Source organism: Nuphar pumila, chromosome 10, assembly GCF_984573655.1.
Source record: "Nuphar pumila chromosome 10, dmNupPumi1.hap1.1, whole genome shotgun sequence".
NCBI lineage: Eukaryota > Viridiplantae > Streptophyta > Magnoliopsida > Nymphaeales > Nymphaeaceae > Nuphar > Nuphar pumila.
This window is the reverse complement of record NC_143258.1, coordinates 101,619,965-101,692,053: the sequence shown is the minus strand read 5'-3', so window position 1 is coordinate 101,692,053 and position 72,089 is coordinate 101,619,965. Positions and strand designations below refer to the sequence as shown.

Sequence of the window (72,089 nt, the reverse complement as noted above, 5' to 3'; positions counted from 1 at the left end):
GAAAAGCATCACCTACTACCGAATGGCAGAGAAAACCTTGCAGGAAAGAAAGCGGGTTTCTCCCATTCGCACATGATAAAAAAAATAAAATAAAGGCGAAAAGGATTATTTGGACAAAACAAAATCAATTTATCGATCGATTAAGAGGGTTTCAAGGAATCCTGCTTCAAGATTAAAGTTAACCCACGATGTTGCAAAAGGGATAGAACCATCATCAGGTGTTTCTCCCTTTTTACATCTGATTGAAACAAAAGGAGAAAGCATTAAGAACTAAAAAGTGAGAAGAAAATCCCCGGCAAATTCAGATCTCGATCAAAAATTATGGAGTTCTTTTCTTTTCCTTTCCTTTGGGTTATTGATCATACTGGGGCTCTCGAGCAAAATAGGGGTACAGAAAGAAACCCCACTAGAGTCAGAGTTAGTTTTCCGCCTTTCGAGTGACGGATTAGGTATTGCATAAAAGATGGAATAAGTTTTATGGTTTTCGCTAGAACATCATCTTCTACACGAGAACCATTGTCGGATTACTCTTCTCCTACGATATCTCCATCAACACCCCCGAGAGAGAGTCGAAATAAGGAAAGAGGGGATCAAGATTTTTACCATCAGAAAGGTTCAACCATCTCCAAGGAAAGAGGGGATCAAGAGTCGAAAGACGGAAAGAGGGGACTCGCTCCCCATATGGTGGCCATCCTCCACTAGAGTTTAGGGTTTTGTCGGAAGGGTTCATCGGACTCCGTTGGGTGGGGGTGCGGGGAGGTGCCGGACGACGGAGGCGAAGCGATGTTGGGGGTTCAGGCGAAAGGGAAAGAGAAGAGGTGATTTGGGGGTAATGGGGGTAATCAAGAGAGAAAGAGAGAGGGAGGGAGAATTTCACGCTCGACTGCTCGAGGTAGGCAGTTTTTTATCGAAAAATAGATGGATTTGCGTCAAAAAAATTCTGCGGCAAATTCATAGCTAATTAGCGACGGATGAGCGACGAGAAAAAAAATCGTTGCTCCTCCCTCGTTAAGATGCGACGAAGTTTAAGACACAATTTTTTTGTCGCAAAGCCGTCGCTAATTAGCGACGGATTTGCAACATAATTTTATTCATCGTTAATCTCATAAATATTTTGTATTTAAGCGACGAATAGTTTTCTTTCGCTAATTCATCGTTAATTTGCGACAGAAAAAATCTGTCGCAAATTTTTGTCATTAATAAGTTTTTTTTTTTAGTGTGTAGCGAAATGAACAAGAAGATATACCTCACTGAAGAACAAAGAACAAATGATCTGAAGAACCAACTTGACAGAGTTGTCGTGAAAGAAGTCTAGCAACACTTCTTGTTGTGTTCTATCCGTACTCTTTCGGTGCCCTAAAAGTGTTTTTCACGTGCTTTTTCTAATGTTCTGCCTCTTTTGCTCATGCTTATTCATCCCTTAAATAAAGGACGAGACCTACATTAAATGTGAAAGACTAAATATCTGGCATAACTTACGATGCTCCTGAAGCGCCTTATCATAAATCGTTATCCAGCAATACTTACAAATCGCTATTTCGTGATAATCATAAATCGCTAACCAGCGATACCACAGATCGCTATTTCAGCGATATCATAAATCATCGGACACTGAAGCACATAACGCTGACCACAAATCGCTATGCAACTGAAGGCACTTACTACAAATCATCATCGACAAATTGCTGATCATCAAGCTCTGAACAACTCAATCGTCATTCAGCTGAAAGAACTTCTACAAATCGCTATCCAACGAATACTTTAAATCGTTATGCAACGAATACAAAAGACGTCCTTGAAAAGATCAAGCACCGTGCTCGAAATTCTGCAGCGATACTGAATGTGCATCGAACCAATGAATGCTGTCATAAATGATCTGCTACGAGGAAAACTCAACATGAGCAACCCTCGGAACGCAACTGACACGCATGAGAGGTGCCTTCATCATCTCAGAACCTTCACAACCACTGCACTGGCCACACGGGCGACCCCCACGGTGGTGAGTATCTTCTTATTCAAAATAGTTAGGATGCAATGGCCAAGGTTTTTCACCTTCAAATTAAAATGGAAGTGTTTTCCCGGTATTTTTCACGCACTCATCAAATAAGAAGATGCGAGATAGACATGTAAAATTAAAGAGAACCATAGAGTAAAATTTAAGACAATTGCGAGGACACAAAACAGACGACCGTGAAGACTACTACCGTCCATTATTGCTCAAGAGATATGCCAAATTCAAGCAAGATACAGACAGACACGCGTAGACATGGGTTCGATTGGACTGTTGGTCGCAGCAAAAGCATCCAGGCCCAGATCACACAGGCGAGGACCAAACCTGAAATCGTCAGGAAGGCCCTCTCAAGACTCTCCGGAAGCCTGTGGCCGTCGCCCAAGAAGACAACGGCAGCAGAGCAGAAAAAGGAGAGCACCAGACCGCCGATGAGCGGCAGCAACAGAGAGGGGTTTTTCAGTGGAAGGATGGAGGGAGTAGCAACGGCCCGTTCCTTAAAAAGGGAGTTTAGCAGGGTAATGGCAGCCGTGATGGACAGCAGCGACAACAATTTAGCCACTTTTCCAACCGCCATGTTTGCCTGCTGCTGATAGCTCGGGACGGGATGGGGGACGAGGCACACCATTTGCCCGAAACTTAAACCTGACTGAATTATTGCCACGACCTGATCCAGCTTACCTTGCCCAACATGGTCAAAGAGTAAGGATTCCCATAGTTTGAATTTTGTAGATTGCTGTTTTGCAGTAGAAAGATGTTTCTTTACCCTCATAAGAAGGGGAAGGGTAGGTATTTTATGCACTTGAGTTTATTATTGTCATTTGCCTCAATATATATAGCGGAAATTCCCAACTACCATTTTCCAACCAATTGTTGGGGCTCACACAAATGTGCTGATGTCATCATTGGAAGGGTATTGGCGCGAAGTTTCTCGATGCCTTAACCCCAGCTTGATTATATATATATATATATATATCTTGCTTGAATTTGGCATCGTTTGTGGCAATAATAGACGGTAATCCCCTTGTCTTGACGATCATGTGTGTGTATCTTGCTTGAAATGGGCTTCTTTTGTGCAACAATGGCTAGATGTCCGCTCGTCGTGTGTGCCCTGTAATCTAGTCACCTTTTCATCGCTTATATTATGTGATCGTTCAATAATTATAACTTACCTGATGAACCAAATGACCAAGATAATTCCATTTCTCCCTTCTGGTTTTTGGAATTTATCCATCGCTTTTATTTGGTGGATGCAGCACGCTCAAGTACTCTCACACCCACACAGAGTTGCGCAGGGAAGCTTGAATCCTCACAACCGCTAAAGATTTGAATATGAAGGTCTGTTATTTGGGGGATAGAGACGGGGAAGTCTATGTGTGTGTGTGTGTAGAGCTTAGGATGATGCACGGGGTGGAGGGTGGGGGGAAAACAGAGAGATCAGAGGATTTTCGCTTACCGTCAAAAGGATCAGGTTCGACCCAATTCAGCCCGAATTGGAACATATCAGACCTTATAAACGGTGACTGAATCCAATCCATTTTTCTGGATTCGGTAGCTAAAGTCCAATCCCATAATAATCAGATCCGGACTCTGTATCAAGTTTTGCATGCAGATCCAAGTCCAGATTCAAGTAAAATCCAAAACCCACTAAAACCAGAATCCAACTATATGTAAATGTCTGATTTTAAGGTAGTTGGATTTTGGTTCAATTTTAGCTGATCTCTGTTTAACTCTGAATATCTGGATCCAACTATACCAGAACCCATTAGATTGCACTTGATATTTATTGTCTACTTACCAACCAAGTGAAGCCTGCTTACAACTCTACTGGCTGAGTTCAGGAAAATAGATCCAATCATCTATTCAGGTCAGATCCTCATGATTCGAATAGTATGTGGACTTGAGTTTATCTGAACCGGATCTGGTACTGAAATGATGAAATGATGTCCCAAGTCAACCCAAAGGATGAATCGTTTTCTCAAATGATCATGTCCAAATTAGGGTGGGCATATATATATATATATATATATATATATATATATATATATATATATATATATATATATATATATATAGAGAGAGAGAGAGAGAGAGAGAGAGAGAGAGAGAGGCACAACATTCGAGTTAGGTTGGGCACTAACCCAACCCCCTTATTGGGGATTTCATGGTTAGGGTGGGCAGGATGTGGCTCTGTCCGTAAGGGTATGCCAATGAGTATGAACTGTGCCAAGTTTTGGCACTAGGTTATCCATGTATGTAATGTGACACCTGTGATTTTTTAAAATTTATTAAATGATAAAAATATGATTTTTTTATTTAAATTAGCTGAAAATTTTAAAATTTAATTAATATTAACTTGAAGTTAAATTCACATGTTAAATATAGACACAATTAATTTAGTTTGAAATTGAATTTAAAAGTAAAGTTAATTAGAGTTAAGTTACACTTTGTATCTAATTTAATTCAAGTACAATTTAATGTGAATTTGGATTTGGACTTTTGTGGTTGGGTATGATTTGAGTTGAATTTCTTAAATAGGTTTTGACCCCAATTGGATTAGAATTCTAAAAAAGAAACCCATATGAAAATTAATCTTAGTTAATTAATGTAAAGAAAGTTTTAACTAAACTACAATATATAAAAATTATAAGAGTCCAATGCTGAATGTCCTCCTATGTGAGCCCAACCTAATAGGCCTAGATTGCCAAAAAATAAAAGAGAAAATAATATCTAAAATTTTTCATAATGAACCTCTCTAAACCTAAAGTCAATGAAATTAAAAAATTTATTAATCTAATACTATAAAAACTAACTATAAGAATAGTTTTAAATATTTTTTTAGTGTAAGTTTTTAGGAAAGAGACATCCCTAGGGTGGTACGTTCCACCATAGTGGGCTCCCTTGACCATGGCTATAACCTCTTCGTGAGGTAAGCCAACATAAGATTTAGATTTTTCCTAAAGTTGAAGGAGATCCAATCATGCAGAGAGAGAGAGAGCGGTATACATGCAGACTCACTGATGAAGGAGATCCGATCGTGTGTCAGCTGCGGAGCGATACAGAGGTTGGGGTTACATTGAGCGAGCAAGGTAAGAAAGGGCGAGAGAGAGGCAGAGGCATCAGCTCCTGTCGAAAATAAAAGAGGGGCATTGACCCCTGTCAGAAATAAAAAGAGGGGCAGAGGCATCGACTCCTGTCAAAAATAAAAAGGGGCAAGGGTCGATAGCTTTTGCCGGACCAAGAAGAAAAAAAAAATGGGGGGGGGGGCAAAGGCCCCTGCGGCTCTTGAAAAGGAGGAGGCAGGGGCCAATTTAAAAAGAAGCGGGACAGGGGCCATTGGCTCCTGCCGGATTATGAAAAACGAAGCAAGGGACAAAGCCCCCTGTCGGAATCTCCAAAACAAACGAAGGGGGGGGACCCCTTCCGTTGGCTTGCTGGGTGAGAGAGAGAGAGGGGAAAGAAGAAGGGAAGGGAGGAGACATACCTGGGGGAGGAGGTCGCCGATGTCGACGTTGGCAAATGAGCAAGAGGGAAGGAGAGAGGAGACGAGCAAGTTGACGGAGATAAAGGTAGTCACTAGAAGGAGAAGAAGGGAGGGCGAGCAACGGGGTGAGAGAAAGGGTGGGGGTATGCGATGAATGAAACAAAAAGAAAAAAGAAAGGGGGCTCGCATTTGGGTTTTATGGAAAATTTAGCAACAGATTAACGATGGTAAAATTTTGTTGCAAACACCGTCGCAAATTTGCGATGGAAAAACGGTGTCGCTCATCCATCGTGAAGTTGCGATGAAGTGTATGACAAAAAAATTTCATTGCTAATTCGTTATAAATTTATTATGAAATTTTTCTGTCGCCAATTCCGCAACTAATTTCAATTTTAGGGGCATAGTTTTTTCTTGCTAATCTTTCGTAATTTTACAATGAATTATTTTCATTGCAATTTTTTGTCTCTAAATAACATTTTTCTTGTAGTGATAGCCTCTTTCATGGGAACATATGTGAATGAATTTTGTTTTAGGTCTCCCTAAGATTGTGTGTGGGTTTGATTTTATTCTTGTATTGTCCATCGGTTTTGTAAGATATATATGTTTGTTCCATGCAAACGAACCACTAATGCCTATTTAGTTGCTTATTATTTTCAAAATGTGGTTCCTTATCATGGAATCCCTCGATCCATTACCTTTGATAGAGACAATAGTTTTTTGTGTTACTTTGAAGCTCCTCGTAAAATTTGATGAAAACTAAACTAATTCAATAGTGCCAAGCTTAGTGGGAGAATACATGAAAGCTTTGGGTCTTGTCCTGTAAGTGGAATTTGCCTATAACAAATCTGAGAACTGGTCTATGGGCAAATCGCTCTTTCCAAATTGCTTTCGGGTGATTCTATGCGTGATATTTACTCTCAAGTCAAACAAAAACTTGAGGTAAACCATGTCATCTACAAATCACAGGTTGATAAAGGTAGGCGTGAGGTAATATTTCAGGTTGGGGACTTGGTTATGGTTTTTCTTCGCCCACAACGATTTTCCATAGGGACGTATGAAAAACTGAATCCCCGTACTGCATACTTGATAATAATGCATACTTGATAGAGCTTTCTACAGATTGACAAATTCCGCCAATAGTTAATGTAGTAAGTGCCAAGCTGAAGGCCCATAATCCATCTGCCACATGGGGCTTAAGAGGTATCCGGTAGGAGTCTGCCCAACCCCAGCTTGCCTTTAAAAAAAAAAAACTTTAATAGGTCTTATCTCTACTTTTGCCGTGGTCCAACGAATTCCTCGGAGCCAGTGACGCAAGGCGAAGCAAAGATATCTGTGATTTGGATTCTGGGATCCAAGATTATGATCTTATGCAAGATGGTCATGACGATCCAAGTTCTAAAGTGGATCCAAGTACCGATTCAGGGCCCAGATGTGAAGGACCGACTGTGAGACGGACAAAAGCGGTGTGCTACAATCTATCTCCCTAGCCAAAGCCTGATCTGATTCGAAGCTTGAACTGGTCATGCATCAGATCTCATGTGCAGGATCCAGACTCTCGATCCGACCTCATGTGCAGGAACGTAGACCGTTGGGGTTGGGGTTATCTGATTAATAATTGGGCTTGCGTTTGCTGTTAGACTCGTAATTCTGAAGCCAAGTTCGACTTGGAGGAGATCTGAATTTAATGATGAACTACATCTAAACACTCATGGTACAGAGGGGCAAAAAGGAGGCCTTCCAAACAACAGGCATCCTGCTCATTGTGGGTTGTAGCCTGTAGGTAGGGGCGTCAATTGATCCGGTTTGACCCGACCTCGAACCTTATCAAAACCTATAGGGTCAGATCAGTTGGTGATAAAGGAGGAGGTGTAACTAGAATCCAGGTAGGACCCAAAGGGTTTGATTAGTTCATGGAGCCTGCTATGGTTTAAGGCATTATCAATACACCATCTAAACGGTAGCTTTGATCGGAAGGACACAACAGTCCGCAGGGACTGTTGGGGCCCAACAGACCATGTTGGACTCATGTGCCCACCAATCAAACACGGAATGTTTGCGTCCGACCATAAATGAGACAGGTATAACTTGCTTCTCACTTTGGGGGATGTAAGAGTCAGACCCCATACTGACCTACAAAACCGTCGATCGATGGCACACTGGTCCAGAACGAGTTGTATTGAGCGGCCTGTCCCATCAATCAAATGCAGCTTCAGGAGAACGCATCTTAGACATCAATTTTATACTGTGTGTGTGTGTGTGTGTGTTTAACTTATTACTTGAAGCACAGTGGCATAAAACTCTAAGGCTAGGACTCTTGTCCCTGCGACCTGTGTTGCTCATCGGCTTGCACAGAATAGAGAAACTCATGAAAATCGAACCTTTGTTTGCCTGTCTAGTGGCCACCCCACCCCACCCCACCCCACTTCGCCAACCCTTCTTAGGAAAACTGTGGTCTTTTTAATAATTTTTTTAATTTAATATTAACTATAATATTTGTAGAGAAAAGGTCCAACATTTTAACCCCTAATTTTAAAGATGTCGCCTTTTTTCTGAATTTCCTGATATATCACAGGTTTCCTGAAGGCTGTGAACAGGTTTACACCCATCATCTCAAGAAATGTGATTTTTCTAGTTTTTTTACATATTGTGTTTAGAAATTGAGAAAAACTAATGGATTCTCATAAAAAAGAAAAGGGGAATATCGTGAAAATTTGATTATGAAGGCTATTATTGTAATTTGACTTAGAGGTTTGAGCTGAGTGAATACATAATAATAACAGTAAGTCTGTTTTTTTTCAGTTATCAGAAAAAACAGGGGCTCATATTAACAACGGTAGAAATATGAAGCCAACTGTTGGAATTAGGAGCACCAGGTTGGCCCCTGAACCCAATTTTCGTTTTTGTAAAACCATTTAAAATTGGTCCGATTCCATCAAAGGTTTGCTTTTTGGATTATCCAGGGAATACTCCCCCATGACCACCGACCGTACATTGGCTGGCCTCCACTCGGCAAAACCCTTGAGGTCCCCCTCACCACCGACTAGGGGTGGCAAAACCTGACACGACCCGCACACCCGCCTCTTAGGCCGGTTCGGGTTAGGCTATAAACGGGTTTGTGTCATAAACGGGTCTACCCGCCTGATCCATTTATTAAACGGGTTGGGTTCATGTTAGGGGAATGCCAACCCGGCTGACCCATTTAATAAACGGGTTAGGCAAGCGGGTCAACCCGTTTACCCAAACCCGACCCACCAACCTGCACGCCAACCCGTTTACCCGACCCTGACTTGCCCGCCCACCAACCCGACCCGCCAACCCATTTACCCGACCCAACCCGTTTATTAAACGGGTTGGCGGGTCATGTCGGGTTACCCGTTTATTAAACGGGTCAGGTTCGGGTTGAGGTATGCTGACCCGCCAACCCGACCCGATTGCCACCCCTACCACCGACCGCTTCAACCATGCGGCAAGGGACATCACCCATGGGTTTCGAACTTGTGTTCACAAGCCGCCTCGAGCCCTTGTGGGCCCCATTTCATCCAAGTTATCAAAACATGTGACTAAAAGTTTTGTCCTTAGTTATTAAGATTGCCGACTCAGATCGAACCGGCAGCAATTATGAAAAAGGGATGATTCATATTTGTTTTTTAATATTCCTTTAAGAGGGTTAAATTTTGTTTTCAATATATTTTTAATATTTTTTATTTTCAAATGACATATGTTATTTGATGGTAACAATGGATTCAGCGATGATTATTGGTGTTAATGGGTAGGGTTTGACCCGGATCCAACCCCAAACCCTATAGGGTCTGGGTATTGTGATAAATACATAGGTCTGATAAATACATAGACCCAAAGGGCTGATTAACACATGGACCCTGATATAGTTTGTGAAATTTTATACCAGACCTGGGCCTGACCCGAGTTCCGATAAAGACCCACAATTTTTTAATGTAAAAATGATAAAAAAATATTGTTTTATCGGGTATTATCTGGGTCTGGTTCACGTAGTTTTTATCGGGTCCGGGTATGGTTTCTCTTACGGTGGGTTGGATTAGACTCAGATATGGATTTGATACCATACCCAAAAATAAAGGCCAGATTCGGTTTTCCCGGGGTCCAAACCAAACCTTAGCTGTGGACACCCCTATTTGCACGGCCTTCGCATCGACGACGACAAGATGTCAATGAAATCTCTTATATGTTTGATGATTGTCCGTTTGCTGTGCACGGTGCTCCTTCACCCCTTTTACCAGCCACTCCCTCACCCATCTTCCCTGCTCTCTCACCCCTCAAAACATAGTAGTATCTTCGTACTCAAAATTGATACCAAAGGCAAGGATTCCAACTTCCATGCCAAAATGAAAGCATTCCAAATATTTTTCACAATCGAATCAATAGCGCATACTCCAACTCAAACTCTAAATGGGTGTGCGAATACATTACGAGAATTGGCTCATAGAAAATGTAAGAGGCAACACAATCATATACTAAAAGTAAAGACAAGCAGTGTCACGAGCCTACTTCTTCAATATGCCAGTGTGGTGCAAAGGTCCTTCCTTACCGCCGCAAGGCTTTCTGGTCGCTCACTTGCCACTGCGAAAGCTTTGAGTATAGAGAGTGCAAGAGAGCGAAAGAGAAGAGAGAGAGAATTTGCAATCACTTAAAGGTAGTCACAACGAGGGTGAACAAAAAAAACTCAACGCATTTGCATTCATTCACTATTTTGCTCGCAGGCTCATTACAGTTCAGATCTACGGGCTAACCCTTTACAGTATTAATCAATCTAAACCAAAGTGTAAGGGTGGGCAGGAGAAAGTTACAAGTGACTCAACACTTACATCATGACTCAACCAAAGCAAAATAGACTCTAGACACAACTGTACATAGTAGGTCACGGGGGAACAGGCTCCCCCCTTCAAATCATGTGCCGCCCTCGATGCCATCTATTTCATGGTAGGCCCTGACTTCATCTGGATAGCGGCTCTTCATCTGGAATGATGGCTCCCATGTTGGTTTTGTTGTCTCCTTCCATTGCACAAAATACTTTTTTGTTTTTCCAAAGTAGTTAACCTTGTGGCGAAGGATCTTGCTGAGACACTTCTCATCCCGTTGTGTTGTTGGGGCCCTTTGTAGGATAAGAGCGCATTGTAGCATACTACGTTTTGGATCCTCCTCGTTGGCATACAACAGTTTTAGGTTGCACACGTGAAATACCGAGTGCACCTTGAAGTCTGGGGGTAGGTCTAGCTTATTCACTCTCTTGATGATGGTGAATGGCCCCTCGTACTTCCTGATCAGTCTGTGGTGCCACCCACGAAAGATGCATGTGCGATCCGAGTAAAGCTTCACCAACACTTGGTCTCCAACATGAAACTTGGCAGGCCGACGATGCTTGTCCACCCACTTCTTCATCCTCTTAGCTGCCTTGTATAGAAACACCTTCGTCAGCTCAGTTTGCTCTTGTCAGTCTCGAACAAACTGATAGGCAAATGATGATCTTCCCTTATTCTGTGCGGCTAGAGTATGCAGAATCAACGGTTGTTGCCTGATGATGCATAAAATGCATATCATTTTTATACAATATTCATGTGTTTTTATGTATTTTGAAGGATAAAAACTCAAGTATTAGTATTTTTATGTACGAAGAAGCCACATTTCAAATTTTACTCGAATCCGAGCTAAAACGAAGGAATTGAAACATTTTCAGGGTAATTGGAGCAAACTGCATGCAAGGTAAATCGGATCCAGATCCAATCCAAAGGTGAAATATTGGATCATGGGCTGGATCCAAACTTAAAATATCCATGAACCCCCGTAATTCAAGGTGTACTCCATGATTTTTCTAAAAAAACCCTCTTCATAATGCATTTAGGTTAGTTGTAAATAATTAATATTCTTAGCATTTAGTTAGAATTAGGTTAGCTTTTAGGTAGTTTTTAGAATTAGGAAATATTTTAGGGATATAAATGGTGTAGAATTTTAGGGTTACACATTTTTTGGCATTTGGATAAAAATGCCCCCCCCCCTCCCCCCTATTCCCTTCTCTCTCCCCCTTCCACTCTCTCACCCCTTCACCCTTTTATTTTTTCTTCTCATCTTATTTCCCTTCTTCCTTCTTCCTATCTTTCATCTACTTTGTTTTGTGATTTTCTTTTGTGTTGTTGTGTTCTATTTTACAGGTGTTGCCGATCTATTCAGAAAGCTTTTATACTTAGATTCAGCTTGCCGTCTACCATCACGGAGGCTTGGCCGTGAACTCTCTTCAACCAACCCTCATTATATGCTTCCAACGCCGATCTCCCCCTCCGTAATTCGGCTCCCAGAAAGTTGCAGCAATAGAAAATAAATTGCAGACCATCCAAGATGTGTTGGGAATGCTCTCCAACTCTGTTGACCATTTGTGTTCTCCCTCAATTTGTTGGACGAACCGAGAGGTAAGTCTTTCTTCCCCTTTTTCTTCTAGTTAGTGTCGAGTTGGGTCGGGTTGTGTCGTAGGTCTGTCATTTTAGTTGTTTTGTCATTCTAAAATCTATTTTCTTTACTGTTTTTAAATCATTAGCAAATCGTGTTCTTGCTTGTGCAAGAATCGATTGCTATATATTTTTTTAGCCGAGTGGATTGAGTCATACCGATTTTCATCTTTCAAGAGGCAACCGACTGAATATGTGAATAATGTATAGTGAATAGTTTTCTAATTTTTTCTTAGTTTTGTTCTTAGTTAATTAAATTTTTAATTTTATAAGTTTAGATCTGGCTATGATCTAGTTGCGGCTAGATCTAACCATCAACAAAGGATTAGAATAATGTTAGTCGTATAGTGTTAGAGTTAGGCGTTAGTTTAGTTTACGTTAATGTCAAGTCAATGATTGATTTTAATTTTAATTTTAATTTTAATTTTATTAACTTTAGTACTTCAAATTTTTAACAGTAGGTTAATATTAGGTAATTAGGTCATTTGTGATATGGTTATTTGTTTATCATCAAATTAACTAAAAATAGTATACAACATATAGTCGATATTTTTAATTTGTTGAGTAGCGTAGTTGCTATTATTTGTTTTTATGATTGTGTCAATGATTTGTATTTAATCTACTTAGGTTAGGTTAAGTTAATTAGAGTTAGGTCAACATATTTTAGTGCAATCAGTCTATTAGGTTAGCATTTCAATTTTTGTTGTATTCCATTTGCAGCAAGGTTTGACTTTTACTTAGGATTTTAAAAGAAATCGTGTAGTGTATCATTTAAGGTAATAAATGATGTTTTCCTTAGGCTCAATTTGATTTTCAATGTTAAGTTAGGTTAGGTTTTGCATTGGTTAGAATACTTTTCATTTTTTACTTGATTAGTTATAATTAGAGTTTAGTTAGGGTATTCAAAAATCGTGTAAGGTGTATTTTAGGTATTTGATTGGCTTGCTTTCTTTAGTCTTACGAAAAATTACACATTTTGAATTGTAGATTGCTTTCTAAATTTCAACTTCTAGTGTTAGTTTTGGTAAGTATGAATTTTTGGTAGGCTTTCATTGGTAATTAGGGTATTCTTGCATTTCAATTTTTTTTAGTAACAATTGACTTGGAATTAGAATTTTGAAAATCGTGTATGGTAGTAAATTAAATAGGTAATTGATATTTCTTTAAGTCTTATTTTACTTTCCATTTCTAATCCATAGGCTAGATTCTGAATTTTAATTAAGTAGCATAATTTCCATGCTCATTTGATTCGTTGTACTTAGGGTTTGGATTTCATAAAAGTTGGCTAGTGTTATTTTAGGTAATCAATTTGTGTTTTCCTTAATTTTAGATTCATTTTCATTTTAATGTCTTAGGATAGTTTCTATATTTTGTTTGATTTGTTTTAAGGTCATTAATTTAGGAAATGGTTAGTGAATTTAGACATTTCTTTCTTCCCTTTCTTTCATTCATGATTTTCAATGCTTTCCCTTCTTATTAGTTGATTCAATTTTAATGATTGTTTAATTGTCTTTACTTATTAGTTTACATTGATTTTTTTAGTAATTAGTCCTTAGTGGGCTCCACTAGGGGGCGTGAGTACTCAAGTCAAAGTCAATCTAAAATTGCCCCTTGTGCCCTAATTTTTTTAGTAATTAGTAATTAGTAATTAGTCCTTAGTGGGGTCCACTAGGGGGCATGAGTACGCAAGTCAAAGTCAATCTAAAATTGCCCCTTGTGCCCTAATTAGGTTTAGTTAATTTAAATTAGTTTTAAATTCAAGTTAAATTAGGAAGTTTATTATAAATTAAGTGCAATAGTATTGGCTTTCTTTCTTGGTCATACATTAATTTAACTTAGTGATTAGTGTGAATGGTAGTTAGTCCATGTTTTAAATAGTTGAGTTAGTGCATAGTTGGTCTTGTATGTGTTTAAGTTAATTTTGTTCATGTAGTATAGTAGTCATGTAGCATAACTCCTGTTGCTTAGGGCTTATTTTAATTTTAATTATTGTAGTAGGTTTTAATTTTATGTCATTTACCTTCCTTAGTGTTCTTATGCTGTAGTATTTAATTTGGGTGTTTAGTTTAGTTAAGTAATTTAGTTATTTAGAATTTCTTAATTAATGCTTAGTAGTTAAGTGTAATAGTAGCTTAGCTAGTTAAATAGTTGTTATTGTTTTAGTTCTTAATTATTGTATTTAATTCTTTGTTTTAGCTTAAGTATAAATTTCTGCATTTCCTGTTATTTGCAGCAGTGCTTAAGTTTTAATTAATTGGTTCTTTGGTTTTTATATTTTTAGTTAGTTAATTAGTCAAGCAAAGCCAAAATAGAATTTCTGCAAAAATTAGTTTTTTTGTCAACTTTAGGTCCTCATTTTATGAATGTTTTTAACGAGTTTTGACCTCAAATTTTTACTTTGATTTCATCAGCATGTCTACTGTGTCTCTGCCAAATTTTAGAATTTTTTATGCTGATTTGGTTAGGCAATTAAATTGATTTTGAAAACCGGTTCTACAAAAATTCCTGTTTTGATTCTTCGTTGTCAAGGGGCATTTCCATAAATTGAAAAATTCTTTTTTGTGGATTTTGAATAAATTTTAAAACTCTGTAAATTGGGTCTGATCCTTGAATATATCTAGAATGTCTCTGTAAAAATTCAGAGCAATTTGACCCCATTTACATTTTGAAAACCTCAATTTTCTGAAGTTTGCTCCTGTATTTCTTGCTTGACTAAGTATTTAGGGTAATTTAGTAAATTCTCTTAGAATTAGGTTTTAACTTTAATTCTATTTTTTTTTATTATTTGTAGTTAGATTAGGTTCTTTTATTTTGTTAAAAGTTAGAAAATTATTTTAGATTAATTTAGTTAATTATTCAAGTATTTGTTTAATTGTTTGATTCAATAGCTTTTGTAGTGTAGTTATAATTTCTGTAGTAGTAGCATTAGTTTAATTACACTGTATTAATTGCATTTTTATTATTTTAATTAGTTAGATAATTAGTTGTTAGTTATTTCATTAAATTGTTTTTCATTTGATTTAATTTGTGCTTTAGTGTTATATAATATAAGTACTAACATTATTTTGCAGGTTCGAGTGCATGAGGAGGGCGGGTAGTGAAGATCAATTCTTGGCTTCTTCAACAAACATCAAAGTCCCAGAGTTTAGATTACGATTTTTTTTTGTTATTCTATAAACTTGTATTCATTGTATTTCTTTTATTTTGGAAATATTAATAAAGTGAATAATTCAAGTGAATGATACATTACCTTATTTTGTTCCCTGAGTTCGACCTAGTCTTACCACTAGTGTAAGCTGATTTATTTTTATTATTTGGTGTACAGTTTACACAAGAGTTTTACTGAAAATTTGTTTTAAAAAATACTTTTATAAAAGATACACCTCTGCCCCGCGGCTATCTCGAATAGGATGTGGCTTGAGGAGTCACTCTTTTGAAGATTGTATCCGAATTGAGTCATGTTTAGGAGCTTCACCTAGTCTTTCTGATTGACACTAACAAAGTGCATGATGTATTGCTTCAACAGTCCATTGATGTGCTTCGTCTGCCCATCCATATGTGGGTGAAAACTTGTTGAAAATAGCAGATCAGAGTCGAGTAGCTAAAACACTTCACGCCAGCATCCAACAAAGTTAGAATCAGAATACTCAATGATCTCAAACTAATCTGACTTCCTATATGTGAACATATAACCTTTTGTTCTCTGCAAAAACCGTATAACCCATTTGGCTGCTTTTCAATGATCTACACCTGGGTTACTAAGATATCTGCCAAACATCCTAACAATGTATGCTAAATCCGAATACGTACAAACTTGATCATACATAAGACTCCCCATAGCAGATGCATAGGAAATCTGTTCCATATCCTTAATTTCAAACTGGTGTTTGAGGCACTGAGCGAGACTAAACTTGTCTCTCTTAGCAACAGGAGTATCACCTAGTTTGCAATCGTTCATGCCAAATCTATGCAGAATCCTTTTGATGTTTCTCTTTTGCGATAATCTAAGAATACCTTGAGAATGGTCTCGATGTATTTTGATCCCTAATATAAAAGAAGAGTCACCAAGATCTTTAATTTCAAATTTATTTGTCAAAAATCTATTGGTTTTGTACAGTGTGCCTATATCACTATTGGCAAGCAATATGTCATCGACATATAAAACAAAAAAATAAATATTTACTCTCATTGAACTTATGGTATATACATTCATCAACCACATTTATCTCAAAACCATATAAAAGGACAACTTAATGAAATTTATGATACCACTAACGGGAAGCTTGCTTAAGTTCATAGATGAATTTTTTTAATTTGTAAACAATTTTCTTGGCATCTCTTGAGACAAAATATTCTGGTTGCACCATATATATTGTCTCATCAATATCACCATTAAGAAATGCAGTCTTTACATCCATCTAATGCAGCTCCAAATCATAATGAGCCACAAGTGCCATCATAATCCCAAAAGAGTTTTTTTTATAGAAACCGAAAAGAAAGTCTTTGTGTAGTCAATGTCTTCCCTTTGAGTAAACCCTTTTATAACAAGATGAGTGTTATATCTTTCCATATTACCCTTTGAATCCCTTTTGATTTTAAATATTCATTTACAACCAATGGGTTTCACACCTTGAAATATTGAAATAAAATATCACATGTCATTGTCTTTCATGGATTTAATCTCTTCATGCATTGCATCAATCCACTTTTGAAAGTTAGAACTTTGTGTGACTTGAAGGAAGTTGATTGGATTATCTTCCCTTAGGCCAGTATCACCCTCATGTTCTTATACAAAGACAATATAATCATCTGAAATTGCCCTTCTCCTCTTTCTAGTGGATTTCCTTAATGATACTTATTATTAAGGTGTTTCTTGAGGTTGTTGAGTTTGTACTTTAGGAGTAAAAACTTGATTTTGGATAAGGAGATCTAAAACATTGCCTTATTCTAGATTTGTAGGAACAATGTTAGAAATAGAAATCTGATCATTGTCGACCACAATCGTAGGAATAGACTTTTCTTTAAAAACAATGTATTTTGGCTTATCACTCTCCCAAAACTTAGCATCCTTAAAGAAACAAGTGTTTTTCGTTTCAAAAAATGACTTATTCACAGGGTTATAAAACGTATAACCCCTAGATCTTTCAAAATACCCAACAAAGTAACAAACTAACCATTCTAGAATTCAGTTTCTTTTCATGTGGCTTGTAGGGCCTAGCCTCAACTGGACATCCCCAAATATGAAAATACTTCATACTAGACTTTTTTTGTATTCATAATTCATATGAGATCTTGGTACTACTTTAGATGGTACCGTGTTCAATACATACGTTGCAGTCTTTAATGTCTCTCTCCAGATAGACTATGGTAAGATAGAATAAGAAATTATACTCCTTACCATATCTTTAAGGGTCATGTTTCGTCTCTCAGCAACACCATTCATGCTAGAAGTGTCTGGCATGGCATACTAAGGAAAGATCTCACATTTCTCTAGGAATTTAGCAAAGGACCCTTGCGTTGTTCACTTGATCCATTATATCTGCCATAGTACTCATCACTGTGGTCAGATCTGATGGCCTTAATTCTTTTGTCAAGTTGGTTTTAAAGTTCAGCCTTAAAAGTTTTGAACACATTTAGGGATTGAGACTTTTTATGAATTAAATATAGATACCCGTAACAAGAATAGTCGTCTATGAATATAATAAAATATTGTTGACCATTCCAAGAAGTCATAGGGAATGACCCACAAATATCTGTATGAATTAGTTATAAGACATTTGTTATCCTTTCAATACCTAATTTCTTTATGTTTGTTCGTTTCTCTTTTATATACTCAACACAAAACAAAAAGTCAGTGAAATCAAGAAAATCAAGAATCTCACTTGACACAAGCCTTTCAATTCATTGTTTAGAAATATGACCTAAGTGCTTGTGCCATAATAAAGTAGAATTCTTATTTGTTAATTTTTGTTTTGTACCATGAGAACTTAAATACAAGGTTTTATTATATAAGACAATAATATTAAACAAATAAAGGTTATCAACTGTAGATAAAGAAATGATCCCAATAAGATTTGAATCAAGAAATAATTTAAATTCATTATTTCTAAATAAACAAGAATAACCAAATTTATCTAAAGTAAAAATAGAAACCAATTTTTGCATAAAAGACAACATAATAAATATTTCTTTCAATTCTAAATAATTTACAGTCTTTAAAAGTAACCTAAATGTCTATATTGCCTCAACTTTAATTGATTTGTCATCGCCCACATATATGAATCTTTCAATATCAATTGATATTCAGCAACTTAGGCAACCCTGCATAGACACACTTATGTGAGTGGTAGCACCAGAATTCATCCACCAAGTGTGTTTGAGTACACAAGTTAAATTAACCTTAGAAAAAACTAAAGCAAGGAGCATACCTTCTTTTCATGCCAAGCATGGTATTTGATACAGTCCTTCTTCATGTGACCCTCTTATTTGCAAAAGAAACAACTCGACTTTGGATCCTGATGTCTTTTTTATTTCTTTTGCGATTGAGGGTCCACTGCAACTTCCTTAGTCCTTTTCTTTTTCTTAAACTTATCCTTATAAGCTACTGTCAAATAAGTATTTTTTTATATTCTCTTACTTCATTCTATCATCTTCTTGCACACAGTGTAAAATGAGTTCATTAAGAGTCCATTTATCCTCTGACAGTTATAACTGACCTTAAACTAATTGTATTATACAGGAAGCGATAACAAAACTAAGTGCATAAGTAAGTTATTAAACAACTCTAACTTTAGTGCATTTAGTTTCGAAGCAAGATGAGATATTTTCATAATGTACTCCCTAATGTTCTCTTTTCTTTTATACCTCATTGAGACAAGACTCGAAAGAAGGGTGCTTGTCTCAGCCTTTTTGTTTTTAGCAAAATGATTTTCAATTTCTTCAAGAAACCTTTTGGCATTAACCCCTTCAGACATAATGCCCCTGAAGGATTCAGGAATTGTACGTTTTATGATCATGAGACTCATGCAATTGGATCATTCCCACTGCTCAGAGTTTATTTTATCCTTAACGGATCTCATATCCGTAAGAGCAGATGGTTGATCATCTCGTAGTGCAAGATCCAAATCTATATATTAAAAAACAATCATAACGTTCTCTTTATTGTTTTTGAAATTAGAACCACTCAAAACAGTGATGGAATTAATGTTTGCAGATATCAAAGAAACAAAAGTATTAAGTGAATAAAAAACAAAACAAGCTCACAATTAGCATATATTTTCACATGTATTATCATAAAATAACATATTTAAACTATAGTGAACCCCATCATAAGATACCCAACACAACATTGACATTTATTCCTTGGACATAAATGTCAACTTGTAAGTGGTACTCTCAATACAATAATCAAACATGAACAATTAATCTTGTTAAACAACGAGCCTTTCTTTGTACCGACTCGTTATTCACATAGAAAATCGTACAATTGCCCCATATTTATTATTGAAAAGTTATATATTTAGGCTCGGCCAAATAGTAATCTTTCTTTGGGTCGATCATTATTTGTATAAACTAAAAATATATAAACAACACAATATTCCAAAATGAGCTAATCTATACAATAGAGGTTACTTTTATAATATATTTTCTCAATCAATTCAATTTAGAATATTGGACCCTGAATCTGAAAAAAATACCATGGTTCAAATACGTCAATGCATGCATATAAATAAAAAGAAAACACAATCACAATCTCTATATGACTGAAAATTAATTGATGATGGCCCTCCGAAGGAACCCTTATTGCACACCAAATAGCCCTAAAAATAAAATCCTCATAATTTTTTTTTCAAAGTTTGTGCACGGGTTTGGCCCATCGGATCGGGCAAGACCCACCTGCGAGGCAAAATTGGTCTGACCCGATTCGAGTCAGACCCAACATCACTACAGTCGGGTGCAGACCCATGATATTGGGTTGGGTCTAACCAGGCCTGACCCACACAATGGTGCCACCCGACTCAGTTCAGCCCCACAACTAAATGGAATTGAAACGGGTCAACAACCCCCACCCCGAATGTGACTCAAGCTGTCCCGACCCCCGAACTGAGTGTCGATCCCCACATCCAGGAGAATATAAGGTCAAACTAGTCTAGTTCAATAGGCTGAATGTCGAACTGGCCTATAGCAAATGGTCGGAACGACCTGTTCCGGTTGAGCAAAATGAAGGGGCACCGAATCGGCCCATACCTGATGGTCGAACCACTATGGACCGACTGAGCATGCTAAAGCGACGCTGAATCAACCCTGGATCGATGGTTGTATCGCCCGAGCATAGATGGTCGAACTAGCCCATCCGACAACTGAATCGCCCGCCCGACTGAGTCGGCTAATGAGCGTTGGATCGACCTGGATCACCATATTGGTTCAGACCCAGTCAGCCTTGTGCAATGCTGAACTGCAAAAGACTGAAATGTCTCGAGTCACTGAATCGGCTGAAAGCCAAACATACCCCAACTTACTGTGGTCAGAATAGAAGCGATCTATGGTTGTCATCGGCCTTGAGGCACCTGGCGACGATGGCTTGGGTGAACCTGATGCGTCGCACACCATCATCGGTCACGACCGACCCTATAAGGTCACCGACGGTGGCTTGGGGTGAGCTGTATGCCCCAAGTCACCGTCAGTCATCAACTGGTCATCCAAGACTTTGTCCATCCGGTGAACTGAATGTGACAGGCTCCATCGACCGACGATACTAACAGTGGCACATCTCCTTTTTGTCGGCGATCCAAAAAGAATGGAAAGCCCTCTTTCGTCCGGCTATCAGAAACACACTCGCCTGCCGTTCAACAATAAATGAAGAGAGGGCTCTCTACCACCGTCTGACGGTTTGAAAACCAGGAGGTCCTCTACTGCACGTCGACCGACCAGACAAAAATCAAGAAAGGACCAAACAACCCTTCCATCCAATCAAGAAGAGAAGGGAAAGGAACTAACGACCCTTCCCATCCAGCAACCTGAATGGGGTAAACACCCTTTGCCGGCTGCGGCGATCCGGTGTTCAAAAGAGGGAGGGCGGATCAGTCCTCCTGTTCATCTAAAAAACCCTAAGGGAGGGCCTCCCAGCATATCTGAACGGCGCGAGAAGGGCCGATCAACCCCCCTCCACCCGTGCCCTGACCGCGATCATGATGGATGGATGTCACAAATGAAAAGCCATAAAAAATATATAATGAAATCAAAATTTTTAATAATTCAATGGGAACAAGTCGCTTTGATACCATTTGTTGGATTTTAAATCAATCGAAAAAACCTAAAAAGAACCATCAAACATGTTCGCGCTAAATCGTTGAAAGTAAGACTGAAATCAAATCTTGATGCAGAAGTGTACCTGAATCCATTGGTGCTCTGATAGATATTAGACATGTATGATCTTTTAGAACCTATATACGTGACCCTTGCCTTTCTCTAAACCTTATGATAGAAGGACTGATTTTTCTTGTTGATGTTGAGAATCCTCAAGAGTATGTCACTATATATAAGGTTTGGGGTCACAACCTAATTGTAACCACCTGAGAGTCTATTTCCAATTCAACTTATCATAGAATTGAAAATTTACAGAAAAAGGCATAAGAGGTCTCTTTACATAATAACACCACACCATATCAGATATCACATGTTCTAACCAAATTAGATCACATAAAAGAGCCTAAACCATAGACGACATATAACGTGTGACTTATCATATGTAGGCCCACACAATTTTCCCAACAAAAAAGACCCAAATGAATGGTGCGAGAGACACTCAAGAAATTCGTAGGAAGGTCGTGATGAAGTCCCCTAAAGTCGGTTGCCAAAACAGGCGATCGTTGTGGAGCATAGCGTGGCAACGACGGGCGACACCAACAAAAAAGGGTTTGAAGGGGAAACGGCTGGTGCGATGGGTTCGGGATCGTGAGTCTGGTTGATTGTGATGAGCATGATACTGTCGACCACTACAGAGAACAACAGAAGAAGTATCACCTCTTTTTGGGGCGCCATGGATGCCGGCAACTAATAATTCAGGGTAAAGAAAAGGGAGGGGAGGGGAGGGGAGAGGATGATTATGATGCCCGTTGAGAGACCAAGGGAAATTTATAAAGAGGGAATGAAAGAGAAAGGGGGTTGCATTGGTGGTCGCAGTAATACTGCTGCACCTGACTGCCCTTCATCTATGGTGTTCTGTGGGGCCCAAGAGAAGATGAAGGGCTGAACAAGTCCGCTGTAGGTTTTGACCGATTAGGAAATTGGAGTTTGATGATGACGCCAAAAGGTTTGGATGGATTCGAGTTTGATGACGACATCAAACCATCCCACCCCAGTGACAGCTCGATCCATGCCATGTGGCCTTTTTCATTGTGGGAGGGGTCCCTCCCATGAGAAAACCTTATTTTTGCCCCTACTCTTATTCATTAATTCTTACATAACTCTTCTTCATTCCCCTACTCTTATTCATTAATTCTTAGTCAGCTTGACATGACAAACACATGAACAACGTGTGTTCAGCTCAGCTACCGGCACATATTGGCTCACTAACAAGTAATAACTATATTTTACACATGGTTTTATATCACACAGTGTAGATAGCTGAAATGTTTGGCTTCCAAGTAGGACTGAACCCATTTGAACCTGACAGTTTTTCATATCCGACCCAAACAGTTCTATGTTATTTGTACCCGAACCTGACCTTGTTTTGCGTCAGGATCTACCTGTTTTATACCTTTAACGCAATTTATACCTGACCTGAACCCAAATCTGAACGCGTTTCATGTACCCGATCCTTTTTAATATCCTCAAAACAGAGGTAGTTCTTCTTTTTTTATGACGAGGAACCCTCTGAATGCTACCGATACACGCGTGAGTCAGTGGAGTTTGATGCGGTGCCTTAATCATCTCAGCACCTTCACAACCACTTCACTGGCTATCTTCTTATTCAAAATCGTTAGGATGCAGTGGCCAAGGTTTTCACCTTCAAATTAAAATGGAAGCGTTTTCGCGGTATTTTGCACGCACTAATCGAATAAGAAGATGCGAGATAGACATGTAAAATTAAAGACAATCATAGAGTAAAATTAAAGACAAGTGCGAGTCGATCCTCGCGAGGACACAAAACAGACGACGGCGAAGACTACTGCCTTTCATTATTGCTCAAGAGACATGCCAAATTTAAGCAAGATACATACATACATACGCGTAGACATGGGTTCGATTGGGCTGTTGGTTGCAGTAGTTAAAGGTCTCCTCCATACTGGAAACGGACGCCTGTCTCAGCAGAAGCATCCAGGCCCAGATCACATAGAAGAGGACCATACCTGAAATCCTCAGTAAGGCCCTCTCAAGACTCTCCGGAAGCCTGTGGCCGTCGCCCAAGAAGGCAACGGCAGCAGAGCAGAAAAATGAGAGCACCAGGCCGCCGACGAGCGGCAGCAACAGAGAGGGGTTTTTCAGGGGAAGGATGGAGGGAGTAGCAACGTCCGGCTCCTCAAAAAGGGAGCTTAGCAGGGTAATGGCAGCCGTGATGGACAGCAGCGAGAACAATTTCGCCACTTTTCGAACCGCCATGTTTGCCTGCTGCTGATAGCTCGGGACGAGGACGGGTAAAGAGGGCTGACGGTGGTGGTGGTTTGATGCCGCGCAAGAGGAGAAAAAGGAATTCTGTCTCTTCTTTTGAGTAACGGGGGACCAATAAGAGAGGATCCACGGAACGTGACGCAGCCAATCACATAGACAGCATTTGCATAAGGCCCACGGCAGAAAGAATTGCATGATGCTCAGTATACTGCGGTTGGTTCGCAAATAGACGGCATCGGAAGACGGTACCCGGAGGAGAGCCCAGTCATTTTACTTTATTGCTGGCTTTAGGCCTCGCTCTGTTTTTAATACGGTGCCACAATGTTTAGTGGACGACGGGGATCAGGTGTGTACGCGAGGAATCCCGGGCCCGGGGTCACCCCTCCCTCGCTATTCTGTGGCTAAATGGATGATCGTTTATTCCCTGGGTTCCTCGCGTTCACACCTGATCCCCGTTGTCCAGTAAACATTGTGCGTGTCATTTTGGAGTTGAGGATAAGGCTCCTACTCTCTATCTGTGGCAAAAGTAGGTCACCGTTCAGGTGTGAACGGGCCCGGGGGAACAAACGCTCATCCATTTAGCCACAGAATAGTCATGGAAGGTGTGTTTTATCAGGCCGAAGCCAACTTGAATAAGAAGCGGAAAGAAGTCTCCAGGATATAATTGGGAATAAACGTATTGATGAGGGTATATTGGTCCAAGGATGCTACCAATCGGTAAGAGGGTCGGGGTAGTCGGTTTTTCTGAATCTGCCTAATTGGATTGGATTAGGGGGTTCGAATGGAAATAGGGTACTCTAAAATCCAGATCAGACTAGCTTAAATTAAAGTAGTTGGGATTATTGGGTATAATTTTACCTACAATGGGATTCAGATCCATACTTGTATATAAGACTCCAATAAAAAAAGACCAATGCTAAGCAGATTCTCAGCCTGTCAGATATCTGACTCAAATCCGGATCTCTCACAGCCCTGGTCAGAGGTTGGGTATGGTACTATGGCCAATAGGTCCCAAAACACAGACTTATCAAAAAACTAATTAAGTTTAATGGATTACAGGTCTTCTCAGGTGGGTGTAGACTTGAGGCCTGAACCAACATCGCTTGGTCCGAAAAAAAAAAAATTGTTTCGGTTTTTTATCATACTTAACCAGCGAAGGCATGGTGAAACAAGTACGGCCATAAGTACATAGGGCTCGGAAGTCAAGTTGACTTGCTCATGGCCAGGGTTGGATCTGCTCGCATGAACTTTGTAGCCCCAGGGCTTCACTCATCTGATAAGTGATACCAAATTGACAGGATGTCCCAAGTTCAAAACCCACAGTGTGCATCCGTCTATGCAAGGCTCAAGCTGAGTATGCTTTCTGGTTGGCAAAGGTAGCCTGGGGTTTTACACCGATGAACTTGGTGAGTAAGATGGTTTTTCTCAGGTTATCAACAAAAAAAAATATTTTTAATATTTTATGTATCATGTATATAAAAAATAATATGGCAAACCATTTACAATCGAACTCGAGCTCAACTTGGCTGGCTCGAGCTCATCCTAAGCCCGAAGCTAGCTCAGCTCTTTATGATGAGCACACGCTCGGGTTACTTCCTAACGTAAACGAGCCTGAACATCCCCAACTTGGCTCGTTTGCCAGCCCCAATAAGTTTGTTCTATTTTCTAAGGAATAGCCAATGCACATGATAGGTTTGCAAACGCAAATTTGGGGCTGCTAAACGGCGGTCAAGGTTTCGATTTCCATGGGTGTCATGCCTCTACGCTAGCCCACCCGCCCTGACGGTGGGGGGTAATTCTAGCCTTAAAGTTTTACGCCACCGTAGGTGTGGCAGGCTCAGGACTTTGTGTCGGGTGCGGTTTCTTCGGGTTACAAATCGAGAAAAACACAAATTTGAGCACAATCCAAACAGCATTGGACCAAGAATAGTGGTAAATATCGTCTAGAATTTTAAAATCTTGAGATATTATATTAGAAAATTCACAAGCTTTGAAAATCCTGAATCCTGATAATATCGTGAAAATTTTATAAATAAGTCCTCTTTTACAAGGTATCGCAATATTATCAGCATTTTATCATGATATTATCGTGCTCTTTTAAAATATTATATATACCCTTTACCGGGAAATGGCAAGTGTGACCCATTGCCTACTTGAGCTCCAAGCTGAGGCTGTCAACTGGATCGGTTATTTCTTACCTGGGTCCAGTTCTGACCCACATAAACCAATTAGTGCACATATGAACAGTTGAAAGAAATATGGGGCTTACCCAACTTGGTAGGATTCATTCCCTGGAGGTGCTGCTTAGTGGATGCTCATACAAGTCATGTTTAGGTTCCGGCACACATAGATCTCCGGTTGCCCTTCAGATTTGGACCCAATTGCTGTCTTATACTCGATCCAGCTTGTCATCTATTTCTGGGGTTCTTTTGGAAAGCGGGTCAGGTCGAAGTTCCTTGGTCAGAAATTTGTCCAAGTAACTCTAGGTGCCATTCATCTTTAGGATGAACGTTTCCCAAAACCCTCCCAAAATCTTCGTGAGCAGCATCCATGGTTGCAAAATTAATGGCCACGATGCATTCGGCATGTAGACGTTTGATAGATGAACGGCAGCCAAAGTTCCTTGGGCATCAGCCCTTGGACTTGATCGGCTCTCTCTTCTTTTTAAGTAAAAGTCAGCTTTTGAGAGCAGATCACATGATTTTTTCTTGGCCCACCAATGTGCAGAAAATTAGCTGGAAACAAGTAGGACACACCTTGACATGTTGACACGGATAGACATTTTCTAGTATTTATAATGTTTACAAAATACCTTTTTATATATAAAAATATCAAAAAATATGTTTTAATTAACTAAGAATTCAAAAAATAATAATTTCGAACTCAATGAGGGGGTTAAAAAATAATAATTTCGAACTCAATCAGGTTTGCTCAAAACCTGGTTTGGTGGCCACTTAACCAGGTTTTGTTGGTAAAACCTGGTTTGGTACTCAAAGCCAACTTTAGTGTCATCCAAGCTATACCTAAGATGTTCAAGCTTAAGAACATCACGAGTTCGATATTTAGGGTGTGTGTCTGGTCAATTCCATGGTGGGTAAGTGGGTGGTCTTGAGGTTTTATAGCTTTGGGATGTACCTAGGTCATGCTATGGAAACTCGAAGTGATTTTTCATGCTAACCATACAACTTGTATATGAGTACGGATAGCAGTGGACCGGGGTAGGGGCGGGGGACAAGGTCTCCATCCCGCCCTCCATCCTCGTCTCCATCTTCGTTTTATGTCCTCCGTCCCTGATCCAAAGGGGGGCGAGGCGGGGCCCCGTTTCTCCTCGGTCTATTGTCATCCCTTAGAAGGATTGAGGGTAGGGTAGGGTAGGGTAGCCTCCATCCCCACATGGGGATGGATTTTAACCTTCTTCCCCACCTCAATTCCCGTTTCATGCCCTTCATCCCCGGTCCAAACGGAGCGAGGAGGGCGGGGCCGTTTTACCCCGATCCACTGCCATCACTATACATGAGATCTTTGCTCTACAAAAGACTAATTGCCCTTAGCAAGAGTAGGTTCAAGCCAACATGAATGAATGAAGCTTGCATGTCACATGAAGGGGGGTATGGACTGGGATACTAATACTATACGGTCTCAGACATAAATGCATGATTTTAATGGGAAGAAGGACAAAGGACGCCTTTTTTTTCTTTAATATTTAATATATAAAAACATGTTTGTAATAAAACTGTATAAAATGCATTTAATTGACAACCAAATGCAAAAAAAAAGAAAAAAAATGAATGGTGCACCGTGTCACGTGTCCTTTCACGTATCATGTATTTCTCATAAACATGTGTACCCAAACGGTGTCCCTGTTTACATTGCATTATGAAACGCAAGGATCAAATATGTGATTAAAAGAGATAAATTTTTTTTTAAAAAAAGTAATGCTATATCATTTCATGGATGATTAAGACTTCGCACACGCGCGCACACACACACACACACACAAAATCTCCTCTATGATGAAATTTCTTATGATAAAATGAAAATGCTTGATTTTAATTAAGATCTCAGAAAATATAAGCATACACAATTTGAAGATGTAAGACAATAGTAACCATATAACGAAAAAGGCAAAACTGAAAATTGCTAATATCATGTTAATATTGGCATAAAATTATACTATTCTTACAATAGGTGTTATTTTGAAAATAACGCGATTTATTTGTGATTTTATTGGCTTTTGACTACTGCTGATATTTGTCACGGTGGTTAATAGCACACGAGTTCCTGTATATTGTCTAAAGGAAACCTATGAAGTATTTAATGGAGGCAATTTAATTAAAATTGGATCCTGCAGGATATGTATAAGAATTTTAATCTTCTAGATCTATCTAGTGCCTTTATATATACATTTGCGTATAGTATTTAACGAGAGCACTTTCTAGTTTTCACTGCATTAATGAAAAATGGTGAGGCTTTTGATAGGAAACTTGGATTTTGGCCCTGTTTGAGAACTGGGAGTGGGATATAATTTATACATTTGGGGAAAGTGGCAGCTGCAAATTCCTGGATTTGGTAGTTACCAAATCCACTTTTTGGTGCAAATACATGAGGGCAGACGCTCTGACGCAATGCTGTCAGTATCGGTATCGGCCCTGAATCGTTTGGCCAACGATTCAGGTATACCGATACTCAAGTGAATCGTTCTGAATTCGGCTAAAAAATAATTAAAAAGTATTTTGTGTCAACCAGAACGTGACACATGTTAAAACCATTAAAATAATATTTAAAAATTAATTTTAAGTATTTTTTATATTTATTAAAAAATAATCGATTCAGGTTAGTATGGTATCCATATTCTGCCGATACAAATACAAGAGGACAGACGGTCTGACGTACATGCAAACAGCATGAGGAGAACCAATAGACAGCTTGGACCATATCGAGAGAGAAGTCTAAAATAAACATGACCCGATTAAGGTGCAGAACAAAGTTGGCCTCCGCATGCACCTGCTGTGACCCTAATTAAACCTCTCATATCTAGGGGTGGCAATCCTGTCGGGTTGGCGGGTCAGCATACCTCAACCTCAACCCGACCCGTTTATTAAACGGGTCGGCTGTGGCAAACATGAATCTGACCCGTTTAATAAACGGGTAACCCGACACGACCCGCCAACCCATTTAATAAATGGGTTGGGTCGGGTAAACGGGTTCTCAGGTTGGCGGGTCGGGTTGCGGGTTGACCCACCCACCTAACCCGTTTATTAAACGGGTCAGTCGGGTTGGCATACCCCCAACCCGAACCCGACCTCTTTAATAAACGGGTTACGCGGGTCGACCCATTTATCAAACAGGTTGGCTTAAGCCCAACCCGAACCCGCCTAAGAGGCGGGTTGGCGGGTCGGGTTGGTGGGTCGTGTCAGGTTTTGCCACCCCTACTCATATCCAAGCTCTGTACCTGGATCCAACTGTCAAAACTAAAACCAGGAGGAGACCCATTAACTGAACCAAACATCCAAAAATAAATCAGCTCAAACCCAAGGGGTTTGGCATAGTGGGATGAGGTCTAGACCCTTTGATGAGCAATCTAAGTTCAAATCCCATGGGCTACCCCCCCAAGATTAAACCACCTAGGTCCAGGGGTAAGCCCTTGGAGTCTTTGTGACAAATATCATGATATTTATAAAAGTATCACCAATATATCGCTGTAAATTGCTTGAAAGTTTAAAATGATAAATTCTTGCGAGATTTTCAAATAGTGACAAATATCACGATAATTATATTTTTAAAAGGTATTTATCGTGAAAACTTTCAAGTTTTTTTATTTTTAAATGTGTTTTATTTATATTTTTTATAATAAATATTTTAATATTTATTTTTTATTCCTGAGATTTTGTCAAAAAATGAATTTTTTATGAAAAATTTCAAAATTTCCTGAGTTTTTTGCCTGTCGAGATTTTATCATTTTTAACTTATGTCACTATCCTCGGAGATTTATGCTGACATGGACTAAGTACGACAGTTTAAGCCAGCACAGCTAGGTCTTTGCGCCTGGAGCAGTTTCTCTGAGTAAAAAAATATCAGCTCAAGTGATGACTTGAAAGATTTGGAGGGTTACTTCTTTTTCCAAAACACCAAAAAGTTTGCCCAAGGTAAGCAAAGAAAGAAAAGTAGACAGAAATTCCAAAAGTCAGGCGTTGTGATTGGGTATTTTCTTGTTCCAGTTCACCAAATAAGGTTTGACATTTGAAAGTGGAAAAAATGTAGGAAAAATGATACAAAGTTTAAAAATTGGTATGATTTTTTTGACCCTTTCAAACGAAAGAAAAATTCTCTTTGAAAGAGTTTTTTCAAAGATAGGAAACATTTCTCTAAGAAGGGTGGAGGAATGCTTTCAAGAAAATTTTGTGAGCCCTCTTCCTCCATCTCACTGCCATAGGGGGTTGAAGGCGAAGAGAAAGAGATGAAGTTTGGAGGGTTTTATGTCGTCTGGCATGACAAATAGAGGGTGGAGAAGATGAGGCCGGATCATCCTCCGTCAAGGTCTTGCAGGTAGGGTTTCACAATGAGCCAAGCTAGCTTGAGCTCGAGCTCGAGACCGAGGTAGACCGGAGAGTTGCGAACGGAAGCAAGGGGAAGAGGCGATCTTGGTGAGGTCATCGAGGTAGCAGCGGAGGCAGTTGGAGTAGCCGTGGCCGATGAGGACACTGCCATAGCCTTGGGTCATGAAAACAATGCTGTGGAAGGGGACATCGACGGTCCGACACCCAGAAGAGAGAAGACGATGAATAAGAACCACCACCACCAATTTCTCATATTCCTTTCATTTTTTTATTTCTAATGCTGCATAAAAAAAAAAAACTTCGTAAATTTTTTTGAGAGTTTTTGTGGATTCCAGACGTGACTAGTAGGGAGAGAATAGCCCCAGAAGTCAGACTTGTCAAGGGTGCTGTTGTCCCGGGACCATCAAAATAATTGGCCCTAAACTATATGACAGAGAAATTAGAAACAGAAACAGAAACATCACAATTTTAAAGAGAGTAGAGAGAAAAAACCCCAAAATTCTCGAAGTCCTCACCTATGAGGAAGTGAAGAGTATTTCTTTGTCCCAGGCGATCAAAATAGCCTGCCCTAGGCTAGTAGAGAGAAAGTATCGAGAGAAAACCCCACAATACATGGGAGAGAGGATTAGGGTTACTTCGCTCTCTTGGAGGGAAGAGAGAGAAGGAGAAGGACCAAGTGTAGGGCAATAAAGAAGTGGGCCCAAAAAGAATAAAAAGGAAAAAAAAAACTCCGGTTTTGGATGTGGAGCCGTGGTGCTATTTGAATCATCTCCTCAGCTCATAGGAACCCCTTTTCTCCCAAAGCCCCTGGCGGCTCCCCCTCCACCTCTCCCCCTTGTTTCAGAAGCCCCATCATCCCATCGCTCCCTCCCTCCCCATAGCTTCATCCTTCTCTCTCTGCCCCCCTATAATTATATATCCAGTAGAGAGAGAAACTAGAGAGAGAGAGGGCCATCTTTGGCTGAAACAGGGAGATCTCACCACCATGGCGGCTGTGGCTCCTTCTCCTGACCGTATCCTTTTTCCTCTTCATCTTGGTGCACTGTTTTTCTTCTTTTTTTGGGAATTTCATGATGTGCCTGGTTTTTTTCCCTAGTTTTGCTTGTTATTCTTTGTGAGTTTTGTTAGGGTTTATGTGTAGATCTGACAATTTATCCTATGTTGACTTGGGTTTTGTTGGGTGTTTGGATTTTGATGGTTTTTGTTTCTGGGATTGCCGTGTCAGGATTTTACCGGGTGCGGAGTTTTTTGTTTCTGGGGTGTAAGTGTTTTGATAGGTTTTTCTAGGGTTTTATGCTAGATCGGGAGAAATGGTTATTATACTTTCTCTGGGCTTTGATGGATGTCTGATTTTGATGGGTTTGTGGTGCTTAGTCTATCGTTTAGTCTCTATTTAATGTTTTTTAGGGTTTATGTCTTTTGGGGTTTGATGGGCTTTGATAGGGTTTATCTTTAGATCGGAAATGATGTATGTGTTGGGGACACGTTGTTTGCTTTTGCTGGGTGTTTGGCCTTGATGGGTGTCTAGCGCTTAGTTTATAATTATTATTTTTGCTTATGCTTACCTTCTTTTAGGGTTATGAGTTTTGGGGGGTTTGATGGGTTTTACTGGAGTTTATGTTTAGATCAGGAAAAGATTATGTTGGAGTCTGGTTTCTGTGTTTTCAGGTTTTGATCCATTTCTTTGCTGCGTCAATTGGGTTTTCTTAGTATGTAGTGCTTCTTCTTCTTCTTTTGGGTTTTCTCTTTTGAGTTTTTGTTTGGGGGTTTGATGGATTGTGCTAGGGTTTACGTGTAAATCATTAAACTTATACGCATTCTCTGGCTTAGGTGATCCTTTTACGTTTTATGAGGTCTCAGTTCTTAGTCAATTGCTAGTGTTCGTCTATATTCTTTCCTAGGTCTGTTCATTTTGGATGTTTAGATTCGATGGGTTTTTGCTAGTGTTTAACTCTTGAACTAGGAATGCTAAGTCCTTTATTAGAGTTTGTTGTGGAATAAAGTTTCATGGGTCTTATTAGCTGTTCTGTTGTAGTCTTGTAGGAATTGATTGGTTATCTTTTCTTACGATTGGAATTGTTTAATTTAGGTGCTTTGGTATGACAGGTCTCTGCTTGCCTATATGTCTAGATCAGAAATTTGAACAACGCTATGGCATGTAAGTTTAGTTTTAGGTAAGCTTCCTTTTCCAGGATGTATGTCTGTATCGAGATGTTATTAGAACTTGGACTTCGATAGTTTGATATTGGAATTTGATGATTTTCATTGGTTAAGTTTGTGGGGGATTTCTAGTGTTCGTTTGATAGGGTTGTACTATGGTTTTGTAAGATCTGGAATTAGTCTAGTAGTGTTTGATGCAGTTTTTTCGTATTTTGTGTTTATTTGAGACTGAGAGCGATAAGTTCTCTAATAGTCTCTTCATTTAGGCTTTGTATGAGGGATTGTCCGGGTTCTAAACTTTTTCATGGAGGAAGCTTAGGCTCCTTTTTTACTCTCGTCTCCACAACTAGTTTAGTGATTATTTTCTTCATCATGATCATGGGCTCTTGGCAAGATGCATTGCTTCCCCTAACCTTTGTTCACTATAGAAGCTTCAGATTTACTTAAGAAATTATCATTGGATTCACAACAGAAGCCTTCAGAGATTCTGGAGCCAACAAAGAAGGTATACTCTTTTATCTCGAGCTGGTTTTTCTATCAGATCAAGTTTAGAAATTTTATATAAGTACAGTTACATGTTTATGTTTGTATAATGTGGATCCTGTGAGGAAATTGTCTTTAGTTTATTAGTTATATAAAATTCAATTATTCATTTATTCTCTCGGATTTTGTTTCTTTTTGCTTCTTTTCCTTTTTTTAACAGCCTTTTTCTTTTCAGTATGATGCTGGTGAGGTTGGAAATGCACCAAAATCCACTAGTGATCGGTCTACTACGCCCGTCCTTCCGGAATTTATGGATCCCAATATGTGTTATGTTCCTCATGGATATGCTTCATATTATTATGGAGGTATGATTTTTCCTCCTCTTCTTTTTGTTTCTTTTGCATCATAGCCATTTCTAGTTTACCTTTGAGGTAAGTTTGACTGTAGGTAATGCTGTTTTTTATTAGATATAAATATTGTTGTTAATTTGACTGTTTTATTTACTGATTGTTTAGGTTATGACGGTCCAATGAGTGAGTGGGAGGATTATCCTAGATATGTCAACTCTGATGGAGTTGAGATGCCGCCTCCTGTAAGTTTGCTCTTCATCTTCTGTTTATTTCTCCTGTTTGGAAAATCCTTATACTGGTTTTGCTTATGGGGACAATGGATCTCTCTCTTTATTTAATTACAGGGAGTTTATGGGGATAATGGATCTATGATGTATCACCCTGGATATGGCTACCCTCCTTATGGTGCATATTCTCCTGATGGGCAGCTTTATGGTCATCAGCCTTACCAATATGCACCATATTACCAGCAACCTAATCCATCTAATGGCCAATATAATTCTAATAATCAAGCTCCATCATCACATGGAGAGGTTTCTACCACTGTTTCACCTGACCAGGGAAGCGTGCCGGTAGAAACTGCTGATGGTAATACTAATGGTGTAACAAATGGCAATGCAAATGGGACTCATAAAGCACCGTTATCCAATACTGGCAGTCAGCCATCGTTGTCAATCAATTCAAATGGTTCATATGGGAAGGGTATTTTGCCAGGTGGTCTTCCATCTTCTGGTTATCATGATCCTCGTTTCAATTTTGAGGGGATGTATTCACCATGTTGGACGGATGGTCCTGTTTCATCCAACGGACAGCATAGATCTGCAACAAGTGGTACCTTATCCTCTTCAGGGTCATATTCTGTTGCAGGAGCTATAAACCAGAATCACCAGCCGCTGCCTCATGTCATGGTATGCAGAATATTTTTTGTGTCTTTGACTCCAGATGTGCGCAGATTCATTTCAATGTTTTTAGTGCTTAATAATCATTTGTTCGAGGTATCAGGATAGGAAGGTGCTGCTGCACACTTTCATATCCTCTCTGCATTTTCAACATTATTATATCTATGATTTCTCAAAACCTGCTCATTTTCTTTGGATTGATTGAGGATTTTGTAGCTGTGATCCAAGTGCTGGATGTATTTATATGTTTCGTCTAGTTGCCATATACATTAGTTGTTTCAGTGAAAACTAGAAGTCCTTTGAACTATATTAAAGGATGTTCTATTTTCTAGTACCTATATTAGCTTCTTTGTTGATATTGTGCCATATTTTCAGTTGAGTTCGGGTCTACAGTGACTCATTGCTTGTCCTTTCTATGGTTGGAATATGCTTGCCCGATTTCACCTTTTGACTGAACTTTGTTGCTTGTGTTCAGGGTTTGCATCCATTGAGACCAACTTCTGGCATGGCTCCAGCTCCTGGCTTTATGAACAGGATGTATCCAAACAACAGGGTTTACAATCATGGTGCTGGTACATTGGGAATTCCTCCCACTTATGGCTCAAATGGCTATGATTTTAGAGCAAATGGCCGTGGTTGGATGCCTGTTGATGGCAAATACAAACCAAGAGGACAAGGGAATGGATATTTCTGTTATGGCAATGAAAATATGGATGTACTGAGTGAACAAAACAAGGGACCAAGAGCTGCTCGGTTTAGGAACCAAAGAGGTTTTCCTTCCTGTGTCACATTGGCAGTGAAGGGCCAGAACATCACTATGAACGGGAAGTCAGAAGATTCCACAACTCCAGACAGAGATCAATACAACAGACCGGAATTTGATACCAAGTATTCCGACGCAAAATTTTTTGTTATAAAGTCATATAGCGAGGATGATGTCCACAAAAGTATCAAGTATAATGTCTGGGCCAGTACTCCAAATGGTAACAAGAAGCTTGATGCTGCATATCAAGAAGCACATGAGAAAGCCGATGGCTGTCCTGTCTTCTTATTGTTCTCTGTAAGTATGGAGTTCCCTATAATCTTCTCTATGTGCGTGTTGTTCTCCATTGAATTTATCCATGCTCTTCTATTTAGCTGCCTCCTTTACTCTTATAGTTACTTCTGTTGCAGGTGAACACAAGCGGGCAATTTTGTGGCCTGGCGGAGATGGTCGGACCAGTTGATTTTAACAAAAATTTGGACTATTGGCAGCAAGATAAATGGAATGGTTTTTTCCCTGTCAAGTGGCATATCATAAAGGACATCCCTAACAGTTTGCTGAAACACATCACTCTAGAAAACAATGACAACAAGCCTGTAACAAACAGCAGAGACACTCAGGAGGTACCTTTATTTTCAATACTATCATCCTTTAGCAGTTTATGGGTAGAAATCTTTGCAATTTCACCTTTCATGTTTTCTGTGGACTTATTACACGTATATTTGCAGGTGAAATTTGAAAAGGGGCTTGACATACTAAAGATATTCAAGGAGTATATCTCTAAGACTTCGTTATTGGATGATTTTGGATTTTATGAGGGCCGTCAAAAGCAAATGCAGGAGAGCCGAGCAAAGTCACAACAGCTGAAGCAGATCCAGAAACGGGTAATTCTGTTGTTTTTAAAGTTTTGAGTTGGCTTTGTCATGTTTTTCTTTATGACATGGTAATTGAACAAGCATCGTTCTAGAAAAGAGAGAGAGAGAGTTACCTGTTTAAACAGGACTTTGAATATGTAAAGTATTCAATAGGACTTAATTAACTGATTTAAGATCATTTTCAACAGTATTAATTTGGCATATGGCATATCATTTGAAATACCAAGTTTGTAATATTTTGATTAGTTTGAACCAGTTTTACAGTTTTAAGTTCTGGTTCTGCTGGTATATACTGACGAAGTGATTGTTTTTCAGATATGGGATGGAAAAGTAAACGGCATGAATCCTGGGGACAAACAAGGAACAAAGCCAAATTTCCAGAAATCTACTGAACCAGTATCCATTCCTCAGAAAGAATCAGCCCAGGCTCTTGGAGAGCGGAAGCTGCTGGAGGAGAATGGCTTGGTTGCAGGAGCAGAAGATGTTCCAAAGGGTGCTAAACTGGCAACAGAGAAGAGGGTACCCAACGGAGTCGCAATTGGTTGCTAGTCTTACCTGATAAACTGTCTCCTATGCATCTCAAGTGCCTTTGAGTTCCATGGCCGCAGAAAATTACAGTAAGAAGTTTTGGTGGTTTAGATAGTGTAGCCTAACACTGGTGATATTGGCTGGGGATCCAGGAATGCAGAGTCCTGCAGGCAATACAAGCGGATTGAACCCATATGGTATAATTTGTGGGTAAGCTGATGCAAGCTCTCTGCCTTTGCTGTTCAGTTCTTTCAACAGTGTTGCTCACCTTTGTAATAGTTTTTCCTTTATCATTTCTGTTTAGCCTTTCTTTTCCTTGGAATAGCCAATAGGAACTTGTGGTGTGGTATAGGTCAATCTCAAAGTTTGAATCTAACTAGGGTCATATTCAGTGGTTTGGAGTCTCTTCTGATTTTACTTTTGCCTTTTTCTCCTTTTTCCCTTTTCTCGTGTATCTACTTTGTTTTTGAGCTTTTGTATCTTGGAAAGAAACGGGTGGAATTATTGTGATAGTGGGGAGCTAAAGAGCACCGGTTTTTTTTCTGTGGAAAAAGTTGTACATTTGCTTTCTGTTTTGGTATACCCTCTTTTTATTGTCCCTCTTTTGTCATGTAATTCTTTTGCCCTGGTTTATGACTAGGGAAGCTTAAGTTAGCGCATAATCTCACGCTTATGAACTTTTATTTTTGGTAGTCAGTCTGGGGTTAGTCAGACCCCTACCAGTTCATTTATAGTAATTGAATTTTACAAGTAAACAGCTTAATTGTCCAATAGTGGACTCCAGTCAGGGGGAGCATTACAAGTAACTGAATGGTTTGTATATACAATCCTGTTGGCCCCAAGGGGGGTTGTCGTGGGATGGGGCCTTGGCTGGTAGATGGTCTGTCACCCTTTTGCGCAAGCTAATGCATTTCATAGGCCCTGGTGGCAGGGGTCCTAGCCTCGGAGATTTGCACAGCCGGCACAACGACCGATGGTGAGGCAGGTTGATCCAGCCCGATCAGGTCTTCGTGCCATGGACGGTTTTGAGTTATAAATTCAAAAAAATATACAATCCTATTGGGTTCCCATGGTCTAAGTCGGTTTACTTCATCTTGACAGCATAGACGTGTTTGACACTTTGCTTCCCTCCTACATAGCATGGTCAATTTGTGACGAATCAATCTTTTAGATGGTGTTTTTAGATCAAGATACATGTTTGTATCTGTTGATTATATTTTTCTGATAGGCAAATAAAAAAAATGATTATATTTATATTATGAGGTTTGCCCACAAGGGCTTTGCTCATCTATTAGGGGTCACTTTTGAACGTTATCAAGTTAGCAGGATGTCATGAGTTCAACTGCAAGGTTGAAGCTGGTTGTACTCTCTGGTGGGCTGGTGGGACCTCAAGGGTTTTACCAACTAAAAATTTCAACAAATGTGTGTGGGGGGTGGGGTGAGTTTCCCATTGGCATAGCCAAAAAGAAAAGCATCAGATGTGCCAAAAAATAAAAACAAAAGTTCGTAAAAGTGAAGCAATGTTTTGATAATTCATCATTGCAGAATTGTAACTAATTTTATAACTAGCATTGTAATTTTGGACTATTTTTCAAAAAAAAAAGTGAAATGAGTTTTAATTCAAATTTCAGGTGGTTTCTATAAATAGCTGATCAGAAAAATCTTTTTTTGGTGAATGGAAAGGGAAAAAAAAGTTTGTTATAATTTGTCCACGTGGTTTGAACGAAGTTAATTGTTCTCATCCTGTCGTTGAAGGGCTTTTTAAAATTTTGATTGTTTTCTTAGGCATTCAAGGTTTTTCTTTGGTTGGTTGCTTATCGAAAGAAAAAAAAAAGGAAAAAATGTTTTCCTTTGGTTGATTACTGAGTTTTGGCCTCTGGTTGAGGTCCAATAATTGAAGGGGCCAAGTTTCTGTGATTTGTTATTGGCATGTGAAGGTGCCCTTCTCCAGTCACGGAAGGTTATGCATGCCCTTACTACGGACTAAAGTGCTATAACTGTTCGCGGTATATTCTGATATGGGTCTCTGTCTAGGGTTTGTATTGATGTTTCACCCTTGGCTATATGTTGAGTGGCTTGGCCTAAATGTGTGCTTGCAGGTGGGTCCCAACCACATAACTCTTTGCAACACACATTAAATCATTGTCTCCTTGCCCTTGGTCACTTTACATGTGTATTATATATGTGGGCACCATACCCAATTTGGTCCATCTCAAATTTGGTTGTCCCATTGGACAATTTATGAATCATTAGAGTAAATTTGCGTGGACCTACATCACATGGATATGGATACGGATACAAAATAAAATTTCTTGATTTTTCGTAAAGGTTAGAACACGATGACTCATATTTTAGATATTTAATTTATAAAATTTATGTTATCTAATGTTTTTATGTGTAAAAATATATTTACTGATTCTTTTGATATTTAACGAGGAAAAACCCTGGTTCAAATGGTAGGCACTATAAGAGAATGACAGCCTGCCATGCGGCCCGCCTCAAGCAGTTAAAACCCTTCGGACATGGCTACCTGCTTCTTATATTTTAATATATAATGCAATGATTAAAATGAAAAAACAACTAAAAATATGTTCATTGTTTGATAGAGTTTATTTTGTATATAACATAATTATAAGGGGTGCTCACATTATATGCAGCGTCGCTGCATGGTGAGCTTGCAGGGACCTGCTTGACAGCCAGTCACTCATCTTGGTATTTCTCGAGGTTGGTGTGATGCTCATCTCAAGAAATTTTGAGATATTTGGTCATCAGCAGTGGCGCTGCATGCTTAATTGCAAAAAATGACCTCTTATAAAGGACACAAAGTTTCTCTAAATAAATAAATAAAATAAAGGACACAAAGTTTCTCTAAATAAATAAATAAAATAAAGGACACAAAAGTAACAACAAGAACAATTAAATATAAAAAAGATGGTATACCAACCGGGACTCCGCTTGTGTGGTAGGAGCAGCTACTGCACTTCAACTTGTGTTGGAGAGTCGCAAGTTCAAATCCCAATGGTATGGTTGTATAACTGGTCGGGGTTTGCCTAACTCCAGCTTGCCTGTCAAAAAGAAAAAACATGCACATATTGCTGGACATGCTTCATGTCAGGCTGTGTGTGCGTGTCCCCTGGAAATGTTGACGTATCTTGTGAGTGCCGAGGCTTGCCGACGGTTTTAATGCTTCTTTGGTTGACTTTGGTTACATGATAAGCTGGTTCATATCCTATCCAGTTACTGTGTATACAAACAAAAACAACAACAACAACAACAACTACGCCTTCATCCCAAAACAATTGGGGTCAGCGTATCCAGTTACTGTGTATATGAAGCTAAAATATTGAATCTAGATCAATTTAATTTGGCGGTGTTTGCGAAAATCACGTAATTTTACTCTCCATAATATTTGCCATATAAGTATGAAGTTTTTATTGATCATGGTCGGTTTGATCCGCTGCTGTAATGGTTGGTAGTTGGTCCATATTGAACTTTGCTCCAAGAGTCCAAGTAAGTGATTTGGATCTAAAAATAAAAGGAAGAGCAGAGTTCATGTCACAGTTGTATGTCTAATAAAGTGCATGACTTTCAATAATAATGATTTGATGGCCATCTTTTACTCGCCAATTCTCCAGTATTTAATGTAAACAAATTGAACATCTGAACCAAGTTTTTGTAACGAGTGCTGCTCCACAGGAGCATGCCCGTTGCCACAAGGCCGAAGTTGGGTGTACTTTTGGATTGGCACAAAGAACCTAGGGTTTTACACCAATGTACTTGGTGAGCAAGCTGTTTTCCCCTGATTTGGAAAAGAAAAAGGCTTATTATCAGTATAAGTGGAGCTGGTGAAAGCTAGCAAGGCAGAACCACATACCCTCACGTTTTCACTAATGTACCAACCTTCGCCAACTTGTATGCTAAATCTGCAATTGCTCATTGAAGAATGGCCGTTTCAACTGTGCACCAAAATCAATAACAAAACGTGTGCCCTCCAGAGAGAGAGAGAGAGAGAGTATATGTAGAGCGTGAAGCCATGTAAAAAGTTGGTTGGAGGTAATCAGTGGCTTGTGAAGACGAGAAATTAGGCCAAAACAAAATATATGGAGAGAGAGAGAGAGAGAGAGAGAGAGAGAGAGAGAGAGAGAGAGAGAGTTTGGTGGAAGTATCATTGGCTTGTAAAGAGGTGAAAAAGAAAAATATGGCAATGAGAAAGGAGAATCATGATGAAGGACTCATGGCACACTCAAAGTAGACCCCATCTTTCATGAGGCCGACAAAACATTGTTCACCACCACCTCTTTTGGGAGAAAAGAGAGGGAGTGAAGGAGGGTCTAATCATGCAAATCTTAATATCCCAACATGGATGCTGAAAATCATCTCTCGTCGTCCTTATTGCCTCCATCCTTAGGATACAAATTAATCCCTCGTCCTGGCCAGCTGTACCCTTTTAAATTGTTCTTTGATTAGCTACAATTTCATATTATACACGTGGACTGTTGAAGATACCCAACAAAATTTAAAGAATGGGATGAAATTTCACAACCCGGCTTTAGCTCAGTTGGTAGAGCGGAGGACTGTAGTTGGTAGCTGTCATCCTTAGGTCGCTGGTTCGAATCCGGCAAGCCGGAATATTTTTTTTCCGTCCGTTTTTTAACGGGTAATTGCCCCGTGATAGGCTTTTGACTTTATGATGGTCCACATGAGCATTTAGGCTATGAATCCTATGGAGTTCTGTCCCATCTTCATACCCCTCTTAAATCTTATGATGCAAGTTTTTTTTTTTATCAAATCTGACCTTATTGATAGATTCAGCATGGTTGATTTAATAAAAATGGACCCTTAGATCCTGTTTTTTCAACAAAAAAAAATATGATTTCTTAAATCACAAAATTTTGTGCTTTGTCAGCTGTTGATTTTTGAATCGCCGAAAAAACCTGCACACAAGCTGGATTTCGGCGATATAAATGTAGATCTTCACTAAATGAATGATGTTGATCACATCTATGGAGTACAATTTGATAAAAACAGCTTGCATCAATGAAATCCCATGGGTTCTTATAGGTCTTGGTTGGGCATCCAACTGACCCAGATCCATCTCTCCAGCGGGAAGCCGGTACCAGACCCCTAAAACTAGATTTTTTTTGGTGAAAATTCAACAAATATCAAAATCTGGATATGCTGTTCGAGATTCAGTTATTTTTTTAGAGATATGTGGAGACAATGGGATTTGGAACTAGATACGGGTCCATCGACATGAGTTCATATCCATATCCAACTAATCTGTTCTGTTTGCATCTCTATTCCTTGTGGACCATTACAACTAGGCTCGATTGATGGTCAGACCAGGTCAAACTTGGTGCTTTCTGCTTGGCCTACCCTGTTTGGTCCATGCTCTACCCAAGCCCTCTCTTTCATGTTTGAGGATGCATGTGCTTTTGAGGCAAACCAAGTCTGCTGCTGCCTCTTGATGTGGCCATTAGGTTAGAAGTCATTGATTTGGATTATATGATTCTAGCAATGACTTTAAAAGCTCATCTCTCTTGTTAAGGGTACACCAAATGAAACTTTGTTTCCTTTTAGTAAGGCATCTATCATCATTAACATAAAAGTAATTTACATAAACCCCCCATCGTTTGGATTATTACTTTCAACTGCTTAATTTATTCAAATTCATTTCAAATAACAAATTTGTCTGTTCTTTGCATAAGAACTCTAGCTAGGATCAGGTGCCATCACATGGCACATTTTGAGTGTGCCTCTGCACCTGTCTGCCCTCCATCCTCTTTTGGGCCCCCACAACTGACACACTTCAAAGTGTGCCATGTGATGGCACCTGATCCTGGCTCCCTAAGAAATCGTAATTCATCTTCTGGTCTTTTGTTTAATCAATTAATGAGGGTGTTTTAATCACTTGTTTGACAAAACAAGAGTCAATTAAATGGTTTTAGTACTAAGTGTGTCTTTGGCATGGTTGGCAAACTCAGCGAGTCAACTTGTGTCTCGCCCGAGTTGGCTCGGATCAGGCCCTAACCGACCAAACTCGGCCGAGTCAATTTTTTGACTTAGCTTGACTCAGCTGATCCAGCCACGGATCGCCCGAGTCAGCCATTGACTCGACCAAGTCTTACTTTTTGTCAATATATCAAGATATTTGGCAAATTTATATTTTGTAAATTGACTTACAAAATATCTTATCTAAATATCAATATATCTTAAGTAATTTGACTTACAATATTTTTGTAAATGTAGAACATAAATATCTTAAGTAAATTTATATTTTATCAAATATTTCATGATATTTGACAAATATCATGTCATTGTACAATTTAAAATAATGAACTAACACGTATTTATTTTTTCTGTGATATTTTTTAAATATTGCCAATAATTGTCACCATAAATTTTTTAAGTTAAGTGTATTATTATATAATAAATCACACTCATATTAATTTAATTTTTTTGTACTATCAAAATATATATTATACATTTTTCATAAATTTAATAAAAAACCTTGACTCACCCTAGTCACCTAGTTGATTCATCTGAGTTGCCAAGTTGCATGCATCCCATACGATACCGAGTTCCGAGAATGCCAACCATGGTTTTTGGAATATAAATTATAAAATCTGAGAGCTAAACATAATAATCAAAATGTTAGGCTCTCTTTTTTTAACTAACTTACAATTAGGTGATATTTTTAATTTCTCCCAGCATGAACTTTAATTAAATAATGTAGTTCAGACAAAAAAAAACTTGATGATGATAATGATGCATTCTAAAGAGAAACAAAGTCTCACCTTTTCAACTTGAAAAGTGTTTTAATTTTTTTTTTCATAAAAAAGGGGAGGCATCCTTTTGCAAAAGGATAAAGATAGTTAAAACTAAAAGTCTCCCAAAATGTATTTTAGCATTAATGGCCAACTCGACACCTTTTCCTTATCTCAATCAAAAAATAATATGAAGGCGCACAAAAAATGACCCATAATTAGGGATGGCAATGGACCGGGGCCGGGGGCATGGTCTCCACCCCCGCCCCATCTCCAAATCCGAACCTCCATCTGTGCACGGGAATGAATTTTAACCTCCACCCCTGTTTCATGTCCTCCATCCCCAGTTCAAACAGGGGCGTGACAGGACGGGGCCCTATTTCCCCTCGATCTAATGTCATCCCTTAGAAGGATTGGGAATGAAATGGGGGTGGGGTAAGGCGGAGATCGAGACGGGGACGGAGCGGGGCAGGAAAAAGCATAAGTCCATCTCTGCACGGGGATAGATTGTAACCTTCATCCTCACCTCCATCCCCGTTTCATGCCCTTCATCCCCGATCCAAACGGGGCAAGGTGGGGCGGGGCTCGCTTTCCCCCGTTCCACTGCCATTCCTACCCATAATGACAAATGATGTTCTTTCCTTATTTAAATTACATCTTAACAAAACTTCCATCTACTTTTGGCATTGCCATAAATTTATGGCTCATTTGTCACTCATGCAACAAACATGAAAGGCCAATAACATGGATGCCACCATAAGAGGAAGAGGAAGAGGAAGAGGAAGAGGAAGGAAAAACACCTAAAATAATTGACAAATTTTTTTTATTGATAGAATTCTTTCTTTGGAATGCTAGGGGCAACTTGTGAACCAACAGGGGTTGGGCTCGTTTGGTAGGAGCTGCTGCTAGTGCACGTGACCTTGTGTTGGGACGCTGCAAGTTCAAAACTCAATGGTAAGTTGTATAACCGGTGAGGATCTACTTAACCCCAGTTTTCTTATGGAAAATAAAAACAAACTTGTGAATGTAACCAATTTTTTTTTTCAAGGCAAGCTGGGGTTAGGCAGATCTCTACCTGTTATACAACTGTACCCATTGGGTTTTGAACCGGGTGACTTGCACTATCTGCTCCTACCAGACATGCAGAGCCCCCAGTTGGTGTAACGTTACTTTCTGGTCCAAGATAAACTCTGATTTTGGGTCAATCAATTTCGTAAAGCTTTTTTTACCAACTGGGAGAGGGGAGTGGAGCTTAGCGTAGTTGGTAGGAGCTGTCAGTTCACGTCTCCTTGTGGTGGGGTGTCGCAGGTTCAAACCTCAGTGGTACGTTGAATAACTGGTGGGTCTGCCCAGCTTGCCTTTTAAAAAAAGTAAAAAAAAAAAATTGTGAGTTTTTTTTTTATGATTATCAATGGAAAAAGGAAAAAAAAAACTCTCCCTTTTGATCCTGAAACTTTTGGTACCTATTAGGGGCATGTTGGGCATTCGAGGAGCTGAGATAACAAGGGAGGAGCATGTCATTAATTATGCATGGAAAAAACAATAAACTGGACGACAAAATGGTTTATAAGAGTCGGAGCTCAGCTTGGACTCGGTTCGGACACGAGTCTGACATGCCGAGTCTTTTTCCAGATTCATTTTGTCTTTTTTCTCCAACTGTAGTCTACATAGAATCAGAATGGGATAATGCATCCGATTCACGATACATTATCCGAGTCTTGAAACGGAGCAATCAGAACAACTCATCAGCAGACAATGTCGGACAGTGAAGAAGACATCCTCAATAATTCGCAAGGTAAAGCCACCAACAAGTCCATGACATTCCTAAACCAAAACCGAGTCTACTCAACAACAAGCCACCAGAGTTTTCATTCAAAACCGAGACTCAACCGAGTCATAAGTCATCCTCTTCACCTATTCATGCTCCAATTCCGGTCATGCACCGCAATCTACAACAGAAATCTGAGAACAAAAGGTTAAAAGTACAATACCATTGTAGCCAATTGTCTTGACCGAGTCGTTCTGTAATTTCACCGAGTCATGGCTTGTTCATCCGAGTCATCACTCAAAACCACACAAAACCAGAAGAATACGAAATTGCGGCAACATGGTAACGAAAAATAGTTGAGGACAATCGCTAGGTGCAGTGATAATATGTTCAGGCAGTCAGCATGGTGATTGCAGTTCGAATTTTGAGAGCGGACACTTCTTTTAAAAAACAAGGTTTTCCTCAACCCGGAGTTTTGCCTATTAAGTGACCCGGTTCTAGGTAAGGGTTTTCTTTCGTCATAAAGAAAAAAGACTAGAGAATATTCACTAAGACGACATTGGGTATCACCCTTATGATAAAAAAAATTACAAAAATTAAAAAAAAAACTAAATTCATCCATTCATTCATTCATTCATAAGCAATAGACATTGACATCATCCTCATCTCCATGACCTTCTTGTGGGAATTGGAGTGCTTGTAGCTCACAAAAGTAGGGCTCTTTGCAGGGCGGTACTCGGGCAGCAACCTGCCCGACTTGAACCTCACCCCGCACGCATTGCACAAGGTCTTAGGTCCAAGTGGGCCTGCCCGCCACTGGGGTGTCCTCTGAGCCAGGCAGTGGGTGCACCTCCTGGGCTGCTGCCCGTTGGCTGCGTCCGAGCTGCCCGTGGCAGCAGGGGCACCACCACTGTTACCGTTACCCTCCTTTTGAATACATTCTTCTTCTTGTTCCTTGGGCTTCTTCTGCACTATGAGTTCGCTGTCTGCGAGCCAGTAGGCCTGGTCCAGCAATGGAGGGTCGTAGCCGTCGATATTCTCCTCTTCCTCTTCCTCCTGCGCTTCTTCTTCTTCTTCGTTGGAACATCCGCTCGGGGCTCCGGCTGGCCTCTTGCGTTTGATCCTCGCCTTCACTGGCTTCCGAGCATCTCCGGCCGATGCAGGCGGGTCCACCGGCTTCCTCAGCTGTGCAATAGCCAGATTCTCTCCGTGTCCATGGCCGGAGAAGCAATCCTCTACGAAAGTAGATAGCCATTCTAAGCCTTCCTGCTTTTAGAGAGAGAGTGCTTCTTAAAACTCAACTGAGAGAGAGAGAGAGAGAGGGAGAGAGAGATATTTACCCCGGAGGAGAAGTTCCTCTCGTCGGAGAGGAAGTCATGAAGGGAGCCATTGGGGAGGGTGTCGCCGTTGAATGGCATTTCCCGGCGGAAATCCATGAGGGCTGTAGAGAAAGAGAGAGAGAGAGAGAGAGAGAGGAATGGTAGTGGGGTTTTGTTAAGAGCTGTGGGGAATTGTGTCGGCAGAGAGCAACGTTACTCAAAACAAAGGGCGCAGATTTCTCTTTGGGATTCTCTCTCTCTATATTATTAGAGAGATCGATGACAATTCTTGGCCATTATTTAAGTGGACAAGGGATTTCATGAAAATGGTAAAACTGTGATTTTGACTCCCTCGCTACCCCCACCCTAAATAGCCTTAGGGCCACCAATTTAAACAAATGATGACTTTCATGTAGTGTTCTTGATAAGGTAGTCCTCGTGGTTAGTTGGATCTGGATCTGGTTTTTCTATTTCAAGCCTAATTTTGGATCTAAATCTGGACCTGACTTAACCCTGAACACTTGTGCAAATTTTAAAAACAAAGTGTAACAAATCCTGTTTTCCATTGCACAGCATATAACTTAAAAAAGATGCTGTGCTAGCATATAGTATCTATGGGGTTCTGTTTTGGAGATGAGCCAGCCATTTAAAACTTATTTTTTGGATAACCAAAGAAATCCACCTCACTCGCTCGCAAGCTAATTAGTGTAAAAACCTTTATCTTTGTAGTTTCTAACAATACCTCAAAAACAACAAAACTTATTTTTTTTTTAACCTGGAATCCCTAAAACAAAACTCATAAAAAGTGAGTTTGAACATAACCCAAAAAATGCATCTTACTTATGTGAGATTAGCTTTTTCACGAGGTCTAACGAGATATAAATTCTCACGAGTTTTTGAAAAGAATCTCTTTTGAACAGTATTTCCCTTTTCAAAAAAACAACCAAACTTACTGGCTTTGAGATCACAACAAGGAACTTGCACCCATGGAGCCCAGTCCTATACGGGAACATACGGGCTCATTAGTTTGTGTAAACAGGAGTGGGTCGCTGCTGTCCATGCCCCACTCAAACAACAGACACGTGAAACTTCTGGAACATGGTGTTCCACAGGTCCAGCTGGACACCTTGTGTTCCACACTTTCCCCTGAACCAGTGGTGTTCGGAACACCTGAGAAAAAAAAAACCCAAAAAATATTAAATAAAAATAACAAAAAAAGAACAGAGCACCTGAGACAAAAACTGGGCTTGTCCAGGACACCTCTGTGCTCGGCCAATAGTATCCAGACAAGATTGTTCTATACAGTCCTCTCTGCACAATCAAACTGGCCTTGACAGTAAATCATAAACATGTACTCGGTATAAAACCGAAGAAAAGTGCACCAATTGAACAGACAGGAGTCACTGATTCCAAAACCTCTCACTGCCCTTCTGGCGTTTGCATGAAGTTGCTACTTTCAGGATTCGTACCTCAGATACTGACAGACCGAGCACTGACCACTGCACCAAACAATGACCCTCTATGCCTTCATCGAGTCACCAAAAATAGCTGCTGGTTTTGGGTCTGGCACATGAGGTTGTACTTTTTGTTGAAAAAAATCGAACCTAGCAATAGAGATTACTCAATTACATGGATTTTTGAAATTTTGAAAATTTTAATTTTTCAATATTTTATTTTTGGGGTGTTAAAGTGAGCGAGGATCCCATCGTTTGAGACAGGATAGGTTCTATCATGCATTCAATCAGTCATCCAATCAACTGTTAGGATTGGTCCACATTTTCACCTGGATGTGGACTGATCCCAGCCGTCCAGATGCTTCAGCTGGACGGATAGTATCAACATATGTCAATGGAGATGATTACATATGGCTGGGCTGTATTATGTTTTTATGTTCTTTTGATTTTTTTTATTAAATAAGCTGAGATGTATATGTTAAAAAGTCCAATTCTACATTAACAAACACTTGAGTATTTTAGAGGAATAGACCCAAAGAAATAGTGCAGGAAGAATCATGTACGCTGGTCCATAAACGACAGTTACGACACCTATAGAAAGATAAGGTTTCTAATTAAAAGGGAATATAACGAACAATTAGAGAAACCTAAGCATGCAAGAGGTGAATAACTAATTAATGGTTTAATCTTCAAGAAAGTGAGAGATAAATGGGTCCGAGTGCGTATCAGTTTAAGATCAGCTCTTGCTCTGATGCCGTTCATCCATGCCAAATACCATGGAGGAACTATTTTTTCAGCTGTTCATTTTGAAATCCTTAGATGCCATTCATCCAGGACAGCAACGGCTCCGGAAAAAAATGTGGGACCCATGTAGAAGCCATAGAATCCATCCATGGTATTTGGGATGCTGTGCCTTCATTAGTTTACTAGATTTTTGCTGTTTCATTAGTTTTTAATTTTGCTTAAGCCTTGCGGCAAAGGGTAAAGCCATTTGATCTTACTCAAAGTTATGATCACTTTCAACCCAAAGTTCTCATCTTCGTGTTAATTTGGTTATAGAGCCAGCCACATCTGAAGCAGAGCTTGGACAGAGAAATCTTGTTTGGTTGATCAACCGTGAAGTATGCAAGTGCTAATGATCATCACTACCAGATAAGTTTTTACTAATTTTCACAATGTCCTTTTCTTGATCCAAATCATTTTATATATTCCCCATTATTCTTGCAATATACACATAGGGTAACACGCTGTCCTTTTCTTGGTCCAAATCATGTTATATATTTCCCATTATTCTTGCAATATATATATATATATATATATATATATATATATATATATATATATATATATATATATATATATATATATATATATATATATATATATATATATATTAGGGTAACCCATTGTCATTTCCTTGGTCCAAATCATCATTATATGCGTTGCTTAGGCCTGGTTAGGTCTCGTTAGGCCCCTTGAAAAATTGTAGTTTTAAGTATTTTTGCTCACGTCTAACACCGTAGATGTGATCTATAAGTTTTGTTTAGTCGTAACCAGATTTTGGATCGAGAGAATCTTACCTGTATACAAGTTTTTCTGGTGATCCAAAATCAATGGCTATAAAGGTACCAGTTTTTCTCAGCACATATAAACATGTCTTTTCATGGAAAAAACATGATCCAAGAGTCACTTCCCACTAAATCCATCATGTAAACACATCTAACGGTTGAGATCTATCATGAAACACCTAAAACCTATAGGGCAGAACAAGAAATGGGGCCACATTCATGCTTAATGAAACATGCTAAATAGGTTTTTCCGCTTGCCAGTATTCTTTTTTGCAATTCCAACCCCATAAATGTGATGGGCATGGTCTATTTACTAGGAATGCCACCTACATCATGTGTAGGGGTGCAACGGGTCAAGCCGACCCAGCCGGCCATGGTCGGGTTTGGGCCAAGGTTTTTGGCCAGGGTAGAAACCTGACCCGTTATATATGTGGGCTGACCTACTGACTACTAGGCCGACTCGATGGACTTGAGTTATTTATTAAAATTTTAATAATATAAAAATAAAAAATTAAATATTATATAGTAAGTTGGTAATTATTACTATTTACCAAATTAGTTACATTAATTTTATGAAAACTAAAAAGATAATTAATTGGCTACATGAGAAGTTGGAAACTTATTAATTATTACTATTTACAAATGGATTTGGGCCTGCCCGGGCTGAACCCAGCCAGCTTCACATTGCCCTCGGCCATAGGCTGCTCTACAAACCCGAACCGGTTAAGAACCAGGCCAAAACCCAGCCCGTTAATAAACAAGCTGGGCTGGCCCGATGCCCACCCCCTAATCATGTATTTTCGACGTAAATGATGATATTTGGAGCCTCAAAAATTTACAAAGATTTTGGACCATTGATTTTTCAAACCTTATAAAACCCCAACCATGTGCCTGAACAGAACCCTTCAAGAGTTGATCCCTATAAAATCAAGTACATAGATCGCATCTGTGCAGTTAGAATTTAAAAATAAAATGAAAAAGCATACAAAAACCATTTAGCATATTTCATTTAACACCAATGTATTATATTCTCTCTCTCTCTCTCTCTCTCTCTCTATATATATATATATATATATATATATATATATATATATATATATATATATATATATATATATATATATAGTGAGAATATCCGTGTAAGAATAGTCAATATGATTGGGTCTGCCCCTTCGCTCCGTGCTCTCCCTGAGCTTTATCAACTAAAAGGGTCACAAAGGAGAAAGAAATGTTCAACATAGTAGTTTAAGCAACACAACAAAATCAAACCATTGAATTTTCACATATATAACCACAAAAGCAAAATCTAACTATTGAATCGTGTTTAGTTATTACTTTTATGTGTTAAAAATTGATTCAAATATGATGTTTATATTATTTTTAAACCACCCTTATTTTCATAAATTGTGACCCAGATTTTCACCTTCTCAAAAATAGAATATTATGGAGTATTAAACATAATAAAACTTTCTAACATAGTAAAAAAAACTTGCTGAAGACAATGTACGGTTAGATTTACCAATTGGTGACTTGTGTACGGTTACATTTACCAATAGTGTCATAGTAGAGAACCACCATATATTTTTCCCATATATAATCAAAGTAGTTACTTACTTTACTTCCACCTGAACCAATCCATTTCCTTCCATCTTTGTTCCTTTTTTTCCCATAAGCATTTTTTTTTGATAAACCCCTCTTTGTTCTTATTAATTGGATAAAGAAAAGAGTCAAAGAATAAATTAAAATTTGCTTCATTAAGGTACCCCTGTACATTTGTGACATATATGCTTTAAATGATTTCAAATAAGTAATTAATGAAGGTTTTCCAACTAGATGTTACACATAGCAAATACATAAGTAAATATTTTAAACTTTACATATGATAAGTTAGAAAAATAGTGTTCCTCAATTAGTGGCAGCATAATCTCACTGTTTTGAGGGCATCGTGTGAGGCATAGTGGTCACAAGCACGTGGCTGCATGTCACATGGAGCTAACGAGGGCAGTATGGTCCCCTAACCTACACTGGGGCTGGACAAATTTCTTGCATAAAACTCCAAAATCTTCCACATCATCTTGCCTCTCTAATGTATTGAGTGCATACATTCTTCAAGAACTAGAACCCTTCTGTTATGCAACTGGCATGGCCTCAAAATAGTAAAGAGGCTAATGCCTTTCTGTTGGGAAATTGAGAGCCTGGGAAGAGGCCCAAACCAACAGTGCATCCTGAGGGGGTGTTTAATCGCGCATCCCACACCGCATGGAATATCATGGCATGGCTAACAAACGTTGGACACACAGAACACACACGTCCGTAGAACGGTGAAACCCCGTTTCACCCCTGTTACAATGAGAAAGAGACGGGAGGAATACCACTTAAAAAAAAACTCCGGCAGAGGGGGGGGGGGGGGTGTCTTTTAGAACTTGAAATACTTTTGCTATTACACAGTAAATTTTGATGATTAAATTCTTCATGCTCAATAATCCACTAGAAACCAGGCTTTATCATTTTTAGGATAAAGATATGGTCTAAATGAAGAATGACATTTCTTATGATTGGAACTTTAATTACGAGGTCTTGTTGCATTATTGCATTGGCGTTAAAATCATACGCGAATGCAATGAATGCTTTAATTTACATTATTGTAGACACACTGGGCCCTATTAGTTGATTTGCACACAAGTAGATAGTCTAGGCACCTGAGTAGCCTTAATTTACATACTGCATACAATGACAAACACTATTTCCCTCTTAACAAAAGGTTTGTATGTGTATTTTTATCATTCTATCCTATTGGGAGAACTATTGATCACTAGTGAAGCAATGGAAAACTCAGAATCTGTCCGATGTTTTTTGAAATAGATGGGCAATAACTTTAGCTTAGCTTGGTCTAACTAGCACCTATGTCACAAGCACACGCTATATGAGTGCTTGTGTCCAGGAGACAGGACACGTGTAACATGCTAGGATGCACCCAAGTATTTTTTATACTAATATATTTTATAGTAAAATATCAATAATATATTTCGTAATAAATTAAGTATAAAAAGTCCATACCATTGTGTCCTAGTTTCCTGAAAGGTTGCGTATTCATGTCTCATATCCCTATCAAATCCATATCCGGATTCGTGTCCTTGTGACAGACCAACTTAGTTTGGTCAGGTTCTGACTGCTTGTAAGCAAAAACATACTTGTGGTTATTTATTGTCTATTAGGCAGACATTTTTTAGAGATTTTTACTCCCTCATAATGCCAAAAATCATATAGAGTTTCTTTTCCAAATAGGTTCCATTCATCCCCTATGTCATCCTATATTTTATTGATGCAAGTTGTTTTGATCAAATCTGACACCACAAATGTGATCTAGGTAATTCATTTAGTGAAGATCTTCACTTAGATTGCCGAAATCAGACAAATGTGAAGGATTTTTTTGGCGATTCAAAAAATAAACGCTGACAAAATACAAAATATTGTGATTTAAAAATCATATTATTTTTGTTGGAAAAAAAATCAAAGGGCGATGAGTGGCCATGCTGAATCCATCTATAGGCTCAGATTTGATCAAAACAACCTGCAAAATAAGATTTAGGAGGGTATGAAGATGGGGGGTGACATAGGAGATGAGTGGAACCGAGCTGAGCGTATGAAACGCACTGCAGGGCCCACACACTGTGGGGACTTACAGTCGTATTTTTTTGGGTGCTTCCAAACGCACCCTTATTATACATTTAAATATACTGTTCCTAGAAAAAAATCTAAATGTCTACATGCATAAGATGCATCATGCTTCATAATATAAAACTGCCCACATATAATTCATATATACAACCAGCATGGGTACAAACGCCAAAAGTGTACCTTTGTCTGCATTCATAGGTTTCATTCAAGGACAAGAGGTATTTAGTATTTACTATATAGTAATTACAGAGGTAGGTACTAGGGGAAAATACAAGACATTGTACTTATTTACTATATACCTCTGTCTGCATTCACAGGTTTCTCTTGCAAATCACTCAAAAGCAGCACCTCAAGTACCAGGGTTAGGTTCTCAAATACCTAAAACAAATATAAATTAAATTGGGCAAGTGTACTTATAAGCTTTGTTTATTGAAATAGACAGTACAAGGTTTTATGGTTCGTCTTATATGCCAAGGCATTACAAAAGTCAATAATTTAGCGTTTATCTTATTTGAAGTAACGCTTGCACATGGGCACTGATATGTTATTTTAACCATAGCCATAAATATTAGGGTTTTTTTTTATAAATCTTGCGATTCATAACAAGATTTATAAAAAACCTATATAATCTCCAAAAAATGTAATATTTTAAGAAAATAGTGCATTTATCGTGATATTACTGCATTACTTACATGATACTTAGCTTTTTTATATACTTGTCACATTCTAATGCTTTTCTTATAGTTTTATATGCTATAATAATTTAAATATACTGATTTTTTAAAGATTTTTTTCAAGAAAAACAAAAAATTCTAATTTATGCAAGATTTTCCCGAAAAAATCCCAACAACAAGAGTTGTGACAATGGTCTTAATTATGAGATAATTATTTAAGTTTTCTTTATTTAATGTATATTAGATAAAGGATACAGATACCGTGGGGTCGAACGAGATAGCTGGATGGTTAGGTCGCACTATCATTATATATATATAATTTTTATTTACACAACCATCCTCAGGATCTGAGACCCAGCCACCTGCCGTAGTTGTGGTCGCTGTCCAGACGGCATAAAACTCTGTGGGCTTATCGGTAAGGGTTTCAGGTTCAAATCACACGCTTCAGACAATTAAATTGAGAGTTTGTGAATGTGATTTTAAATTGGTAAGGGCAAATGTGTCATACAGCCTCACCTTCAGGTGGGACCATCACTGTTTGGACACGTGTCCATTTCAAATTCAATATCAACAGTTTTTTGTGATATTGATTATGACTGGATCCTCTGTCAAACCCAGCCTATCCCAAGCAAACTACACAATATCTGATTGGTTGCCTCGCCTAGCGCCCAGTACTCCTCAGTGGAGGATCCAATCTAGATCAAGCCCAAGATTCTGAGCCCATTCCGATTTGAATATGAATCAGACTACAAATCTTGGTTCCAAGTATAGTGTAATGAAAGTTTTCTCCAAAAAAGTCTCCTCCACTTTTCCATAATTCCAAGGAAAAACTGTATTTATACAACTGGGGGCATGAAATGGTGGAGATTTGATCTTTGGATTTATCATGATCAATGTAGAACAAGGGGAACCATGATTTGATCGCAATAAAAATCAAGTTTTTGCAAAAGTTCCACTAAATCCCATAATAGACTGAATAAGTATGCAAAGTTCATTCTAGCATTTTTGTTAGATACAAGGTTCCTCTCTCTCTCTCTCTTGCAAAAGTTCCAGTAAATCCCATAACAGACTGAATAAGTATTCAAAGTTCATTCTAGCATTTTGGTTAGATACAAGGTTCCTCTCTCTCTCAACTACCAACATATTTCCCAAGCCAGCAAATTCAGTGCAGATGGTTACGCCAACAACAATTCTCAATAATTTGCAAGTAGTGATACCATTACGACAAATTACGAACATGTACAACACATTGAAATTCTATTGTGTACAGAGAATTATAAATGAGGCAGAACAGCCAGGTATGAAACTTGATGATCATATCAATGAGAACTATAGCTTTGAGATGTACAGGGTAATTCAAGATGAGTGCCATTTTATCCTGAGAGTCTATTTTGATTTCATGTCTCCAGAGATGGCTGAGAGCCTGAGAAAGATACTGGTGCCACTCTGCTGGTAATCATTTCCGCATTTTTATCAACTTTATGGCTGCAGAGGTTAAGGGTATGACATGAATGTCGATGTCCTTGGGCGCCTGCAACAAGTAGCCTTTGCAGATCAGTATCAAATATTGTTGGAAGATCAGACAGACCCGTGGAGACATTGAGACAAGCAACTAAATTCAAACTAAATTATGAGGGTGCAGTCCGGAGATAACTTGATCAACATGAGTCAGTCGGCATAACTTGGCTCTCACAAGAGATGCAGTGGTCTCGGTCTTCTCTGTGACTCAAGCTAGTCACTAGGTTGAATCATTTTCTTACGAATGATATTTCATGTCCAATTCACTTGTTCCAATTATAGGATTGTGAAATCCCAAGGCTAAGAGGTGCACCAACCTTAGGAACTTTGATCAGCTTCATGCCCACCTCCTCTGGAGTTTTCTGCCCTTTCCTAGTGTTGCACTTTGGACAAGCAGCAACCTGCAATTAATAAATCTTGCATAAAAAATTGTAAGCATCGCAAATTAGTTCAAATTCAATATTCAGAGTGTCTCCACACCAGATAATAGCATTTCAGACAGTCACTAAACCCCTCAAAAATCACAATTTTCATTTTAATTCTTTTTTCCTTCCCCCATAAGGCTTGTGTGCATGCCTAGTTTCCTTTTTAGTTCTAGGAAAAATGAATTTCCAGTCATGCATCCTTTTTCAATTGCAGATAGTGGTTTATTTTCATATGTAGTTCTATGATGGCATTTTCTCATGTTTATTCTATCTTTTTATTCTACATCTTGTATTAAACGTGAACCACTTTGTGCATGCAGCAGCAGTCCACTTGTCATTTGAATTCTTAAAATTTAAATCATCATGCCACAATTGCTTGTCAACGTAGGAGTGGGATAAAACTCATGCACTAACCAGGCAATCCCAGTCCAGCTGCTATAAAGCCCAGGCTGGTCAGTTAACAGAATTCTAAAGGCAAAAGTCAAGTTGATACCAAGCAGAATAATCCACTCTTTGGCAGCACAAGGTATAGAAAAGTAAAACACTGGAGGCAAATAAAATTGCATTTGACTCACCAAATTCTCCCATTTCCATTCCCCACCACGTGAAATTGGCAAAACATGATCAACAGTCAAATTGTCATGCGAAGAGCAATACTTGCAGACATAAATTAGTTTAATATCTACAAAATTAAGCTTCAATGCAAAAGACACATATATGCAGGAATTTAGTTTCAGTAGTTGGCGGTTTAGGCAGAATTGTTTGGGGAAAAAAATTCAAACATCAAAACATTCAAAGGAATAAAACACAAAAGATAATTCTTCACATGTATGATCACTTTGTATCATGGATACAGAGCATGTCTGGTGGAAAGGATTGGGTTAGAACTATTTGCTCACATATATTAGCCTAAGATTATACTACCCCGTGGCATATTTTTAGATGTTCTCTGTTACCACAAAAGGTTTAACCTAGAGAAGATGAAATTTAATTTATATATAAAAAAACCTTGATCATATGACAAACTCAACTGAAAAAAGTGTTAAAGATATTAGTTTCATATGCTCAAAGTGGTTCTCATATACATGAAAAGCATCTCTTATACCAGCAAAACAACTTAAGAATATATTAGTTGATACAAAAAGTCCCAAAGAGTGTGTTGCTTGTCAGGATTGATGTAATGTATGTTAGAAAGTATGCGAAAATGAATTACAAGAATGCATAATGCATTCATAAGGTCCAACATTGGACAAACACAACCCCATAATGGGGAATAACACAATGGTTCACTAAGGGACACCACATGAAGCCTACGAAGAGGCATAAGTTACATAAACTTTATTGAATGAGGGCCTAAAAAGCCATACCTTACATGGGGGAATGCCCCTCTATTTATACACAAAGGAGTGAGAGAAAGAGTGAGAAAAGAGTGAGAGAGAGAGAACATTGGGAGGCCCAAAAGGGGACTCGTTGGGCCCCCAACAGTCACATTTGTGACCGTTAGGGGTCCAACGACTCCTTTGTTTGGGACTCCCAATGCAATGCATTAAATGCATTTTACAATAAATGAAAAATAAAAAGGAAAAAGAAAATATAAAATAAAAGACATGTAAAAGATGTAAAAAGACTAAAATGCCCCCTAATGGGCAGAATTACAAAAATACCCTTTATCGGGTATGATGAGATAAATACATATATATGTATATATATACATATATATGTATATATGATTACATATATTTTAACACCCCCCCTCAAACTTTGTGTGGGGATAACAAGAAATTTGAAGATACAAAATGAGGGTCCCAGTCTTCAAAAAAAAAATCTTCAATGAAAGTCTCCAACATTATAGCACATGAAAGAACTTTGCATCTGTCAGCCTTTAACTGTCTTTAATGATCATCCCCAAGCTCCTTTCACGATATATCATAGATGCTTCATTCATCCCATCTTGAAGATCCTGTGGAACAAGCCAAAAGAACTCCAAGTAAAAAGTACCTTTGTATCTTAATCAAATAAGAGATATCAAAAAATGCATAATAGACCATAACATTGATTAAGAAGGACAATGATTCAAAAGATAATTTATGAATTTTGATTGAGTATTTATGCAAAACACAAATTAATCTTAAATATTAATAAAACGCACTAAGTTCTTGAAGAAAGATAAGTGCACAAAGGCCACACTAAGAACATTTGACCAAAAATATCCCTAAGAACCATGTAAAAATGCCTTTAAAGATGTGCACTTCATGCACCAACACCACAAAGGAATACGTGTGCAAAGACACACCAAGAACACTTGAATAAAAGTACCCAAAGGTACAAAGGGGACACCCACACATGCAAAAGATTGAATTTCTTAGAATAGGTGAGCACTAAGGCTCATAAAATCATTCTTACAAAGGGTTTTATCAATATTTGGAAGTAAGGAGTGTGTGCACGGAGAACACTTATAAGTGCACAAAGACACACAAAATATGAGATTTGTATTAAGATCAAGTAAAATTTTTTATGTATTAGACAATAAGAACAAATTGCTCCCAAGGGAAGTGTACAAGAGCATACGAAAGAAAGCATGCTTAACACATATAGATCACCAATAAGAAGACATTTTATCAACAAAAGATGAGTTAATGATTTCTCTCACATCTTAGAGAGAAGAAATTCTATGTCAAACAAATACCATATGTGAACTTGCAAGGACATGATCTAAAAAAAAACATCCACCAAAGAGTCAAGATAATGAGTGTTATTTTAGTAGAGAACCTTACACATTTAGGAACATCTCACTCAAATGATTGCAATTACAAAAACTCATTTTGCATATTAAATACAAAGGTGGCCAAAACCATGAGCACTTAATATGTTGATTAAATGCCAAAAAATTTGATTTTAAAATATGCATATTAATGATATGATTTACTTGTATCTTTAAAAGACAATATGAATGAAATTTCATAAATTTCAATAATAGTTCATTCACTACAAGCAACTAACTCATTAGTTCTCCAAAACCCACAAATCAAGTGTATAAGCTACTAGAACAAGAACATAATCATAATGTCATTAAAGGCCAAAAGACACACACAAAAGTGTATATAAACATCTCTTATCTACATGTAATAATACTTGAAATGAGTGTATCAAAGACAAGAACAAGATAATACATGCCAATATGGACCAAAAGCATCTCTTGTCTTCGTAAAAAGACACTCAAAATCAAGTATGTTCAACTACTAGAACAAGAGTATCAAGCCAACTATGGGCTAAAACAAATACATCTCTTGTCTACATAAAATGACACTTGAAATGAGTGAAAGAAGCCAACCATGGGCATACATCTCAGTGACTAGAACAAGGACACAAATGCCAACATGGACTAAAATCACACACCATGGTATGAATCAACGTGCCTTGTCTACATATAATAACACTCAAGACAAGTGTGTTCATCTACTAGACCAAGAGAACAAAGCCAACAAAGGGCTACCAACACACAAAGATGTAATAAAAATCTTGTCTACATATGATGACACTTAGATAAGAGGTATAAAAGAAGAAGACTTTTGAGGCAATAAGACTTGTAATGACAAACATTTAACAAATAAAACATTAATATACCTTAAAACATTTAAGGTTTCAAACTTCATACATCCATCAGAGGTACACATAATTAAGAGCATCCATAAAATCAATGGCCAAAAAGAAAATGAGTGTCACACTCACTATTAGAGATCACATAACAAGTCATTTTAGAGTCAAACTACAAATTAAAAAATCTAAAATGACATAACACGAGGTGCACATAACTCACCTCAACAAACATCTCTAATATCACAATAGCAAGGCCATATAAATGATGCATTAAATAACAACCTGTGATGGATAAATATAAATGCCATAAAAAAGCAATCAATTTCCAAATAAGTGATTTTATAAAGAGGGCCGATTTGAAAAAATCAAATCAAAGGTCCAATATAATCAATCACAATAATATGCTTTATAACAACGATTATGCATAAACACGGATTATGCTTTATCATGGTCAATTCTTCAAAGAAGTGATTTATACCAAAAAGGTTTATTATACAACAAATACAACATGAAATATTAAGCAACATCATGTGCAAGAACTGATTTAGAATAATCTAAGAGTCAAATCAAACCTTAACTACTCATGTAAAAGTATCTTCAATAAGATACCAAGAACAATATTACAATATTCTTGGAAACAAATGTGAGCACACATGTACAAAAAAAACACTTGTGCACAAGGAGCACAATACAAACTCGCAAATGCGAACCCAAAAGTTATAAGTTTCACTAACAGAGCTTGGGCTATAATCCCACAAGTTTTAACCATGATAGATATAAAGTGCAATTATATGCACACCAAATGATAATAGATGCAATTTTTATGTAATATAAGATGTTGAATGACAATATAACAAATTTAGTTTAATATGAGCATTCTTTAATAGATGCGATAAAATTTGGAAAAACTCATGCGGAAAAAATTCACAAAAAGAACAAGTTTGTAAAACTTGCAATATTAGTAGAAAATCAAAAACTAAAGGACCAAGCTTGTATAAAGAATTGGACTTCTACAATTAGACCTTCAAATGCCCAAAACGAAACTTCTCAAAAGAGTAATCCTTTTAAGACCAAAACTTTGAAGGATTTTCTCAAGAACAAACACTCTTCTTACAAGAACTGTGGAAGTCTCACACATAGTATTCACCAATAAGAACCACACAACACTCAAAAACGAGTATGTAAAGCAAAGAAGAAAAAACTTAACTCCAAATGGAAGAAAACCATACTTCAAGAGTCACTAGAGGTATTCATACATCACTACATGAGGAATCTTTAATTACAAAAAAATGCACTAAGACACATGATTTGAAATCATTTTTGAGATTCTTAAAAAATATCACTACATGAGAAATCTCTAATAAACATCACTACTCATAATATATGATAGCAAGTGTGTAGAAAAGAATGTGAATTATCAAAGCTTTTATATGTTAAAGAATTTCAATCTCAACTCAACTTTTCTTTAAAAAACTTTTCACACATATATAATTCAAGCTTTTAAGCAAACATGCAAGAGATAACTTCAAAGTACCGAAGTTATTTGATAAAAATTTAAATTCAAGAGTCAAAGATGTCCATCAATACAAAGCTTTTAAATCATATGTAGGATTTGAAAAACAACAATAAGATCACAAAGACTCCTAAAACAATACACACGAGTTCAAGATTGACATCAACTTATGCTTGAAAGATAAGCACGATTAACGACCCTATTAAATGAAGTTTTAAGCAATGACAAACAAGTTCACCGATTTAACTAATTATCTTTTAAGAGATTTTAAAAATGTGATATACACAAAAGCAAAGGCTCAATGAAGAACCGAATAACACAAGTACTAAAAAACAAAAACACATACATATAGATTATTAAGGAAGTAGATATTCCTTTATAATGCATGATACTAAACGAAAAAGAATACATACTAAATAACTTTAAAAAAAAAAAGAGAGAACAAGAAAACTTCACCATTTTTCTTAATATTTCTTGAATAACACACTTTCTGATGTACCAAAGAGCAACTCGGTCACAACCTTGCTTTGATAACATGTTAGAAAGTATGCGAAAATGAATTACAAGAATGCATAATGCATTTATAACGTTCAACATTGGACAAACACAACCCCATAATGGGGAATAACACAATGGTTCACTAAGAGACACCACAAGAAGCCTACGAAGAGGCATAAGTTACATAAACTTTATTGAATGAGGGCCTAAAAAGCCATACTTTACATGGGTGAATACCCCTCTATTTATACACAAAGAAGTAAGAGAAAGAGTGAGAAAAGAGTGAGAGAGAGAACATTGGGAGGCCCAAAAGGTGACTCGTTGGGCCCCCAACGGTCACATTTGTGACCGTTGGGGGTCTAATGACTCCTTTGGTTGGGACTCCCAATGCAATGCATTAAATGCATTTTACAATAAATGAAAAATAAAAAGGGAAAAAATGTAAAATAAAATACATGTAAAAGATGTAAAAAGACTAAAATGCCCCTAATGGGCAGAATTACAAAAATACCCTTTATCGAGTATGATGAGATAAATACATATATATGTATATATGATTACATATATTTTAACAATGTATGCATACATAAAGTATGTGACATGTTTATACAGCAACAACCAGAAGCACCCAATGCCAACACCCTGAAGTACCAATGATGACATTGGTGTGATGGGCATTTTGAAGTACCCTATTACATATGAAGCCCAAAAAGGCTATATCATTTGAATATAGAAACCCCAGTAAGCTAGGTTCCAACACAACTAGAAAACCAATAACTATGATTAAGACTAGAGATGCAGAAGATATGCCACAAATCTCTATCTAACGATGACCACAAATCGCTATATAGTGATGTCATGAACCGACTTCTAGTTGAAGCCACAAATCGCTATCCAATGATACTCCAAATCGCTGTCCTACTGACAACATAAATCACTATCCCGCGAGAACCACAAATCGCTATGCAGCGAATACTAAGTTGACTTACGCAGCTCTAAATCCAAACCACAAATCGCTGATCCAAAAACTCTGAACAACTGAATCATCATTCAGCTGACAGGACTTCTACAAATCACTGTCCAGCGAATATGAAAACATCCTCAACAAGATCAGGCGATCTGCAAAAAAGAGACTGCAACAAATAGGGCTTGGAGTGCGGCAAACCGAAATAAGGAGGGAAAACCCAACAATTCTCCCCCTTCCTGACTTATGTGGAAGCTTCTTCCATTCCTGCTAGGAATCAACACTTTTCATGCTTGTCCTTGGGCAATGACTTTGTCAGCATATCTAATGTATTGTCATCAGTAAGCACTTTCTCCAGTTGCAGCAATTTTTCATTCAAGACATCCTGAATCTAGTGATATCGAACATCTATATGTTTTGATCTTGAATGAGACAAGGAATTCCTACTCAAGTGAATCGCACTCTAGCTATCACACTGAAGAACATACACTTCTTTGCTTCAATCCCAACTCTTGCAAGAATTTCTTCACCCACAACAATTCCTTGTTGGCTTCTGTAATGACGATGAACTCAGCCTCTGTAGTGAAGAGAGCTACACACTTCTGTAATTTCGACTGCCATGCAATTGCTCTCACTGCAAAGGTAACCAAATACCTAGAAGTAGACTTTCTACTGTCTATGTCACCAACCATATCATAATATGTGAACCCTTCAAGAATAGGTTCACCCTTTCCAAAGCACAAACTCAACTTCGAAGTGCCCTGAAGATACATGAGAATCTTTTTCATTGTTGCCCAGTGCTCTTTCCCTGGATTTGACAGAAATCGACTAACAACTCCAACAACATGAGTTATGTCTGGTCGAGTACAGACAATAGCATACATCAATGAACCTACTGCAAAGCATAAGTAATTTTTTGCATCTCAATTCCTTCTTTATTATTTGCAGGACATTGACTTGAGCTAAGTTTGAAATGACCTGCGAGTGGACAATTAACAGGCTTTGCTTTGTCCATATTAAACCTCTCAAGAACCTTTATGATATACTTCTCTTGCGATAACCAGATCAACCCATGTGATCTGTCACAAACGATTCTTATCCCAAGAATCTGCTTTGCTCGGCCTAAATCCTTCATGGCAAAGGTCTCACTCAGCTCCAACTTCAACTTATTTATCATGCTGATGTCTTGGCCCACAATCAACATATCATCCACATAAAGCAAGAGAATGGTAAAATTACCAACTGAAAATTTCTTCTCAAACACACAGTGGTTTGTAGAGGTTCTTGAATATCCATGCTCAGTTATAAAGGAATCAAATTTCTTATACCACTGCCTTGATGCTTGTTTTAATCCATACAAGCTCTTCTTCAGCTTGCAGACAAAGTACCATTTACCCTTGTCAATGAAGCCCTCAGGTTGCTCCATATAAATTTTTTCATCCAAGTCACCATGCAGAATTACAGTTTTCACATCAAGCTGCTCAACTTTCAAATTCATGCTTGCAGCTATACCGAGCACAGTTCGGATGGAAGATATCTTCACAACTGGCGAGAAGATTTCATCAAAGTCAACTCCCTTCTTCTGAGCAAAACCTTTCACTACAAGTCGTGCCTTGTATCTAGGTTGGGAGTTGTTACCATCAATCTTCTGCTTGAAGACTCACTTGTTCTTCAACACCTTCTTTCCTTTAGGTGTCCTTACTAGATCAAAGTTGTGATTATCATGCAATGAATCAATTTTTGATTTCATTGCCCTTAAGCCACTCAGACTTGTTTTCTGGCTCACCTTGATCTGTAATCATCACATACTCATTTGATGAGTATTTCTTGGGTGGTTGTTTCTCCCTGGTAGACCTCCTTATCAGAGTCTAAGTGGTTCTTGGGGTGCTGGCTCCCCCTCAATTTTTGTCTTAGCACTTCCTTCCTCTGCATCATCATGAGGAGATGGCATCTCCTCCACAGAATTCTGAACAGCCAGTGGATCTATATCAACAAAATCACCTTTACTGGACTCTGATGGCTCAGACCCACCAATGTCTTCAATGGTCTAATTTTCCAAGAAAACAACATCTCAACTTCTGACCACCTTCATATCAACAGGGTTATACAGTCTGTAGCCAAATTCTTCATGTCCATAGCCAAGGTATATGCATTGCTTGGCTTTTGGATTAAGCTTGGACCTCTCTTCCTTCAGAATATGAACAAATTCTCTGCAGCCAAACACTCTTAAGTATCTATTGGAAGGTTCTTTCTCAATCCAAACTTTCTCTAGAGCACTTTTTTTCAAGAGAATAGAAGAAGACAAGTTGATAAAATCAACTGTTGTCCTCATTGCCTCACCCCAGAAAGATCTTGGCAATTTAAAGTGTGACAACAAACATCTGACTTTCTCAAGAATGGTGTGATTCATCCTCTCAGCAACCCCATTCTATTAAGGTGTCATCCTTACGGTCCTTTCATGCTTCATGCCATGATTGGTGCAGTACTGTTCAAATGGCCCAAGGTATTTGTCGCCATTATCCGAGCGAACACACTTCAGTTGCCTGCCAATTTCTCTTTCAGCCATTGCCTGAAAAAGCTTGAATACCTCTAGAACTTGGTTTTTAGTTCTGAGAGTGTACACCCAGACTTTTCTTGAGTGATCATCAATGAAAGTCATAAAGTACAGTGCACCACCAAGTGTCTTAACCTTCAAAGGTCCGCACACATCAGAATGTACAAGATCTAGAATGTGAGATTTCTTAGATGCAATGCTTTTATGGAAAGAAACTCTATTCTGTTTACCATAGAAGCAATAGACACATGGTTCCAAAGATGTACCTGCTGCACCTGCTAGGAGCTCTTTCTTAGCCCAAACTCGCAGCCCCTTCTTGCTCATATGCCCGAGCCTTCTATGCCATAATTTTGTGGACAAGCCAGTCTCTACAGCATTCACAACACTCTTGCAGACCTTCACTTGTAAAGTGTAAAGAGAATAGGCCTTTGTCCCTCTGGCTACCACCAAAGAACCATTGGTTAACTTTCACCTTCCATCACTGAAGGTGTTGTTGTAACCTTCATCATCCAAATTTTCGACAGAGATCAGATTCAGTCGGATGTTTGGTACATGCCTCACATTTTTCAGCAACAATTTGCAGTCAACTCTTATTTCCAAGCAAATGTCGCCTATGCCAACAATCTTTGACATATCTTCATTTCTTATTCGAACATTCTCGAAATCTCCTTGCGAGTAGAAAGTAAAGAAATTTGCCCGTGAGGTAACATGAAACGAAGCTCCAGAGTCAATTACCTAATCAGTCTTCTGACCGATCAAATTTATGTTGGCGCCATCATAGATAATCATGAGCTCTCCATCTGTGACTGCAGTTGTGACACTCTGCTTCTCTTCTAGGCTCTTGTCTCTGCTCTGCCCCTTAAACTTGAGATTCCTGCACTCCCTCTTCATATGCCCTTTCTTGTGGCAATAATAATGCTTGATGTCTTTCTTTGAGCTAGAGTGTGAGTGGCCTCTGGATTTGCCAGAGAAGTGCGGAGTCTTACTCTTACTTTTGTCTCTCCCCCTGTTTTCAATCACAAGGGCCTCAGAGGTAGAAGTAACACCTGATGACCTTCGCTTGGTCTCTTCATTCAGCAGGCTGCTGGTAACATGGCTCATAGTTATCGTTCCATCAGGTGCAAAGTTACTAATAGTAACCACCAAAGTTTCTAAACTCTCAAGAAGGGAACTGAGGAGCAACAAAACTTGTAGCTCATCATCAAAACTGATCTTCATTGTGTCTAGCTGATTCACAATGCTTTTGATATCGTTCAAATGATTTGCGATAGAGCTACCCTCTTTATACTTGAGGTTTACAAGCTTTCAAAATAAAAAAGCCTTATTCACTGTCGTCTTTCTGTCGTAAAGGCTTTCTAGTTTGGTCCAAAGACCATGCGCCGAAGTTTATGTAGAGACGTGATGAAAGGCACTATCGTCTATCCACTATCGAATGAAATCGACCGCCTTTCGGTCTAGTTTTCTTCATTCATCATCTTTTATCTCTTCCGGTTTGCCACTGACACCCTCAATGGGTCCATCCAGATCTTTACAAACTAAGAGGTCTTCTATCTTAGTTTTCCATGTCATCCAGTTTGTGTCAATCAAACTAATCATACGACCAACAACGTTGTTCTCCATGACTTCACACACAAATACACAAACCAAAGCTCTGATACCAGATGTTGGGGATAAAACGGAAACAAACAGACTGGTCGTGTAACGCCCCAACTTTTTATAATAAAAATTTTGGAGTAAATTTTTTTTTTTGAAATAGCGGAAGTGCGAAAAACACAAGTCGGGTGCATTACAGGGTAAAACAGATAAGAACTAAACAGATCATTCATTAATTGAAACATTAATGTCATTGATTACATCCCATAATAGAAATGTAAATCTACTAATCAGAGTTCAAACAGGAAACACTGAAAAAAAACTGAGATCTCTTGACTACTCCCATACGCAACGCCAACGATGCTCCGATTTAATTACTACCTGAAAAACATTTAAAGCAGAAGGGTCAGACTCCCCTGTCTGCGTAAGAAGTATTATATTTATATGTGGTGCTCAGTGTCCTGTGTACAAGTATGTGCAATAACTACAGATATAACTAGCATAGAAATTTATATCATTCTAATAAAAAGATCATGCTTTCTAATTCATGATACATAACAAAATATGACTGAACTAAAGATGTATTTATCCACATTAGCATAAGCTGTAGATTACACAAGTTTTATAAAAGTCATATCAACAGTTTATAACTCTTCAGAAATAAATTCCAGTCAACTTAAATTATTTAATGTTTAACTTACTTTTACCCTGTGGGTACGCACAGGCATAGACCTCGTAGCGGACCGAGACCATACGGGTGTCTATTATTTAATAACCCGTATGACTAGCCGTACGGATATCCAAAGGGGACGGTCAGTGACCGAGAGAGAACTCCCCTGTAGCTAAAACAAAAATTAGGATGCACCCTGTACTTCTGCAGAAGACTTGGATCTACCACCTAGGATACATTGGTAGTCCTGGTCCCCTAACTTCGTGGACTGGGGACCCGGTGAGACGCCTAGCTCTCACGAAAACAAGAATGTCCACGAAGCTTGTACCACCTACCCTCTCCAAGGTAGACCATGGGTCCAGTAACATACACCATCTTTCAGGTGTACCCAGAGCCCGAAGAATCCGGTACCATATACCGTCTTTCAGGTATACCCAGAGTCTCAAAGGTTTTATATTTCATTTTACATTTTCCTTCATAACCAAGTGCGAGCTATCACACTACGAGGGGTCCGGTAACATATACCCTTCTTTCAGATATACCCAGAGCCTCATAAATCTCATATTTGATTTCTCCGTTATTTTCCTGTGCGAGTCATCGCACCACAGAGGATTCTCAAAATCCTGAAACCGACTTGCGGTTCACACACATAGCATTCCATTTTGAGCCAGGGTGCCACGATCACCATCAAGATAGCACTTCTCAGAACATGTTTAGACTCGTAGCCCATAGCCATCATTTTTTTTTGTTTTCTTTTTTTTTTGTTGAGCTAGGGTGTAGGCATTTGTACCCATGAACTATGCCAACTTTGTGGCCTAATTTATTTGTTTTATACATTCTTTCTTAGGGTATTCCCCGATTATGGTCATAGTAACTCATCGCGTCATGGCGACTACTCGAGTCGTTTGTACCATAACCTCTTGTTACTCTTATTGAAACAAGCCGTCGTAGTAGTGCTCATATTGTCACAACTTGCCTGACAAGAAACGGAACCCATTGGTCCCGTCTGTCACACCTGCGTATGTAGGGTCCAGCTAGCACCTGAATCAATGGTGCACTATCACCATCGGATCCCGCAGTTATGGCAGACCCCAAAAGGTCACCCCAATAACACCCAGAGGCTTACGCCGCTGCGGTCACTAAGGAGGGGTAACCCTCGGTTTTTGCTCCAGCCATGTGCCACTCTTAGGTAGTAAGCAATGTCAGCTCCTCTAGTTCGCAACTGAAAATGGTAACGTCACAAGACCCCTGGCCCAGCCCGGTTAGACAGGAGTGGCCTAGCCACTGGTTGGGACCCAATCAGGTCTCCAACCGAGCCTCTCTCACAACCAACTGAACCCAACTGAATGTTGGGTGCCCTGCTGCATCAGTCGGATGCGGGTCTGGCCAACAGTTCAACCAACCCAAACCGTGGGACTGGGTACCAATTATGAGGGTGGACGAACCAACCCCGGTCACTTTGCAACCTTGTGCAGAAATCGTGGAACAACCCCAATACTTGGGTCACATACTAAATATTTGTTTAACACTCAGAAATTTACTCAATGGTTCCATCAAAATTTTCAAGTGTGTTACCATATGGAACGTCCAACAACATGACAATATCAACAAATTTTTTTTTTCTAAAGTATAATATGCTATAAGGAACATGCGCGTGTTGCTATTCAGCCCCTTTCAACTGGCTGTGTGTCACTTTGCTATTCAAATGTGTGCTACCATCATTTAACTACAGTGTTGGCAATATACTGTAGAAACTCACAGCTAACTAACCATCCAATGTTAATTTTCCAGAATAATCAGTAGCTTTACATGTGTCAACCCATGGTTCCCTATCTACTTTATCTTAAACTAACAGTAGCATTAAAACATCCAGACGTTGAACTCTAAATTTTATCCACAGCAAATGAACTCCATCCATTTCTTTTTTTTATCCTACGAAGTGTCTTCGTTTAAACAAAACAAGAACTAGTTCAGTCCTTTGAATTATGTTCAACATCAAATGGATATATCTTTTTTTTTTTTTTTCAGATATTATTTCAACTATGTAACCATCATGCATATAAGTAACCCAGATGTACATCAACAAAAATTTGGATCTAGTGGGGTGGCAGTTAACCCAGATCTGCAAGTATGGTTCATGCTCACGATGGTCCAGGATGAAATAACAAAAAAAAACGTCAAGCATAAAGACAACAATATAATTTGAATCCATCATGTGCCTATCGTGCAGATTTTTATCAATCTTTTTTTTTTTAACTTACATCCTTTAAATGGTCTGTCTACCCTATCATTTCTGAAACCTATTATGATCAGGTAACGTCTCTCAACCATTCAAGAAAAAAAAAACACCCCATCGCTTACTAAGTGTTACGGTCATTAGCATGACCAGTTCATCTTATATATATATATATATATATATATATATATATATATATATATATATATATATATGACTTTGCACGATATTACGTGCATACTTGTAACAGTAACACACGTCTAGCAATGGAGTCTACACTCACGGTGGGAGAGAGAGAGAGAGAGAGAGAGAGAGAGAGAGAGAGAGAGAGAAATCTGAAACTCTTTCTCTTCCTCCACCTTTAATTCTTTCTCTCCCCACGTAGGGGAGTTTTGGTTTTTCAAAAACTTAACTCCCAGCCCACCTTTTTAGTGGGTGCTTGGAAGTCTCAACTTTGCCCCTCCCTCACATTGGCAAATGTATCTTCAACTTCCCATCTTTTTTTCTTTAGTGGTACCCTCCCCCATTTGGTGGGATTTTCCTTATTTCTTGAAAAAGTGGAGTTCAAACCAACTCCCACACGTTTTTGGTGGGAGGTGGTTATGAGATAGAAGTTTTTTTTTTTCCCTATATTATCTCCTTTTTGTGCAAAAAGGAAGAATCCATGCACAAGGGGTTTTGAACCAGGGTCATCAACCTACGGGGTAACGAGCCCCACCACTTGTGCTACACTATTTTTCATTGCAAAGTGTGTGAATTAAAATGTATTTAACTCTTTTAGTCTTGTTCCGGATTTTATGAAAAAAACAATGTTTTTCATTTCTACGTGGGCACTCTGGGGCTTTGAACTTGGGTTGTGGCTCCCCACAACCGTGCATCCTACCACTACACCACACCATCACTTGGTGTTTACTTTTGCAAGAAAATTCTATTTATGTCATATTTGGATTTTTTTTTTCTTGTCGATGGATTTCTTCCATTTTCAGGTGGATTTTTCACCCCTTGGTTCTAAACTTGCCCTCCCTTACCTTAAATGTGTTTCGGATCTCACGCTATTATCCTGAAACCATTTAATTTATCAATGGTTCCTGTGAACCGGGTCGGATTATCGGATCTTGCCAAGATCCGGATCCAAATACCACTTTTGAGAGTTTGTTACAGGTTTCATTCTAGAAACCACAAGTCATAAAAAAAATTGTACTGCCTAACTTAAAATCTTACTATTTCACATAACTGCTTCCTTTTATTCATTTAGAATTTCATAAATTTCACGAATTTTACAGATCGAGTCTTCCTCACAAGTGTGAATCGATGAAAACAGTGCTTTTGATGACAGTGGAAGAAATAAAAAACAAACCAAACCATCAGCGAAAACAAAAACAACACACAACGATTTACGTGGTTTCCTCTCGACAGAAGTATGTCCACGGTGACCAATAGGTCAGCACCTTCCACTATCTTTTCAAACAAGGATTAAAAAGTGGCCAAAAAGCATAAGCCTTACAAACACATGAGGTGCAACAAATGAACAAGAGGATATACCTCATTGAAGAACAAGGAACAAATGATCTGAATAACCAGCTTGACAAAGCTGTCCTGAAAGAAGTGTAGCAACACTTCTTACCCTTGCTCTCTCTGCACCCTTTTAGTACCCTAAAAGTGTTTCTCTCACTTTCTGCCTTTTCGCGCTTTGCAAAGCTCTCACTTAAAAAGGTCTCCCTTTTTTCCTCTCCCATCCATCCTATACTTATAGGGGATAAGACCTGCATTAAATACGAAAAGACTAAACATCTTGCACAACTTACGAAGCGCTTGAAGCGCCAATATCACAAATCGCTATTCCAGCGATACCCACAAATCACTATATTGTAATGCCACAAATCACTATCCAACGATGACCACAAATCGCTATGTAGTGATGTCACAAACCGACTTCCAGTTGAAGCCACAAATCGTTATCCAGCAATACTCCAAATCGATGTCCTACTGACAACACAAATCATTATCCCGCGATAACGACAAATCGCTATGCAGCGAATATGAAGTTGACTTACACAGCTCCAAACTCAAACCACAAATCGTTGATCCACAAACTCTAAACAGCTGAATCATCATTCAGCTGAGATAACTTCTACAAATTGTTGTCCAGCGAATACGAAAACATTCTCAACAAGATCAGGCGACGTGCAAGAAAGAGACTGCAATAAATAGGGCTTGGAATGCAACGAACCGAAATAAGGCGGGAAAACCCAACATCGTCCTACATCGGTTGGGGTCCCAGAACTTGGTCTGAGTTCGCTTCATCTAGCCATCGAAGTCCACCAGAGCGTAGGGGCTTGAGGTTTCGACGCCACCTTGGGCAGCAGATTGTGCGCGCTCACCACATCCATAATCGAAAAAGCTTCATGGTTGTCATCTCAATGATTTCATAAATAAATAAATATATATATATATATATATATATATATATATATATATATATATATATATATATATATATATATATAGAGAGAGAGAGAGAGAGAGAGAGAGAGAGAGAGAGAGAGAGTTGCAGAGGAAACAGACTAAGGTAATGGCGATCAGTGGGAGAGCAAAAAAGGAAAGTTCTTTTTTGCTTCGTTTAAGGTTTCTATTATTTTACTACTTTTTTTAAATTCACCTTAAACGGCGTATCACTGTTACTTCCTTTTCGGCGGAAAGGGACTGCCAAGGGCAACAATCCTGAAGTTCATTTCAACGGTCAGGGTTGTCAAATGAGGACAAGTCTCATTTGACAAATGACCTGATCCGGACCCGTATCAGAATGGGTTGTAAAATAATTGTCACTTTAATCAGTATGTGAAAAAAACCAAAAATATCAATTTGGCCTTTTCATGATTCTTTGGATGAATAGAGACCTTTTAGCATGATGGTTGTGGCCATTCTAAGAGAATCAGCACTTCTCATCTGAAAAAGTGAAAGCAGCTCAACCGGGAACATTGAAGTGCCATAGCCACTTGTTGAGTGGAGCTGAAGATCAAGTTGTATGACTTTCACCAAGTTGGTGCAATTGATAAGTTCGTGAGATTCCTACTCCTAGACTCAGCTCTGAGTCAGCCAATTT

At 38.6% G+C, this 72,089-nt stretch overlaps 2 protein-coding genes and 1 non-coding gene across 3 annotated transcripts; 2 read left to right on the top strand and 1 right to left on the bottom strand.

Moving 5' to 3' along the window:
* Nucleotides 1-30,702: 30,702 nt before the first annotated feature.
* LOC149827643 (YTH domain-containing protein ECT4-like) lies at nt 30,703-36,743 on the top strand. Its single transcript, XM_090019538.1, has 9 exons — nt 30,703-31,145; nt 32,721-32,797; nt 33,011-33,140; nt 33,291-33,367; nt 33,470-34,033; nt 34,500-35,084; nt 35,198-35,410; nt 35,516-35,671; nt 35,978-36,743. Exons 1-9 carry the CDS (start codon nt 31,118-31,120, stop codon nt 36,209-36,211), a joined length of 2,064 nt encoding a protein of 687 aa, XP_089875664.1. The 5' UTR covers nt 30,703-31,117; the 3' UTR covers nt 36,212-36,743.
* A 3,990-nt stretch (nt 36,744-40,733) lies between these two features.
* On the top strand, nt 40,734-40,818 carry TRNAY-GUA (transfer RNA tyrosine (anticodon GUA)). Its single transcript is given in 2 exon segments — nt 40,734-40,770; nt 40,783-40,818. It is a non-coding gene; the product is annotated as a tRNA-Tyr (tRNA).
* A 4,409-nt stretch (nt 40,819-45,227) lies between these two features.
* LOC149827641 (GATA transcription factor 12-like) lies at nt 45,228-46,279 on the bottom strand. Its single transcript, XM_090018197.1, has 2 exons — nt 46,066-46,279; nt 45,228-45,991 (listed from the first exon to the last, which is right to left on the bottom strand). Exons 1-2 carry the CDS (start codon nt 46,159-46,161, stop codon nt 45,356-45,358), a joined length of 732 nt encoding a protein of 243 aa, XP_089874323.1. The 5' UTR covers nt 46,162-46,279; the 3' UTR covers nt 45,228-45,355.
* Nucleotides 46,280-72,089: the final 25,810 nt, after the last annotated feature.

What these genes read in the sequence shown, in the direction of transcription:
- LOC149827643 (XM_090019538.1), top strand. Translation starts at nt 31,118, where the DNA reads ATGGCGGCTGTGGCTCCTTCTCCTGACC. An exon ending in GAGTTGAGATGCCGCCTCCT is followed by an intron (nt 33,368 to 33,469) that starts GTAAGTTTGCTC and finishes ATTTAATTACAG; the next exon opens with GGAGTTTATGGGGATAATGG. An exon ending in CTGTCTTCTTATTGTTCTCT is followed by an intron (nt 35,085 to 35,197) that starts GTAAGTATGGAG and finishes CTTCTGTTGCAG; the next exon opens with GTGAACACAAGCGGGCAATT.
- LOC149827641 (XM_090018197.1), bottom strand. Translation starts at nt 46,161, where the DNA reads ATGGATTTCCGCCGGGAAATGCCATTCAACGGCGACACCCTCCCCAAT. An exon ending in AGAGGAACTTCTCCTCCGGG is followed by an intron (nt 45,992 to 46,065) that starts GTAAATATCTCT and finishes CTCTAAAAGCAG; the next exon opens with GAAGGCTTAGAATGGCTATC.